General features: G+C 33.2%; 4 protein-coding genes across 4 annotated transcripts; 2 read left to right on the top strand and 2 right to left on the bottom strand.

The window, feature by feature from the left end:
- The first annotated feature begins 4,286 nt into the window (after window positions 1-4,286).
- LOC107930667 (3-ketoacyl-CoA synthase 19) lies at window positions 4,287-6,073 on the top strand. Its single transcript, XM_016862368.2, has one exon. It carries the CDS (start codon window positions 4,444-4,446, stop codon window positions 5,824-5,826), a length of 1,383 nt encoding a protein of 460 aa, XP_016717857.2. The 5' UTR covers window positions 4,287-4,443; the 3' UTR covers window positions 5,827-6,073.
- A 5,500-nt stretch (window positions 6,074-11,573) lies between these two features.
- Window positions 11,574-13,520, top strand: LOC107930746 (60S ribosomal protein L23a). Its single transcript, XM_016862466.2, has 4 exons — window positions 11,574-11,710; window positions 11,817-11,856; window positions 12,643-13,006; window positions 13,287-13,520. The coding sequence occupies exons 2-4, from the start codon at window positions 11,841-11,843 to the stop codon at window positions 13,369-13,371; spliced, it is 465 nt and encodes a 154-aa protein (XP_016717955.1). The 5' UTR covers window positions 11,574-11,710; window positions 11,817-11,840; the 3' UTR covers window positions 13,372-13,520.
- A 26,125-nt stretch (window positions 13,521-39,645) lies between these two features.
- LOC107930700 (ankyrin repeat-containing protein BDA1) lies at window positions 39,646-42,257 on the bottom strand. The gene is made up of 4 exons (XM_016862409.2): window positions 41,945-42,257; window positions 41,680-41,879; window positions 41,202-41,564; window positions 39,646-39,747 (listed from the first exon to the last, which is right to left on the bottom strand). The coding sequence occupies exons 1-4, from the start codon at window positions 42,255-42,257 to the stop codon at window positions 39,646-39,648; spliced, it is 978 nt and encodes a 325-aa protein (XP_016717898.1).
- Window positions 42,258-57,676: 15,419 nt separating this feature from the next.
- On the bottom strand, window positions 57,677-59,700 carry LOC107930716 (ankyrin repeat-containing protein BDA1). Its single transcript, XM_016862423.2, has 2 exons — window positions 58,882-59,700; window positions 57,677-58,778 (listed from the first exon to the last, which is right to left on the bottom strand). The coding sequence occupies exons 1-2, from the start codon at window positions 59,461-59,463 to the stop codon at window positions 57,807-57,809; spliced, it is 1,554 nt and encodes a 517-aa protein (XP_016717912.2). The 5' UTR covers window positions 59,464-59,700; the 3' UTR covers window positions 57,677-57,806.
- Between the last annotated feature and the right edge of the window lie 9,776 nt (window positions 59,701-69,476).

Raw genomic sequence — 69,476 nt, forward strand, 5'->3', positions numbered from 1 at the left:
ATAGATAAGTTGAATCAAAAATAAATTTTTTTAAGGATCTTACAAGTATATTAGTAAGTACTTGAACGATTGCCTCAATCAAATTAGTATAAAACATAAGTGGATTGAAATTTAAAATATATTTTAGATAGAGTTACACGTTGTAGGATTTAAATTCAAAATAAATTAAGGTGAGAAATTATTGTAACACCTCATTACTTGACTTGATTGCCAGGTCTGAGTTACAATGTGTCACATTCGTTATCAGAACAATTACGGTTAAAGTACATTTATTTTCAAACTGTTAAACATATAAATGTAACTAAAACAAGTGTATCAAACGATACATAATCATTTAAGGGTCTTATACGAGCTTACGAAAGATCTTTCACTAACCCAAACTCGAAATAGGACCAAAAAATAAGGATTCTAAAATTTTGGGTTGACGTTGCGACGCTAAGGGTTTCTTGTCACGATGCAACTCTCTATTTGGTGCTCATCGTGACCTTGAAGCAACGACATCGCCACAAGGACTTTGCTTTATTTCTCGTCGCGACATCAGTGATTCGTCGTCATAATGTGACTCATTGTTTCCAAAAAGGACTAATTTGAAACAAGTTTTAAAGACCTGTATTAACATGAATAATCTCAATCACAATCAAACAACACATTTACAATTGCATATGAGACAAAACATACCAAAACGAAACTTCAAAATTACATTACACGGCTAAGTTCCAAGTTTGACCATTTTTGATACAAAACCGACGTGAACCCTAGGTAAATGCCTTACAATATAAATGGTACTTTAAAAACTTTGTTGAGTCAGAAAATATCATCTGGATGTTGACTTCAATTCCTGAGACTTTGAGAAAACAAATTATACATTTAGCTATAGACTCAGTGGTACATTTGTAATTCAAGACATAAATATATGATCTAACATTAACAAGGAGCTTTAGCACTAACCAAGCATCATGTACTCAACATTTAATAAAAACATATATCTAATGGTCAATTATAGTTCAATATCCATCTATACATACATATGCATAGCAACATATCATTAACCAACCTATTTAACGATATTCATACATGTTCAATTTCCAACTTGATATCTGATGATCAATCATACAATACAATTAAGAATTAAACACAAATATTTATATAACCATTCCATTCAATTCAATTTTGGAGTCAACCGACTCATCCATATTTGTTTTGGCCCCCATGCCTCGTTTCGGTGAATTTACAAGTTGGATGACAAACTTGTTTTCAAAATACAAACCATATTCAATTATACTATTAATTTCATAACATTACTAATTCCATTTTCAACATTATAGTCATACTTATCGTTTATAACCCTTATTAATTAGACTCGGAATGGGATGGATACTCGAATCATCCAACCAACGCACTAGACTGGCACCGAAGTGCATTATCATATAAGTTGAAATAAAGGAATCTGGCACATAAAGTGCATACTGGTGCTCAAAGCGCATACTAGCACATGAAGTGCATTCTAGCGCGTAAGTGCATAAACTCGTACATAATCCAATCCTATGGCTTGCCAACTATAAATGTACCACTGAGTCTATTGCTTAGCATACAGTTTGGCTTATTCAAGCTCCCATAACCTCAAATATATAAAAATTACAAGAAAAGACCTTGATTGCACTTACAATTTTATAGTCGAAATCTTTAGGGCACAAAAATGATGGTTTCTCTTTTGTTTGTCTTCTTTGGCCGGTTGGAGAACATGAATATTTCATCTCTTCTTCCACCAATTCTATTTATATTATTTTTTTACTTTAATTAAACTAGTTTAATTAAGTTAAGCCTTAATTATTTAACCTTAATCATTAATTAAGTTAAGTAAATGGCATCATCCATCACCTCCCACTAACAAATATTTAAAATAGGTATATTTTCTATTTTAGTCCTTTGGTTAATTGTTATTTAAGTCCCCCAAGCCTTAATCTAATTAAAAATCTATAGTGATTAAACTTTTACAATTTAGTCATTGAGCCTTAATTTCTCACAATTTTGGCTAAATTACTTAACCAAATTTTAATTCATTAATACACTAACACCGTAAATATCCCTATTTAATATTTACGAATTTGATTTACGGAAATGAGATTCTGAAACTACCTTTTTCGACACCACTGAAAACCGGGTCATTACAAATACATAGTTCATACATAATAGAGCTTAAATCTAAAACATCAAATTTTCAATTTTATCATTTTAGCCAAAACTTCATCTAGAAAATTAAAACAAAATTTAAATATTAAATATAATACTTAACAAAAAAATTAGATTTTGTCACACCCATGATGTCAGTGGAAGAAAATATTTTAAAATTTTTTTTCTTTAAAGATGATTTGAAGTTTGGAATGACAAAAACGTCATCATAAGAATATTAATTATAATTGAAAGTAAGAGGTATTTCTATAATTTCATAATTGATTTAGTGATTTGATTAAGAGTGACATGGTTACAACTAAGTGATATGGTTACAACTAAGAAATTATATGAATCATATCTCATCACACTACACCAAAATAGACTTTTCATGACGTTTTAAATATGTCACGGAAACAACACCAAGATGTCACTAAAAAGATTTTGAATTTTCATGATGTTTTTGACAAGACGTAAAAAAACATCACGCATTAACTGTAGAGAAAGTATTTGTGATGTTTTCACAACACTTCTCCTTTCGAGACAATGGTAAACGTCACGGAAAGTCACAAAACGTAATGAAAAACTACATATTTCCTTACATTTCAAAATGTCACGTTGACTAATGAAAATGTAACTATAGGTTTGTTTATATAGTAAACCGCCATGGAAATTAGGGTGAAACATCATGAAAAGTTTCCATTTTGTGACTTTTCGTTACGTCTCTAAGGGTCACAAAAAATTGAGAGAAACTAACATAATTTTGTCTATTTGTGACATTTAAAATATGTCACCAAAATTTTCAAACAAAAAGTTTTGTTTTTCTTATCAAAGGTAATTATAGTGACAAAAGTGTCTTGAAAACTGTTACTTTCTGTGACACTTATATTTTATAATGTAAATAAAACAATGAAATGAGCACAAATACATGAACTCCACCTTACAAAAATTAAAATCAAGTACTAAGGTTCAAATACTAAAACATAAATCCAAAATAAAAATGGAAATTTTAGTTGAAATTAAGATAAAATCATGCATATGATCATGAAGATTGAAGGGTAAAATCATGAAAACTATTGACCAGATTGCAATCTAGAGTCACGTCAGTAACTCAAAACATTAGATTGATGAGAAGAGTGATCATCAACGTGTTGTGATGGTAGAAGGGTAATTGTTCTTGATGGCATTTGTGTAGTCAACTCCGTAACCTTGGCTTGGAGATCACAAAACTTTCACCACAAAATTGGCGGAGGGGGAAGTCTCATTTGTGTAATCAACTCCTAAAATCAATTTTTATTAGTATTTATTATGACCAAGATATCCTTCATGTCCATTTTATGGTTCATGAAAACTAATCTTTTCGGAAAAAAAAGTATTATTAACAATCATAATTATAGTACAAACAAAAATACAGATATGAGTAATCATAACATATAATTAAACTAATACAGGCACAACGGATGGAGAATCAGAAAGAATTGAGCAATATCCATCCAAGGGCATACACACATGTTGGGACTAGAGATCCACACATTGTGAACATGAGCACTTAACAATCTAAGATCTTTGCCTTAATCAACAATACGAAGGTATTATTGGCCATATATATATTGATTTAACTAATTCACAAATATCTTGTTCTAAGCAGGGGGTCTTAGGTTAAGTTATACATTTTTATGAGAGTTAAAATGTCATTTTACCTTTGTATTGACTTATTTCTTTACGGTTTTTGAAAGAACTAAATAAAAATTTAGCATTTTTTAGGGGTCACACAATAACTTTACCATATATTATGATTTTATGAATTTGGGGGTCTAATTTAGAGTTCTAAAGCATAAATTCTTTTTTTTCTTGGGAGGGCATAATCTGGGTGCCCTGTCCTTTTCCACTTGGTTCTAAAATACATATTGAACCACCGATTAAATCTTAATTCAATTGGCATTATTGCTATTGCAACAATTAAGAGTATGTGGTTTTGAGTGAATTTAAGTGTCTTTTTCTTCCTATTTAAAGGTAAAAAGTACTATGGATAGAAATATGATTTATATTAAAAAAAATTACATAGGACCAAGGTGTTTATGTTTAAATTGAACTGGTTTTCCCAGCCAGGTCAGATTGGGATATCGTTTTCTTTTTAATATAAATAGACATATATCCAATCCACAAAGAGTATACCAACTAGTACATTTCTCTCAATTTCTTTGAAGAGAAGTTTCACATTTCTTGATTTTATACATAAACATCCCATCTCCATCACATTCTCAAGCCTTTTCAATGGAGTTTTTAATGAAAATATGTCTCCTTTTCCTTTGTGGCCTCATTTCTCACTTTGTTAACATGTTTTTCCAGAAGAGAGATCAGCAATGCTATATGTTGGGTTATGAATGTTTCAAGGCTTCCGATGACAGGAGGCTCGACACTGATGCGTGCGTGAAAGTTGTGTTGAGGAACAAGAATCTTGGTCTGGACCAATACAGGTTTCTTTTAAAAACCATTGTTAGTTCTGGTCTTGGTGAAGAAACTTATGGTCCAAGGAATGTTATTGATGGTAGAGAAGAGTTTCCTTCGGAAAACGATGCACATGCCGAGATGGATGAGATCATGTTCAGCACTCTAGACACTCTGTTCGAGAAAACAGGAGTTTCCCCGTCAGAAATCGACATACTCGTCGTCGATGTCTCGTTGTTTTCACCTGCACCGTCGTTAACATCCCGGATTATAAACAGGTACAAGATGAGGGACAACATTAAGTCCTTCAGTCTCTCCGGAATGGGATGTAGTGCAAGCATGGTTGCAATCGATATGGTGCAGCAGTTGTTCAAGACATACAAGAACCAGTTCGCCATCGTTGTGAGCACCGAATCAATCGCTAGGCATTGGTACTGCGGCAAAGAGAAGTCAATGATGTTATCGAATTGCCTGTTCCGTAACGGAGGGTGTTCAATCCTCTTAACAAACAAAAGGGACTTGAAGGATCGATGCTTGTTGAAGTTGAAGTGTGCCGTAAGAACCAATATCGGTTACGATGACGAAGCATACGGATGTTGCATACAGGTTGAAGATCCACAAGGTTACCAAGGTTTCCTCCTTACTAAAAGCTTAACAAAAGCCGCTGCTAAAGCTTTTACAGGGAATCTCAAGCTCCTATTGCCCAAAATATTACCAGTTTGGGAACTGCTTCGATATGCAATATCAACTCTCGGGAAAAAATCAACCAAAGGCCAAAATTTAAGTTTCAATTTAAATCTCAAGTCTGGGGTTGACCATTTTTGTCTCCATCCAGGTGGAAGGGCAGTGATTGATGGGCTTGGGAAGAGTTTGGGACTTAGTGAATATGACTTAGAGCCAACTAGAATGGCACTATACAGATTTGGGAACACATCAGCAGGTGGTTTATGGTATGTTTTGAGTTACATGGAAGCTAAGAAGAGGCTGAAGAAAGGTGATAAGATTTTCATGGTGAGCCTTGGAGCTGGGTTCATGTGCAACAACTGTGTGTGGGAGGTAATGAAGGATGGTTTGGAAGATACTAGGGTTTGGGAAGGTTGCATTGATGAGTACCCTAGAAAAAACCTGGTCAATCCCTTCACTGAGAAGTATAGTTGGATCAATGATGAGTGCTTGAACTTTGTCAGGCTTGACGATCAGTTCAATTAAGGAAATTGCAGTTCATATTTTTCTTTAAGGAATTTTAAGCAAGTTGCAATTATTTGTGTGGATATTTGACAGGCAAATCTGAAAGATATCCCTGGTGCTTACAAATTCATGTTTGGTTTGCTACTTTCGTACTTTTTTTTTATAGTTGCTGATCAATTGTTCTACCAAGCTAGCTACTAGGTCGGTCTATGTATTCTCCAAAAGTAAAAATATTGTTCTCCTTAAATAAATAAAATGATTTTACCTATACAATTGCATAAAATTAAAATTAATGTCAGATTTTTAACCCATTAAAAAAAAGTGAGAATGTTTTTATATATATATATATATGCCACCAATTTGCTTCCACGTGAAGTTGGAACTTGGGACCAGCTTTCCATTGATTATTCAACTTGAGCCAACTCTACTCGTTTTATACAACTTTTAGACTAATCTTTCAGCAATAAATTTATGAAGCTTAAAGCGGCTGGCAAAATTTTTAATTTATTTTTTATATGAGAAATTATAATGAAATTTTCAATTTAGTTTTTATATAAATAAATTATGAATTAACAGTAAAATAACAATTTAACTCCTTAAAAATAGAAAAAATTATGTTTAATTTCTCAAAAATGATGAAATTATAAATTGATACATAATAAATTTATATTTTGATCTATAAAAAAATTATAATTAAATTTCGACCTCTGTTAAAAAAAATATAAATTCATCCCTGAATGGGATAACGATATTTGAATTTTTTTTATAACTTTCGTATTTGTATTTGTTTTGTGATCTAAATTTAATTTTATTCAAATTAAGAGAAATATTTAGATAAAATTTTTCAACAATAATAATTCTAAATTTTAAACTTAATATAAGCGAAGACAAAATCTATTGTCACTTTTTTCAACTATTTAGTTGAAACTTTAATGAAAAAAATAATAGCAATCGATGCTCCATGTGTTTCATTTACGTGCTCTCCATGCCATATCAACTATTTGGCTTGTCTGTGTCACTTTTCTTCTATTTTTGGTACATTAATTGTCACTATTCTAATTATTCTAATAATATTATTAATCCATAGACAATGGCACCATTTTTAATGTTTAAGCATTCAAGAGTTTTTCAACCATATGCTGTCATAAACATTCATAACAGTCAAGCAAACAGCCACCACCATTTAAAATTATGGTTTCCAATTATTCTCATATCTAAGATGAAAATGAAAACATAATTTAGGAATCGGAAAACAAATTATAAATGCATTTTTGTAATCTAAAATCAGTTGGATATTATATTTATGTTATAGTTATGAATTTTATCTTTTTATTTTATGAAAATTAAGGAGTTAGTTCTTTTACTTCTGTTAAAATATGATTTTCGTTTTTTATAAAAATTTAAAAGTTAATCTAACGAGGTAACATTGTTAAATTTTATCATTAAATTGTTCATCTAGAAATTAACAATTCAACAATATATATGTAAAGAATTAGCATAATGAACAATTAACAAATTATATACAACAAGTTAGCAAAACCAACAACTTAAATTCATGTGTTTAACAACAATTGGATTAACTTGTCAATTATCATAAAGTAAGAGGATCAAGTTTTGAAAAATTGAAGTAAAGGGATGAAATTTATTAGACCTATGTTTATATGAATCAAATTAAGTTACAATTTATATTCACATATTAGCTTGATGATTTAAAAAACTCAATTTTTTTTCTTTTTTAACTAATGAACCATGGTTAAAATGACAAGGTAAGGCTCTAGATGTTGGTGCCTAGGTTCAAATTTCACCTATGTCTATATTAATCAATAATTTTTAATATTTGAAGATCATCTGTGCGCCAGCCACTCTTCTTAACCACTTATCTTTGTTTTGGGCAAACACTTTCACAATTTTTAGCTTACACTTACACATCAACTACCATACTTTTAGCATGGCAATTCTTTCTTAACTGACTAACTTAAGATCCTTTCAGACATTTCATTAATCCCTTCTTTTTCTTAAAACCACAAACGTACTTTTCAAAGAATCTATCTTCAAAGCCCACTTCATACAGACCATCTCTTTACACATTAAGTTATTCCAGAATGGTTGTTCACAAATATAGTTCACTGGCGGTTACATACACGCTTGGCGAAATCTCACGTAGATTTGAATACCATCAGCTTACCAATCGAATCATATTCTTCTTCAACACCCACAACCTTATAATGATAATGAACTTAACATATCATTCAGATAAATTCTACACATCTTTGATTACAAAACCCCACATACTCAGAATAACAATAACACAGATTCCATAAGATTTCTTAGGTATGGTGGATACCAAATACTAAAATTTCAATACTATATAACATAGACGAACTTAAATTGACAATTTCTTAGGTCTTTCATAACTACGAGTATGCCCATATTCAAAATGATAGATTACCATGGTGAATATCCCTTTTTGAACATACAGATACATATATTTTTTCAAGAACTTCCTTGATAACTTATTCAATTACTTCACAAATCTAATTCAACCAAATTAAATTTAGACATATCACGACCTTATCTTAGCAATACCTATCACAGATCAATTAGAATTTATCCAAAACTTACCATAACGGCGGATAAGCACATTATACTAGATAGACTTATCAGAGTACGCCACAAGGGCCAAACAGAATAAGTCTTAAAGGCACATACAAAATCATGTGTTTACTGTCCCAACGAACTTTCACAGAAGGTGCCATGGGTTTCTCCCTCATGGTCTTATACATAAATTTCATGTATCGTGATCTGCCAATTTGATCTACACAATATCGAAGGCTACACCATAAGCATTCATATAGACGTATCTTGCCATGGGTCTCAGCTACATGGACTTCCACACATATTCATGTATCGTGATCTGCCAATCCGGTCTTTATCTTACTAGAGGCTACACCATGAGTGTTTTCATATCATACGATGTCATGAGTTTTAACCTCATGGTCTTACAGTTATTTTTATATTGTGATATGTCAGTTTGGTTAGCAATGTATCTGTCCTACCAGAGGCATCACAGAGGGACATTGCTTAGCATTCATTTACCTAGGTTTGTTTGTATTCTTGATCGATTCATAATTTTCGTATAACAAACTTTACTTGCATGCTTACCAATTCTCATTATTCTTTTCAACAGAACTTTATACATATTTTTATAGCACAATTTCACCTTTACTACACTCATGCACCTACCAATTATCATGGATATCATCATATTTTATATATACTTTTACTTGAACATTTCACATAGAAGAGTTAGGGTAGAAACTCACCTGATACTCACCTACTGAAGTTCGAAACTCCAGACTCAAACATTCTTCTTGAAGTAGCAGCAACAACTAGAGATGGAATAACCATTCAATAACTAAAAACCATAACTTCCAGCTTAACATGAAAGAGATACAATTTGACTTAAGAAAAGAATCAAAGAGTAACATTTTAGGAAGAAGAAGAACTTTTTTTAGAACTTTTCTCACACATATAAATATGACCCATGCTTCTTAGTGGAACTTAACAAGTGTCATACATTTCAGAATTTGCCTTCTTAGCGGTCTACTGTTTCTGAGAGAAACATAAATGAGAATCCTGCATAATAGATATCAGATTAGTCTATCCAATTGGTTTCTAACCAGTTTACTTTACAACCTAACTAGCACAATACTTCAGACAAACAAGGTGTACTATATCTTTGGCATTAACTCATACCATAATTACCTTTTTACTTAACAAAATATCACCCTTTAAATAGCAGAATAATCTGAAATGAAATCTTCACTAACTTACATGGCGGTTACTATACGCCCACACCTATGCTCCAAAAGAAACATATGGACAAATTACACTTCGCCAAACATGTTATTTTACTAGAATGCGCCTAAATATTGGACCCGCCAATATTAATATATATTTAAGGATTAAATTTTTTTACATAAAACAAATAGTTAAAATTTTTTCTTTACTCCAAACTTGATTTGCATGGTCTACATAAATAAAACATGTACTATAACGGTTGAATTATTGAAATATCGATTGTAAAAAATTGTTACGAAAAACTATAAAACCATGTTAGATTTACAACAATGTAAGTGAATCCCTCCCTAATCTCTAATATATATCATATGATTAAATTTTTATTTTTATTTCAGATACATGTTAAATATAAAAATCAAATTTATAGAAATAATTTTTTATCTAAAAAAAATTGTCACTATAATAAATTAAATGTATGTATATTGACAATACAAAATGGAAATCTTTTGACTTTTCAATTTTTATTTATTGCAGCTGCACTCATTTTAATTTAGCTAAAAAGAATATAATAATCATATGTCTATCACCTTCGACTCAAATAACATGATATATCAACCACTTCAATAATTTGATTATATAAAAAAGTAGTGGTTAAGGATATTCATTTATAAAATTTACTCGAGTGTAAGTTTTTAGAGTAAATAGAAAGTTTTTATTGAAAATATAATTATTTTATTTATTTTAATAAAAAAGTTTCACAAACAAATTTAGATTAATATTAAATATTTCTTAAATAATTTTAGTACTATTTTATTACCATTTAAATTCAAATCCCATCATCCTAGATTTGTAGAACTTTTCTATTCACTAAAGGTGTATAAGATAATAATCTTAGTTGAGTTTTTTTTTGGAACAATCTTATTATATGTTCCGATTATATCTATTTTTTTGATACAATATTTAGAATTATTCATAGCCTCTCCCTAATCTATAAATAGTAGGACAATACGGTTCAACGTACTCAAACCACGTCCTCCTACAGTGACTGCAATATCCATGCCAATCAAGTGAAGATTCAATCGATAATTTTATTTAGTTAAAATATATTTAATAAAAAACATTTTAACTCTTCTGAAAATTTAACAATTTAAATTAGAATATTTTAATATATATTTACTTTAATTCTTACCATTTTATAATTTTATCTTATATCTTCTAACACAAAATTCTTACCTTCAAATTTGGTTCAAAGAAAAAAAAAAGAAAAAAAAAGAAAGTTCATTGAACACAATTCAAACTATAAAACTCAAAAACATAATCATCTGGGTTAAATTCTACTATTAGTTTAATCTGTAAATTTAGTTTTATGTACTTTAATTTATTTATTTTAGTCTTTATATTTTTTGAATTAGTCAATTTTAGTTTTTTTTTTACTCTTCAATTTTTAAAATTTTAGTCCTAATCAAATGGTACCAGTTGAATCTGTTTAGTTAAATTTTGTTATTAATCCTGTACTAAGTGTAAAGTTTTAGATTTAGTCTATATACTCCAATTTCATCATTCTTAGTTGTTATATATTTTTTTAATTTCAAAATTTTAGTCTTGATTTAAATAATAGTCATTAAATCTATTAACTGATTTTTTGTGAATAATATGTGAAAATATCAAGCTGACATAACATCTCAATATGATAGTATGTTTGTCGCATCAGATTTTAAAAATAAAAAATTTAATGACTAAAATTTGATCAAGATTGAAATTTTGAAATATGAAAAAATACATGGACCAAAAATGATCAAATTAAAATACATGAAACATTATATAAAAACTAATAATAGAATTTAACCAATGTCTTGTACATATCCCTAAGTAATACAACTAGCCTAACCCATTAGTTAATAATTTAATGGGCCTAAATAAACCCAATTTCGCCCAAATATTAAGCTAAAAATTTAGAATTGATCCTTTGACGGGCTTAGTAAATTAGACCCATAAAATCCAGCTTACTACAGGAATTTTTATTTTTACTAAATATAAAGCCGCCGTATCTTCTTCACTTGGGAAAGAAAACCCTAAACTCTCAAGCAGCCGCAGCTAGAAAAGGGTATCTGAATTTCTTTATATTAAGTTGATTGATTGTCTTTTTTAATTCTCTAATTTGGGTATCTTAAGTTGTTTTAAATATTCTTTATTTTAATTTTTCTTACCAGGTTATTGAAGTAAGAAATTTAGCAATGTCTCCAGCTAAAGGTAAGGATTTTTTTGGTTTAGTTTTAGTTTTGAGCTTTTTGGATATTGGGTTTTCTGTTAAATGAAGGCAATTTTTGTATAGAAGATTGTAAAGTTTGTTTCTTTGGTTATTTTAGATAATGTTTCATTTAAGATTATATATAGAAATGGAAAAAGTCAATTTCCTTGAAGACATTTACCATTTTAAGTTTTAGATACGAGTTCCTTTTTGAGGAAAATAATGTGAGTAAGTTGGACATGTGTTTGTGTAAGTGCTTTGGGGATGATAAGTGAAGAAAAAAATGGTTTCTTCTTTGTATCAATGAGGTGGTTCTAACAGGAAAGGGACTGCGAATATGAGGATTTAAATCCGAGTTGTGTATATGATGCCTTTTAAGGATGACTGTATGAACAGATTGGGCTAACCCCCCGTTTGTGTTCTTTGATTAGCGTGTGCAAATGTTGATTCAGGGTAATTGCTGGAATTGGAAGGTGGTTGTTTTAGTTGGATCGAAGTGGATTCTTGTGTTGAATTTGATATCTGTGCAATTTTTTCTGTTTAATGTTATGTGTCAAATGATGATTTTTCAGTTAAACTTACCAATTTGTAATTTATTCTTCTTACATTGCGATCTGGTGTTTTTAGTTAGCTCCAAGGTGTAAGCATGGTCGACCTGAGTTAGCTTTTGTAATCATTAGCCAATATAGTCTACATTACCTTTGTGCATTCGGGGTGAAATAACTAGTATATAACGCATTTTAATTATTGTGGTGCTTTTAGATTAATATTTTTTAAACGTTTGGCAGTTGACAGCAAGAAAAAGGCCGATCCGAAGGCTCAAGCAGTGAAGGCTGCTAAGGCTGTGAAATCGGGTGTGACATTTAAGAAGAAGTCCAAGAAGATCAGGACAAAAGTTACCTTTCATCGGCCAAGGACTTTGAAGAAGGACCGTAACCCTAAGTATCCTCGCATCAGTGCAACACCAAGAAATAAGTTGGATCAATATCAAATTCTCAAGTATCCTTTAACTACTGAGTCTGCAATGAAGAAAATCGAGGACAACAACACCTTGGTTTTCATTGTTGACATCCGTGCTGACAAGAAGAAGATTAAAGATGCTGTGAAGAAGATGTGCGACATTCAGACAAAGAAAGTGAATACGTTGATCAGGTAAATTTCATTATCTTAGTCGTGTATGATTGGCTTGTCATGTTTAAAATCTTCTATTGTTAGTTTTGATTACACATGCAACAGTTATGGTATTACCATAGGCCTTGGATTGAAATCTGATACATCAAGTTTAATATAGACCTATGATTTATTATTTTGAACTGTCCCTTGTAGCCCAACTGGCTACTTGATCGTGTTGTCATGAATCCCCACGTTGTGTAATTGTTTAGTGGAATGAAAACATCTACATGGTTGTTAAACTCGTGTTATCTTTATGCAGGCCTGATGGAACCAAGAAGGCGTATGTTAGGTTGACTCCGGATTATGATGCTTTGGATGTGGCAAACAAGATTGGAATTATCTAAGCAGATCAACCAATGTCTTCCTTGATTTCAACAGTTTTGTTAGAACGATTGACTATGTTAGGACTCTTTATTTTCGTGTCTGCATTATATGTGTAAGGAACTATGTTTTTACTACTAAAAATCTGCATGGGATTTGGTTTAGGATTTTACACACGATGTCCTGAATGAATGGATTTTACTTTTTCGTTTTAATCGAGTCAAGGTTCAAGTAGTAAGAAGCTTGAGTTTATTATAAGACAAATTGTCAAAAACAGACACAAACAAAGCTAAAGCACCAATTATTGGTAAGATCACAAGACAGACAAAGACCGATACATCATAGGACTAACTAAAAACCAACCAATCTAAAACAGAGCTTCGAAATCCCATAAACCACAGGTATCACTATTGGTTTCTTTAGCGAATGTCTTTTGTTTATGTTCCTGTTATATCGTCGTACAATACTGTTATAAAGATTTTTAGGTACATGAGGGAACAAGGATATAGGCAAGGATATAGACATACTGGTACATGATAGCAGTGGACCCTGAATTTGGTGATATGACAAGAGCTGAAGATGCTAGGAGCCAAAAAAATAACATGGGTAGGGCAACGACGAGGGTGAACCAGAAGAAACCAGGAAGAATACCGATAAGGACAAAACGGGTGAGGATGAAAGAGATACAGAAGGCTGCAATATTTGGAATGAAGAACCAGAGAAACGGTGTTGTACTCAGTACTGATGCTCCTTTCAGTAGTTTGTCCACTGGTCCCATACTCGTACCTGAATGGATATCCATGGCGGCGGATGTGGTGTTGTCTTTGGTTTAGCTTCTGCCTGAAAAACTCCTCCCGGGGGACTTAAGGCGGCTTGGTAAGTGGTTGTGAGAATCAACGTGGTTACTACTAGCAAAGCGCTGCTTTTGTTGCTTGACATGTTCCTAGCTTGGTAAACCCAAATGACTCACAATGTCAAAATACTCCATATAATTGAAAAATGAATATTCCGATTCTGAGCACATCGTGGAATGGTCAGGCATTCTTTGTTCTCTTGTTTACTCTTGGCTCGTAATAAGATATCTGTCGCGGTTAAATTCTCCGAATTGGTAGCTCATAAGTTGATCCTGAATCTTGTTAATAGCCCGAGAATCTGCATTGGAAAGTCAAGCAAAATACATTACACTTGGCAAATGGAAGAATAAGTGGCTGAGCTAAGAGAGATTTTTACACTTTTAGTTGCTTGTTAGATGCCGCAATGTGTAACACGGTGTCGCCATCCCTGTTCTTGAAATTGAGAAAATTTTTAATCTGCTAATCATACTCGCTGCTCCATAGGCATGGTAGTAAAACTCGAAAAGCTTTCAACTTGCCAGGTCGCGCTGCGAGATGGAGGGCAGTGTCATTCCGATTTGTCACATCATGGATACATTCAGGGCAATGATTGTTGACCGCAAACAGTGACAGTGCGGTCTCCTTATTCACATTCAATAAAGCGTGAAGGGGGCTCCCATCTTGGTTCAGCTTCGTGGCGAATGATAGCTTCAACAACATCAATTCCATCTCAAACAGACTCTGTTTGTCCGCCCGCAGCTGCTACTCGTAATGGTGTATCAAAGAACTCCTTCCCTGCCATCTCGCTCAAAACGTCTGTTTTGTCCCGAATAAGTTCGTACAATGCCTCGATATCACTAATTTGAGCGGCTTCCCTAGCTCTCTCTTCCATCATCGGTGGAGCAACTACGATGCTAAAACTCTCTTCCAGTGAAAAAAGGAAAAGAAAGATTTTCAAACCCCAACAATTTTACTTCACTTGAAGAGAATTGCGTTTGCTTTATATAAGAATTACCATTGCATGAGATTTGTTCAGTCACGTTGTATGGTGCTTATCTTGGTCTTCAATTAAGAGATACTCATAAATTTGCATGCAGGTGCAGCAATGTACACTTTTAGTGTAAAACGCGGGAGAGGTTTTCATCCCTCTTCTTTTATTTTGCATTTTGTTCATCTATATATTTATATTACGTTAGAATTTATTATACTATCTGTTCAAATTGAATTTAGATATAAGATATAAAGGAAAAAGTGGACATGGAATTTCCCTTTCATTGTTCTTTCCTCGCACCATCTATTTTGTCTGCAAACCTTTTAACTTCTGTCCTTTTTTCTTTATTCAATAAGAAGATTTAAATACACACAAAAAGCACAACCTTAGTTATTAAATACGCAAAGAATATTTTTTTTTCTTTGATCTCTCATGGTAATATTGGGTCTTACTAAATTCAAAGTTGAATCAGATCGAATATTTAAACGAGAGACAAAGCTTCTTTAGTGTTATTTTCACCATCCGCAAGACTCAATCTTAAGATATTTACATTAGGAACATTGAGCTTCTTACTACTTAATCCAATAGACATTAATCAAAGAAGAGGTTGATAAAAATTTTAGGACAATTAGGTTCAATTTGGTACTTGGATTTGTTTCCCGACTTTGGTGCCTCAATTTGGAAGTATTTGAACTTGAATACCATCAAGATTTAATGATGTGACACTCTGATATTATACAATGTTATTACTTAAAAATTTTCAAAAATAATTTTTAAAAATTTAAATGATGGCATGACGTTTTGAGATTAATTATGCAACATCATCAAACTTTTTATATTGTCCAAGTATCAAAATAAATTTAATTAATAGTGACAAAAATTAACCCACCAAAGAAACTAATTCCATTTCATTCAATACTTGCAACTTATTCCTCAGTCTACCAGTAAAAAAAATTGAATTATGAAAGTGTCCAATTGGTTGTTGGCACTTTTATTTTAAGGATAAAGCATTGTTATTAGTTATTACTGCATAGAGTAAATAACAAAGAAAATGGGAGAACAAAAGAAAGTGTATTTTATTGATCAATTATAATATTTACAAAGCTTCTTCAAAGTTTTTATTTATAGATATGAGAAGTATAAATGAAATAAAAATCTACTTCTAATAGTCATTAGAATTTAAAATACATCAAAACTTATATTGATCTTGATGGAAATCCACTAAGATATTCATAACAATTACCATATTATTCCTATAATTTAACCGCAATACTAGGCATATTTGATGTTTTCCGAACCAGTTAATCCTTAATTTAATCGAAATTTATGTAAATTATGTGAAATTTGGTTATATTATAGTATTATGTAATTGTGAAGTAAATTGAATAATGTATGAAAAATACAAGGATAACTAATAAAAAAGAAGAAGCAAAGATTATACGTTGCCAATTACAAGTAATTACAGGTATCCTTGGACTTGGCTTCATTGCCAATTAGACAATTTAGGATGTTACAACTTTGATGTATAATCCACAATTTAGAGCTAAGATTATACATTGCTTGTATGCTTAGATACACTTTTAGTTCAATCCATTTGTATCTAATGTGAAATAAACCTATTCAAAGAATAACGGAAAAAAATTAGAAGAAAATAAAGGAGATAATGTCACATTGAGTGCACTGCATTTTGCAAAATCGACATAGACTAAGTAATATCCAACATCTTATTCATCCAACAGGGTATCTCAAGGTATTACCATCACTAATGAAAGCATTAATACCTACAAATAAACTATAGCATACAGCTAAACTGGTTCTTTTTCGGAATTCATCATATAAAAAAAGGAATAACAGCAATCCTTGTGCTACACCTATACTTATTTCACTGCCTAAACATATATATAAGATTGAAGGGAATATCCAACATCCCACATTCCCGCTATTGAAACACTAAGTTTTTACACTTGATATACAACACACATGAACACCATTAAACTGAAAAGAGTTCTTGAAAATATATTGATAATTACGTATGTTGAATGGGTGGGGGGCTATGATAGATATTGATTTATCGAAGCACACTGCAAGGAACGCAAGTAGTATTTGAAGTGCAGTCCTGAAACCATGGGGGAAAGTTTTACGTAGCTAGTGTTAAGAAAAATGTTAAGAGGAACACAAGATAGTTTTGAATGTAGAAGGAAAGAAAATCCATTTGATCCACGACTGATTTCCCCGGTACCGTTGCATCATATGGTCCCTTGGACCTTGACGTATTTTCACCTTGCCAAATGCCACTAGGTGGACTCAAAGTGGCTTGGTAGGGTGCAGTAATTTGAAGCAATCCTAAAGTTACTAGCAAAGCATTGCGGCATCGCTTGATATATTGTCCATATTGTTAAAAATTAGTGATGATGCTTTTGTCACATGCTTGACAACTTTATCCAATTTACGTTTAAAGTTGGAAACTGCTGGAATAAAGCAAACCTCGGAGAATAGTAATGCTTTCTCTGTTATTATGTTGTTGTGCATGCTTATCGGCCTTGCAGTTTAATAGTAGTTTAAGCATCTGTTTAATTGATAGTTTAGGATGTAAAAAAAGCTTGAATCAGTTAATCATGTCTATCAAGTGTTAGAATCATAAAACAAAAATTGATATAAGCTTAAAACTGTAAATCAAGATCTATCATGTCAAACCATCAAGAATAAAACTAGATGCGGAAACGTACCTGAATTCTTCGATTTCTTAAAATCTACGGATATTGAAGTTTTGATTTTTTAAATTAGCACAAGGTGGCTCTCTCTCTCTCTCTTTTTTAAAGATGGATATTAGAAAAGTTATCTTGTGTGTAAAATAGAGACCATAATCCTAATATATAACTTTTGCATATTAACTCTAGTTTCTAATCAGCTCATCATTAATTAGAAATTAATTAACATATTATGATAGTAAATAATAATATGTAATTAACCTTATTATATATGTGATGTCCATATTTTCCAACATCAACTACAAAAAGAATCTATGTAATATTAATTATAAAAGAATCTAGTCTAACCTTGGGTTGATTATGGAAAGCAGCTAAGTGCAACGCAGTGTTACCATCTTCATTCTTTTGATTCACCACTTCTCGATAATAGTCTTCCTTCCTAATAGTTTGGATTAGGACTTGGAGAACGTTTGATTTTTTGTTTTCCACTGCTATGTGTAAGACAGTCCGATTCTTAGTTGTGACATTTGGGATATATTCAAGACAAGCATCTAGAAATCTATACAATAGATATCATTGTGGTTTCCGATTTCACTTATGCAGTGCAAAGGAGTCCTACCATTCTTCCCTCTGATGTCATGGGCTGTGCATGGGAGCTTGCAACCATGGCACAATTGTGTGATCCATCATGTTCAAAGGAGGTTATTTGGCCCAATCGAATTGGCCTGTTGTTTGGATAGATTAAAGACTTATCTACAAAGCATGACAAATATGGAAAGTAATCTAAAAAAATATACAAATTTAGAGATAACTTGTAATATTAGAAATTTAGTTTGTAGATAGTTTTTAATCTTAACCATTGATGTACTTTAAGCCGTACTATTGATTCTAGGGAGGCTCAACTATAAATAGAGGCCTCTCCCCCTTATCATAAATAATTCATTGAGTAATAGAATTCTTGAGGGCATTCTCTCAAACTCTCTCTTGTGTTCTTAGTTTTTCTATGGTTTTATTATTATATTTTAAATTCGTTCATCTTTGTTCTTTGTTGATCCTTAGAGGGATTTCATTTGGTCTTCAATCATTGGAAATTAGGTTGACTTAAGTGTATTTGGAGGAAAAAATCACCTAAGGCCACACGAATTGTGAGGCGAAAAATCTAAGCCCGTAACACTAACACGAACAAATCTTTATCAATTTTAAAGAAACTGAGCACCAACTCTTTATGCCCCCTTTTTAACTGCAAGGTGCATTGGGCTCAAGCCTTCTTGGTTTAGCTTCCTAACAAACGATGGCTTTAAGTTCATTATCGCCATAGCAAACCCAATGCGTCCTTGTTCCGTGGCAATGTGTAAAGGAGTGTTGACAAAATCCACCTCAAAGCATTTCCATCCCTCTCAATCGATCTGTACAAATCACTAATATTTCCGGTAGGAGCAGCTGTTCTCAAACTCTCATCCATGTCAGGAGGAAGGATCAATGAACAATAGGAAGAGAGAAAATGAAAGGAAACAATTGCTGCTGTATGGTCTGTCAATTGCAGCCAACAAGGAAACACTATAAAGATAGAAAAAGGCACAGGAATTATGTATATCTTTCTGGGTTTCGCCTTTAGTAGAGGATTACTATAAAATTTTCATAGTGTATGTTTAAAGTTTCAACAAATGAAAACCACTAGTGCGAATTATTGGGAAGCATTTTTCTTTTTGAATATTCTTTTTCATTTGTTTTTCCATGGTTGGAAGGCTTTATTATAAATAAAGTTTGGAGTCATGATTATAAGATAAGGGTTTTCTTAAATAATATCTTTGCACTTATTAAAAGATTAGTTAATTATTAACTTTAATATATATTGTATTTGATGGTGAAATTGAATGTTTTTTCAACCATGGTTTAATTGAATTTAAAGAAACAGTTAGTTAATTAAATGTTTTTGCTTTTTAATATGCTCTTTATTGATCCTATAAGATTAATATGCTTATTTTAGAAAAAAAATTATTATAATAAAATTAATTATTTAGAATCTCTCTCAAAAATTAAATTTAATGGAAAATGAAAAATTATAGAAATTATTGTTTAAAAAGAAAAAAAATATAAAAATTAAATAAAAATATAAATATCTCACTTGTTGGTAAATTAAATTGTTTATGTATTATAACAAAGTATCTGTATTAGACCCTGTAGCATATATGATATATATACCAAAAGAAATGGTATACTTTTACCGTGAATCCATTTGTATATCTAATCAAATTGTAAGCGAACTAAACCCAAAGAAAAACAATAATATTAGAATAAAATAAAGGAGATGTACATTTACATATTACAAACGGGTGTTACAAAATTAAGTGCACCGCATTATGCATAATCGACCTAAACTAAGGAACAGCCAGCATCCTATTAATGTAACAATGTCTAGAAAGTAATAGAGGTCAATTCTAGCACCAAAGAAAGCATCAACCCGTACAAATAAACAATAGCATACAATTAACACGGTTCCTTTCCAGAATTCATCATATAAAATAAGGAATAACAACAATCCTTGACCTGCACCTACACCTATTTCACTTCCTAAACATAAATATAAAATTGAAGGGAATATCCAACATCCCACTATTGAAACACTAATTTTTGACACCCGACATACGATACACATGTAGACCATTAAAAGGAAAAGAATTCCTGAAAATATATTAAGAATTGTGTATGTTGAAGTGGTGGGGGCTAAGTCACATATTGATTCATCGAAGGAAACTGCAAGAAACGCTAATAATACTTGAAGTGCACTCCTAAAATCACGGGGAAAAGTTTTGAGTAGAGCTAGTGTTAGGAATAATGTTACGAGGAACACAAGATAGGTTGGAATATAGAAGAGAAGAAAATTCGATGGATTCATGACTGATTTCCCTAGTACCGTTGCATCATATGATCCTTTGGACTTTGAGGTATTTTCACCTTGCCGAACACCACCAGGTGGGCTTAGAGTGGCTTGGTAGGTTGCAGTTAGAAGCAGTCCTAAAATGACTAGCAAGGCATTGCGGTCATCGGCTGATATATTGTCCATATTTTGAAAAATTAGTAGTGATGCTTTTGTCATGTACTTGACAACTTGTTTCTCCAACTTACGTTTAAAGTCAAACTGCATTTTGTTAGAGAGGCTGAACAAGCAAAGGAAGTCAGCCTTGTGCATTGCAGCTCAGGGGCACAATTGGCTGACATAATGACCAAGCCTTTAGGGGCTGCTCGATTTGAATCTTTGAGAAGTGCAATTGGAATGTGTTGCATACAGTCCAAGGAGGAGTGTTGAGAGCTGGACTGCAATGCAACATGGAGCCAGAAGCATGCTACTGTCGAGACCAGCAGCTATCAAGCTCAGCTCATTTTGCTTGGCGCGCACGAATGGTTTTTGGACCAAATGAAGCAACTGACATTGCTGTTTTGTTTTGATGTAATTTAGTTCAGTTTGATTGTAACTAGCTTTAATAGTTAGTAGGATTAAGTTAGTGATTAGATAGCTGATGTAAAAGCTGATATGGCAGCTCATTTTGTATTTGACTTTAACTTACATTGGTTGTAAATTAGTGGAGGCAGTTAGATTAGTAGGTAACTATCAAATGAACAAATTGTAACTCCTTTTATTTCAAATTTTGAATGAAAAAAATGTAATGTTCAGTTACAATTCTTGCTGTACCTTCAAGTTTCTTGCTTGCTGCTCTGCTTGTTATTTTTCTGCTTCGATTACTCTTGCTTCTGCTTGCAAATCTCTTTGTTGCTGCTGCCTTTGTTCCAACAAATGGTATCATGAGCCCGAGTCTTTGAGGGGCCTTTGCTTGCATTCTGTTGAGTTCAATTTAAAATCTACAGCAAAGCTTAAAACTAAAAAGGATCGAAGCACTTAAACTCAGTCTAGCAAGATGAGTTTCACTCCACCACCTCCACCAGTGTTCACTGGAGAAAACTATCACATTTGGATAGTTAAAATGAAGACTTATCTTCAGGCACACGATCTTTGGAGTGTGATTGAGAATGATGCTGAACCACCTCCATTGAGAGCCAATCCCACCATTGCACAGATGAGGCAGCATGCTGAGGAGCGAGCCAAGAAGCATAAGGCTATGGCCTGCTTGCAAAATGGAGTCTCTGATGTGATATTCACTCGCATCATGGCCTGTGACTCACCAAAACAGGCCTGGGAGAAGCTGAAGGAGGAGTTCATAGGGACTGACAAGACAAGGCAACAGCAAGTGATCAACCTCAGGAGAGATTTTGAAAATTTGAGGATGAAGGAGTCTGAGACCATCAAGCAGTACTCAGACAGGATAATGGCCATTGTCAACAGCATTAGGCTCCTGAGAGTGGACTTCACAGAGAGCAGAGTTGTTGAAAAGGTTATTACAACTCTCCCTGAGAAATTTGAGTCTAAAATCTCTTCACTTGAGGACTCGAGGGACTTATCAGCCATTTCATTGTCTGAGCTGATAAACTCCCTGTATGCACTTGAGCAAAGGAGGGCAAATAGGCAGGAGGAGAATCCTGAAGCTGCTTTCCAGGCTAAAGCCAGTGAAGGCTCAAGCATGAGTGCAAAAGGCAAGAAGCCTTGGCACAATAGAAAGGCCAAGTCAGGAAGAGATGAAGCAAAAAGGGTGTTTCCACCATGTGTTCACTGCAAGAAGACAACACATTCAGAAAAATATTGCTGGTTTAGGCCAGATATTCAGTGCAGAAAGTGCAAGCAGTTTGGTCATGTAGAGAAGGTGTGCAAAGGCAAACCAAGGGAGGCTGTTCTACAACAAGCTAGACCAACTAAGGACATGCAAGCTCAGGAGGAGCATGTGTTTATAGCAACCTGTTTTGTTGGCACAACAAAAACCAGCAATGATTGGCTACTAGACAGTGGCTGCTCACACCATATGGCAGCAGATGAGAAGTTGTTCAAGGGCTTAGAAAGAAGCTTCCACTCTAGGATCAGAATTGGAGATGGCAAGCTGATTGAGGCTAAGGGCAAGGGCAGTGTGCTGGTTAGCACTGGTTCAGGTAACAAGCTGATCTCAGATGTGCTTTTTGTACCTGACTTAGACCAGAATTTGCTTAGTGTAGGCCAATTAGTTGAAAAGGGCTATACATTGGTTTTTAAGGATGGTTGCTGTACTGTTCAAGACATGAATGGTCTAGAGTTAATCTCAGTCTCCATGACCGATAGATGCTTCATGCTGGATGTTAGCCAAGTAGAAAGAAAGGCATACACCAGCCTTGCTGACAGCATTGACTTGTGGCATAAGAGACTAGGCCATGCCAATTTCAGATCGCTTGATCTGCTACATAGGCTGAATTTGGTTGATTGCATTTCAAAAGTTGAGGTTAGTGGGAATGTTTGTGAGGTTTGTCAGCTTGGTAAGCAGGCTAGACTGCCTTTTCCTGCTGACAGTGCTTGGAGAGCTCAAAACAAGCTCGAATTGGTGCACTCTGATGTTTGTGGTCCTATGAGAACACCTTCAATCAGTGAGAACAGGTACTTTGCCCTGTTTATAGATGATTTGACAAGGTTGTGCTGGGTTTACTTCTTGAGGCAAAAGTCAGAAGTGTTTGAAGCCTTCTGTAAATTCAAGGCTTATGCTGAAAATCAGTCAGGCTGTAAAATTAGAGCTTTGAGGACTGATAATGGCTCTGAATATGTGTCTGAAAGATTTCAAAAGCTTTGTGACAGTGATGGGATTCATCATCAGCTCACAACAGTCTATACTCCTCAACAGAATGGAGTCTGTGAGAGGAAGAATAGGACTGTGCTGAACATGGCCAGGTGCCTCTTGTTTCAAGGCAAGCTTCCAAGTTAGTTTTGGGCTGAGGCAGTTAACACCTCAGTGTATCTGCTCAATAGACTGCCAACTAGAGCAGTCAAGGATAAGACTCCTTATGAGGCTTGGCATAGAGTTAAACCTGTAGTAACACACTTGAAAGTGTTTGGTTGTGTGTGTTATGCTCTTGTTCCAGTGGAAAAGAGAACCAAGCTCGAGAGCAGGGCCACTCCAGGAATCTTTGTTGGCTATAGCAGCAACAAGAAGGGCTATAGAGTTTATGATCCTATAGCAAAGAAAGTCTTAGTCAGTAGGGATGTAAAATTTGATGAAGAAAAGGTGTGGAATTGGAATATGAAATGGATCAGTTGGACTTGGTTGCTGAGCCTACAGAAGATGAACCAAGTGAAGATGCTGTAGATGACACACCAGTGAGGGGCACCAGAACTTTGGCTGATGTCTATCAGAGGTGCAATGTTGATGTGATTGAGCCTTCAGACTTTGAAGAGGCTGCCAAGGACAGAAGCTGGATGGAAGCTATGGAAGCTGAGCTGGAAATGATCAATAAAAATGAAACATGGGAGTTGGTGAGCAGACCAGAAAATAAGAAGGTTATTGGGGTTAAATGGGTGTACCGGACCAAGTACAATGCTGATGGCTCACTAAACAAGCACAAGGCCAGGCTTGTGGTGAAGGGTTATAGTCAGCAGTATGGTGTGGACTTCTTGGAGACTTTTGCTCCAATGGCAAGACTGGACACAATCAAGCTACTGTTTGCTTTAGCAGCTCAGAAGCAGTGGAAAGTTCACCAATTGGATGTCAAATCTGCATTCCTGAATGGTTTTCTCAAGGAGGAGATCTTCATTGAGCAACCTGAAGGTTTTGAAGTTGCTGGACATGAAGACAAAGTGTACAAGTTAAGAAAGGCCCTCTATGGCCTGAAACAGGCACCAAGGGCCTGGTATGACAGAGTTGATGCTTATTTGACCAAGCTTGGATTTGTGAAGAGCCTTAGTGAACCTACTCTGTATGTTAAGAGGTCAGAAGTTGAAACCTTGCTGATTGTCTCATTGTATGTGGATGACTTGTTAGTGATAGGGAGCAAAGTTGAGCTCATTGATGAGTTTAAGATTCAAATGCAGCAAGTGTTTGAGATGACAGATTTAGGGGTCATGACTTACTTCCTTGGCATGGAAGTTCACCAGTCCGATCGGGGCATCTTCATCAGCCAACAAACATTTGCCTTGAAGATTCTTGGCAAATTTTGCATGAAAAATTGTAAAGCAGTAAGTACACCAGTGGCACAGGGTGAAAAATTAACCAGCAATGGTGATCAGCAAAGGGTTAATGAGAGGCATTATCGAAGCCTAGTTGGTTGTCTGTTGTATCTAACAGCAACCAGGCCAGATATCATGTTTGGTGTTAGCCTGTTATCGAGATTCATGCATTGTTGCAATGAGGCACATTTGAAAGCTGCAAAAAGGGTCCTTAGATACATCAAAGGCACAGCTAACTTTGGTGTAATGTTTGAAAGTGGGAAGGAACTGAAATTAGAAGGTTACTCTGATAGTGATTGGGCAGGATCCCTCGATGACATGAAGAGTACCTCTGGATACTTCTTCACACTTGGATCGGGCATGTTTTGTTGGAGTTCAAAGAAGTAACAAACTGTTGCTCAGTCCACAGCTGAAGCAGAGTACATTGCTGCAGCAGGAACAGTTAATCAGGCCATTTGGCTAAGAAAGCTGCTTCATGACCTTAATGAAACTCAAGATGAAGCAACTGAAATTTGGATGGATAATCAGTCTGCAGTTGCGATAGCCAAGAACCCTGTGTTCCATGGTAAGACTAAGCATTTTAAAATCAAACTGCATTTTGTTAGAGAGGCTGAACAAGCAAAAGAAGTCAGCCTTGTGCATTGCAGCTCAGGGGCACAATTGGCTGACATAATGACCAAGCCTTTAGGGGCTGCTCGATTTGAATCTTTGAGAAGTGCAATTGGAATGTGTTGCATACAGTCCAAGGAGGAGTGTTGAAAGCTGGACTGCAATGCAACATGGAGCCAGAAGCATGTTACTGTCGAGACCAGCAGCTATCAAGCTCAGCTCATTTTGCTTGGCGCGCACGAATGGTTTTTGGACCAAATGAAGCAACTGACATTGCTGTTTTGTTTTGATGTAATTTAGTTCAGTTTGATTGTAACTAGCTTTAATAGTTAGTAGGATTAAGTTAGTGATTAGATAGCTGATGTAAAAGCTGATATGGCAGCTCATTTTGTATTTGACTTTAACTTACATTGGTTGTAAATTAGTGGAGGCAGTTAGATTAGTAGGTAACTATCAAATGAACAAATTGTAACTCCTTTTATTTCAAATTTTGAATGAAAAAAATGTAATGTTCAGTTACAATTCTTGCTGTACCTTCAAGTTTCTTGCTTGCTGCTCTGCTTGTTGTTTTTCTGCTTCGATTACTCTTGCTTCTGCTTGCAAATCTCTTTGTTGCTGCTGCCTTTGTTCCAACAAGTTCATCATCTCCATTGCAAACTCAATGCGCCCTTCTTCTGCAGCTATATGTAATGGAGTCTCGATAAACTCCACCTCATCAAAATGCCTCAAAACATTTCCGTTGCTTTGAATTACTCTATATAATTCGTTAACCTTTCCTGTACGAGTAGCCTTTCTTAAATTTTCGTCCATGTCAGGAGGAAGGATCAATGAACAATAGGAAGAGAGAAAATGAAAGGAAACAATTGCTGCTGTATGGTCTGTCAATTGCAGCCAACAAGGAAACAATAAAAAGCTAGAAAAAAGGCAGAGGAGTTTATATCTTTCTGGGTTTGGCCTTTAGTAGAGGATTATTATGAAATTTTGATAGTGTATGTTTAAAGTTTAAAGAAATGAAAGGCCGTAGTGCGAACAGAAAGCCACTTTGAAAAGACAAGAAGCGATGCTCTTCTCTTTCTTTTATGAGAATTATTGGGAAACATTTTTCTTTTTGAAGATTTTTGTAAAAGCTTGGAGGTTCCACCATGTCAAAGGAATTTTATCATTTAGAGTTGGGAAGCTTTTTTTTTGTATTTCCTTTTGAAGAATTCATGGAAAGCTTTTTCCTTTTGAAGGATGGTTGGAAAGCTTTATTATAAATTTAGTTTGAAGCCATGATTATAAAATAAGGGTTTGCTTAAATAATATTTTGCACTTATTCAAGATTAGTTATTTATTAACTTAATATATGTTGTATCTGACGGTGGAACTCATTTTAATTTCAACAAAGGTTTACTTGAATTTAAAGAAACAATTAGTTAATTAAATGTTTTTACTTTTTAATATCCTCTTTATTTATCTTATAAGATATTTATTAAATTAGGAAAATTATCTAATTATTATTACATTTTTGTTTTGTCATTAAATTAGGAAAATTATCATTAACATTATCGATTTATAAAATATTAATCATTTATCCATTAACGATTGTTAATATCAAGGGTGTAAATGAACAGAATGTTCGATGAACTGTTTGTGAACCGTTTGTATAACATTCGTTTATGTTCGTTTATTACGAATATGAACAATTTTTTTATGTTCATTTAATAAACGAATGAACACGGACAGATGTGTGTTCGGTTCGTTTATGTTCACGAACAAGCTTATTTAAAAGCTCGTTTATAAGCTTGTTTATTGACTTGTTTATAACTTATTTATTTATTAATGACAGTTTCTTATAAAAATTCAATTATTATATATTAATAAAATTATCTTGGTTTGTATTTTTTTCATTTATAATATAATTATTAATATTTATATTTGACTATTTTATATCTAAACAATATATGTGTATGTATTTATTTATTGTTTTTTTGTTTATTATTTATTAACATTGTTCGTTTAATGTTCGTGAACATGTTCGTTTAAGTTAAATGAACGTGTTTGTGAACATTGAACAAATGACTATGAACACGCATAATTTTAAATAAGCGAACATGAACAAAAATTTAAAATTCTTAACGAACACAAATTCAACAGGAACAAACTTAAAAATATACCAACAAACATTAACAGAGACTTGTTTGGTCAAACTTGATTCATTTACTCATAATAGAATATAATGTAATTTCTAAAAAAATTAAATGGTTAGCCCACCAAAGAAATTAATACCAATCCGTTCAATACTTGCAACTTATTCCTCAATCTACCAGTAAAAAAATTTTGAATTATGAAAGTCTCGAATTGGTTGTTGGCATTTTTGTTTAAGGATAAAGCATTGTTATTAGTTATTACCATATTCCGATAATTTAACTGCGATACCAGTAATTGATGTTTTCTTTAATTTCACATACAGCTAAGCAATTACTTTTTTTTTTCCTCAGCCGATAGGAATATAGTAATGAAACATATTATAAAACTCCTAGATAATTTTAGATATCCACCACCTGTGCAAACAATTAAAAATAATGAAAAATCATTTCATCACTAAGCTTTAAATAACGTATGTCTTTTCACTCTTGCTATTGTCAAAGAAGCAGCCATACCATTACCTTACCAATAAACAAATGCGAAGTTAACTTGAACCAACTGGATAATACAACTATCAATGCTTATTACAGTATTATTTGAATTGAAATTTAATCGAAAGAGAGAGCAAAGATTATACATTGCTTGTATACTTAGAAGTTACATAGAAAATAAGAAACAAAAAGCAATGTACACTTTTTGTGTAAAACGTGGGATAGGTTTCAATCCATTTATACATCAAATTATAAGCGAAATAAACCCATCAAAATGATAAACCCCCAAAAAAAAGTTAGAAGAAATTACAGGAGATGTTTCTCCAACTTACGTTTAAAGTTTGAAACTACTGGAATAAAGCAGCCTTGCAGAATAGCAATGTTTTCTCTGTTATTATGTTGTTGTGCAACACCCAGTGCGGTCAAACCAACTTGATTGGTAGCATGCTTATCAGCCTTACGATTTAATAGTAGTTTAAGCACCTGTTCAATTGATAGTTTAGGATATAAAAAGGCTAGAATCAATTAATCAATTAATATGCAAAGCAGTGTGATTCTCAATCGTAACATCTTGGATACAATCAGGAGAAGCTTCCAGAAATGTATCCAACAGACCAAGCTGGTTTCCAACTTTAGATAAGTAGTGCAATGGAGTCTTACCTTTCTTTCCTCTGCACGAACAAGATGTTTATCGATCTCCAAGAAGCAAAGTGCCATCTCTTTATGCCCTTTGATGAAGCTAGCCTGCATGCAGACAAGAAGCAGAGAAGCTGCCCGAGCCATGCAGTTGCAGCTGAAGTACATTTTGCTAATTTATTTTGTTAATTCAAGTGTTTGTTTTACTACTTAGTTGAAAATGAACTAAGTTGATATTGTTTTGATGTAATTAGGTGCTGATAGATTGATAAATCAACATAGCTATGTGTGCAAGTTATGTTGAACTAGTTTCAAGACTACTTAGTGGTAGTAGGTAGTTGTTTAGGTGACATTTGCTTGTTTGACCAGCTTATTGATTGGTATATGTATTGTCATTATGCCTCAATTCAAAATTAATGAAATTATTTAGAATTATTCTTCATTTTTTCTGGTTTTACTTAAGCAATTTGCTCAAAGGTCTCAACTGATTTTCTTGTTTGCTCAGCAAGACATCGAGCCTTCAAGCTCAAGTTTCTGTCAAACTTCATTCATTTGTTTTCTTAGTTCCAACAACTGGTATCTAGAGCTCATTTCTTAGTGGACCTGTCATTTTTCAATTTTCAAAACCATGTCTTCATCCAGTTTCTCTCCAGCTCCACCACCAGTGTTCAATGGTGAAGGCTACCACATTTGGGTAGTGAAAATGAAGACCTACTTGCAGGCATTCGACTTGTGGGAGGTTTTCAACTCGGGTGTTGAACCATCACCATTGAGAGTCAATCCCACGGTGGCCATGTCATGCATCCAAAATAGTGTGTCTGATGTAATTTTCACAAGGATCATGGCTTGTGAGTCTCCAAAACAGGTCTGGGATAAGCTCAAGGAGGAGTTTCAAGGGACTAAAAGAACGAGATAGCAACAACTCTTGAATTTGAGAAGGGATTTTGAAAAGTTGAAGATGAAGGAAGAACAAATAATGAAGCAATACTCAGACAAGATCATGTCTATTGTAAATAGCATCAGATTGCTTGGGGACTAGTTTAGTGAAGCAAGAATAGTGGAAAAGGTTATTGCAACCTTACCTGAGAGATATGAAGCCAAGATCTCATCCCTTGAAGACTCAAGAGATCTGTCAAGCATTACTTTGACTGAGCTGATAAATGCTCTTTATGCTCAGGAGCAAAGAAGAGCCAACAAACAAGAAAAACATTAGGAAGGTGGCTTCCAAGCCAAGAGCAGACCAACCTCGAGCTCCTCTGGCTACAAAGGGAAAAAGATTTGGTTAGACAAGCCTAGAAGAGATGGAGTAAGAAGAAGATAACCATCTTGCCTACATTGCAAAAGGCTCAGTCATCCAGAAGCAAATTGTTGGTTCAGACCTGATGTGCAGTGCAAAGTCTATAAAAAGATGGGCTATGTTGAGAAGGTTTGCAGAAATAAAGGCAAGCTGAATCAAAACCAGCCTCAACAGCCTAGAGCTGAAGCTCAAGTGGCAGAAGAAGGCTGTGAACAAGAAGAGCAAGTGCTTGCAGTCTCTTGCTCAGTTGCCAAAAGAAAAGCCACAAAAGGATGACTAATTGACAGCGGTTGCACAAACCATATGACCCCTAATGCTGCTATCTTTAAGAACATAAATAGAAATTTCAAAACAAGGGTAAAATTTGGCAATAGACATTTCATCAAAGTAGTAGGTAAGGGAGATGTGCTGATTGACACTCCTACAAGTATCAAACTTGTTTCAAATGTCTTGTTTGTGATTGAAATTGATAGAAATATGCTTAGTATAGCTCAGTTGCTTGAAAAGAGTTATTCAGTTGTGTTTAGAGACAAAGAGTACCTGATTAGTGACCCAAGTGGATCCAAACTCTTGTCAGTGACCATGGCTGACAGAAGTTTTATTGTGGACTAGAACAAAAGTTTAGATAGTGCCTACACAACAGTCTTAGATGAGTCTAAGATATGGCACAAAAGGCTAGGTCATGTCAACTACAAGTCTCTAGTTCAGCTAACCAAAAGGGACTTGGTTGAAAACTTTACAATATCGGTTGAGAAAGAAGATGTTTGTAAAGTATGTCAACTAGGAAAGCAAGCTAGACAACCATTTCCTTTGAACAAGGCCTGAAGAGCCTCAGAAAAGCTACAGCTAGTCCACATTGATATGTGTGGCCCTACGAAGACACAGTCCTTGAATGGTAGCAGGTATTTCATCCTTTTTATTGATGATTACTCAAGGTTTTGTTGGGTTTACTTCTTAAAGCATAAGTTAGAAGTGGCATCATTATTTTGGAAGTTCAAGGCTGCAGCAGAAACAGAATTAGGTTGCAAGCTCAAGACACTAAGTTCTGATAATGGCACAAAATACACTTCAGCAAGGTTTCAGGGCTTTTGTGATAAAGTAGACATCAAACACTAGCTCACCAACACCTATACACCTCAACAGAATGGTTTCAGTGAGAGGAAAAATTGAACTCTGATGGATATGGCCAGATGCTTAATGTTTGAAAGGAATTTGCTTAAGACATTTTGGGCTGAGGTAGTTAACACTACTGTTTACCTTCAAAATAGGCTACCAACCAAGACTTTGGTTCAAAAAACACCATTTGAGGCCTGGTTTGGGTTCAAGCCATCGGTTGCTCATCTGAAGGTCTTTGGATGTATATTTTATGCACATGATCCAGCAATAAAAAGAGACAAGTTGGCTAAGAAGGCTCAACCTGGCATTCTGGTAGGCTACAGCAGTGTCAAGAAATGCTATAGGATTTTGGATCCTACATCCAACAGGGTTTGTGTGAGTAAAGATGTAGTCTTTGATGAGAAATCAAGCTGAAACTAGGATAAGAATGAGCCAAAATGTACTGCTGAAGACCTAGTGACAGATCAGATTGAAGGTGATCAAGATGATCCTGAAATGGACATTAATGATAAGCAAGTCAGGGGAACCAAACCACTGGCTGAAGTTTATGCAAGAGCAGATGTAGCTACTGTGGAACCAACTTGCTTTGAAGAAGCTGAAGCTCAAAAAGGATGGAAATAAGCCATGCTCAATGAAATGAACATGATTGACAAGAACTAGACCTGGGAATTAGTTGCAAAGCCAGTCAACAGGAAGGTCATAGGAGTAAAATGGATGTTTTGAGCCAAGCACAATGCTGATGGAACTCTGAACAAGCTGAAGGCAAGGCTGATAGTAAAGGGATTCAGTTAGAAGTATGGCATTGACTACTTTGAAACATTTGCATCAGTGGCTAGACTTGACATAATTAGGCTATTGGTTGCTTTGGCTACACAGAAGCAATGGAAGATACATCAACTCGATGTAAAATTTGCCTTTCTCAATGGTTTTCTTGATAAAGAAATCTATGTTGAACAACCAAAATGGGAGTTTGCAGCATGCAAGCCAAGGAGGAATGAAGAAGCTGGCCTGCATGCAGATAAGAAGCAGAGAAGCTGCTTGAGCCATGCAGTTGCAGCTGAAGTACATGTTGCTAATTTATTTTGTTACTTCAAGTGTTTGTTTTACTACTTAGTTGAAAATGAACTAAGTTGGTATTGTTTTGATGTAATTAGGTGCTGATAGATTGATAAATCAACATAGCTATGTGTGCAAGTTATGTTTAACTAGTTTCAAGACTACTTAGTGGTAGTAAGTAGTTGTTTAGGTGACATTTGCTTGTTTTCACCAGCTTATTGATTGATATATGTATTGGCATTATGCCTCAATTCAAAATTCATGAAATTATTCAGAATTATTCTTTATTTTTTCTGGTTTTACTCAAGCAATTTGCTCAAAGGTCTCAACTGATTTTCTTGTTTGCTCAGCAAGACATCGAGTCTTCAAGCTTAAGTTTCTGTCAAACTTCATTCATTTGTTTTCTTAGTTCCAACACCCTTTTCTAACTGCAATGTGAAGTGGGCTCCAACCTTGGTGGTTTAGCTTTCGAGCAAATGGTGGCTTTAAGTTCATCATCTCCATTGCAAACCCGACGCACCCTTCTTCTGCAGCTATATGTAATGGAGTCTCGATAAATTCCACCTCATCAACATGCGTCAAAACATTTCAATTTGAATTACTCTATATAATTAGTTAACCTTTCGTGTATGAGCAGCCTTTCTTAAATTTTCATCCATTTTGGGAGGAAAGATCAATGAACAATAGGAAGAGAGAAAATGAAAGGAAACAATTGATATTGTATGGTCTGTCAACTGCAGCTAACAAGGAAACAATACAAAGATAGAAAAAGGCAGATGAATTATGTATATCTTTTTAGGTTTGGCTTTTAGTATAGGATTATTATAAAATTTAATTTTGATAGTGTACGTTTAAAGTTTAAACAAATGAAAGCCACTAGTGCGAACAAAAAGCCACTTAGAAAAGAAAAGAAGCGATCAGTTCTCTTTGAAAGGCTTTAAGGTCACTCAGAGAAATTTATTCAAAGAGAAAGAGAGAATTAAAGGCAGACAAATGTGTGTATATTTATGGTCTTGATTTTTGAGGTTTCGCCTTAGTAGAGGATTATTGTAAATATTTTTGTTATTAATGGGATTTTATTTCAAGGTTAAAAAATGCTTTCTTCCATTGACTTCACTTCCAAATTGATTTTTTTCTTTGTTTATATATTCATACTCAAGATTCCAATTGCTACTTTAAATGGCAGCCACTCATGAGAACAAGATAACACTAATTTCATGAAAAATACATCAAAGATAATTATTCGTATTCTTATCAAATGAGAAGTGATTGTATAAAACTGCAATTCCACATTATCTTTATCTTTTTTCAATAACAAAATGACAAATCAAATTTTTCCTAGTGATTTTTAGTGTTTTTAGTTGTATTTGAATTTTTTAAGAGGAAAAAGCTGAAAATTAAGAGAAAAAAGTTGATTTGTCATTTTGCTATTGAAAAGGGATAAAGATGTATTCACTTATTTGAATTCATTGCACCAAGTATCCTCAAACTATAAACCTTATTCTAAATTGGTCCCAAACTTAAATCATTCTAATTACCCTCAAGCTACTGATGTTATATAATTTTAGTCCTTCTATTATTAAATTTGTTAATTTAATTACTAAATAATACCTCATATCTTATATAACATAATGTAAAATGAAAAATTTATGAAAAAGTAATATTGATGAATTCAACAAACTAGATAAATTACAATCTTGAGTTGCTAACATACTAGATAAATTATAATTCGAGGTATTCCTAGGTTTATCAGGCTGAGCTTGGACCGAGCCTAAGCATGAGCATGAGGTGGTTATGATTTTTATGAACATATACAATTGATTTACTAAGCATTGTATTTTTTTTATGATTCGTTTTACTTTTAGATTAGGAAGGCCTACAATAAGTATGAAAATGCAAAGAAAGGTTGAGTCCAATATATCAGGTAGGGAAAGTTTGTACATCTATTCAAGGTTCTTTAGTGGTAAACTATGTAATTTCGTTGGTGTTGATTATTAATGATCGAAAGTTTGTACATTTATAGAAGTGAATGATCTAAACTGGGGTTGATTATAGATGGCAGATATGTGCAGTGCAGTGCAGTGTTGCTATCTTCGTCATTTTGGCTCATCACTTGCCAATGATAGTCTTTATTTTTAAGCATTTGAATCAAGAGTTAGAGAACATCCAATCTATTATTTTCCACTGCTATATGCAAATCAGTGCGATTATTAAATCATTGATGCAATATCCAAGACAAGCCTTCAAAAACCTATCTAACGGACCGTCAAAGTCAATTCCCAACTTTATTGTAGAGCAATGGATTCTAAAACTACTTCCCTTCTTCACGAACAAGATCCTTATCAATTTCCAAGAAACGAAAGTTCATCTCTTTATTCAGTGAAAGGTGAATTGAGTTCAACCCTTGCCGGCTCAGTTTCTTAGCCGAATGATGGCTTTTAGTTCGTAATTTCCATTGAGGAACCCAATGCAGTAGCTAAGTGTAATGGAGTGTTGTTGGATAAATTGCAGCATAAACAGAAGCAAAACCAAATGGAAGCAAAAGAAAACTAGAAAAATGAAAAACTCAGTAAAGAATTGTAACTGGAAGTCATGTAATTTTCATTCAAAATTTGAATATATGGGAGTTACAAAAACAATTTGACAGTTACCTACTAATTTAACTGCCCTTACTTAATACATACTAAAAATAAAGTTTGCTTACAAAAGAAAGTTGATATAACAGCTATTACATCAAAATAAATCAGTCAATCTATCCTACTAACTTAGCCATCATATTACAAAAGATTTGGTCAAAGTTACATAGGAATAAAACATTGAAAATATGATCCTTCATCCAAACCAATTCCAATGCTTCACTTCAAAACAGTATAGCAGCTCAACTTATACAATTTGTTGCTGCTGGTTTTTGATCAGCTTGCTGTTGTTGGTTCTCTTTTGCAGTGCAGGCCACGGCTTCAACACTCCTCCTTGGAATGTATGCAACAAACACCAATCCTTTATTTCAAAGCATTAAATCGGTTGGCTCCCAATAGTTTAGTTAAAATGTCAGCTAACTGAATTTTTGAGCTGCAATGAACTAAGCTAACCTCCCTCGATTGCTCAGTTTCTCTAACAAAATGGAATTTGATTTTGAAGTGTTTAGTCTTACCATGGAAGACTGGATTCTTGGCTATGGCCATAACTGATTGATTATCCACCCTAATCTCAGTAGGTTGAGCTTGATTTTCATTCAAATCATCCAAAATCTTCCTAAGCCAAATGGCTTAATTTACTGCTGCTACAGCTGAGATATACTCAGCCTCTACTGTGGATTGTGCAACAGTTTGTTGCTTCTTTGAACTCCAGCTGAAAACACTCGAGCCTAAGGTGAAAAAGTAACCTGAAGTGCTCCTCATGTCATCAACTGACCCTGCCCAATCGCTATTAGAATAGCCTACTAGTTTTAGCTCCTCTGCCCTCCAAAACTTCACACCAGCATCGATGGTTCCTTTGACATACCTTAACACTCTTTTTTCTGCCTTCAAATGTGCCACATTACTGCAGACTAACAGCATAGACAATGTCTAGTCTAGTTGCTGTTAAATAAAGCAAACAACCAATTAAGCTTCTATATGCTTTCTCATCTACTCGATCATGCTCACTGGCACTTGACAATTTTCCCCCCAATGCAACTGGTGTAGTGACTGATTTGCATTTCAACATGCAAAATTTTTCAAGCACTTTGGAAGCAAATGTCTGCTGACTTATGAAAATATTATCACTTCCTTGTCTAATTTCCATACCAAGAAAATAGGTCATTAGACCAAGGTCAGTCATTTCAAAGACATGTTGCATCTGCTTCTTGAAGTATTCAATAAGTTCATCTTTGCAGCCAATGACCAGCAAATCATCAACATACAAGGAAATAATTAGCAAAGTTTCCTTCTGATCATTCTTAACATAGAGTGTAGGCTCACTGACACTCTTTGTGAACCCGATCCTTGCTAAGTAGCCATCAATCCTCTCATACCAGGCTCTTGGAGCCTGTTTTAGGCCATATAAGGGCTTTTTCAACTTGTAAACCTTCTGTTCTTCACCAGGGACCTCAAAACCTTCAGGTTGTTCTATGAAAATTTCTTCATTAAAAAACCCATTTAGAAAGGCTGACTTAACATCTAAATGGTGCACCTTCCAGTGCTTTTGAGCTGCCAAAGCAAGCAGCAGTCTGATAGTGTCCAACCTTGCAACAGGTGCAAAAGTCTCAGAAAAATCAACCCCTTGCTGCTGACTATAACCTTTAACAACCAATCTGGCTTTATGTCTATTCAGAGAGCCATCTGCATTGTTATTTATTCTATAGACCCATTTCACACCTATGATTTTTCTGTTTTCAGGTCTATTAACAAGCTCCCAAGTGTCATTCTTCTGAATCATTCTAAACTCAGCTTCCATAGCATCTTGCCAACATCTTTCCCTTGCAGCTTCATCATAGCATGAAGGTTCTACCAATGTTACAGCACATCTTTCATAGATGTTTGCTAATGTTCTGGTGCCTCGAACAGGTTCATCATTATAACTATCTTCAATGACTGCTTCATTTTCAGCTTGCTGTAAATTAATGTCATTCTGATCTACCTCAGGCAAATTTGCTTCAATTCCATCCCATTTCTAGCTGTTTTCTTCACTGAACTTTAGATCCTTGCTCACTACAACCTTCTTGGTCAGTGGATCAAAAACTCTATATCCCTTCTTTGTACTGCTGTAGCCAACAAACACCCATGGCATGGCCTCTTGTCCAACTTGGTTCTTCTCTCCTCAGGTACTAACACATAACATAAACAGCCAAATACCTTCAAATGTGAGACAGATGGTTTCTGTCCAAACCAGGCTTCAAAGGGTGTTTTACCCTTGATTGCATTAGTTGGCAGCCTATTCAACAAGTAAACAGTTGTATTCACAGCTTCAGCCCAAAAAGCATTAGGCATTTTAGCCTCAAATAACAAACACCTAGCCATATCAAGGATTGTTCTGTTTTTCCTTTCACTGACACCATTTTGCTATGGTGTATATACAGTAGTCAATTGGTGTTGAATTCCAGCTTCATCACACAATTTTTGAAACTTTTGAGATACATACTCAGAACCATTGTCAGACCTCAAACATTTCAGTTTGCAATTTGCTTGGTTTTCAACCAAAGCTTTAAATTTGCAGAAAGAGTCATAAACATCTGACTTATGCTTTAAAAAATTCACCCAACAAAACCTTGAATAATCATCAATGAAGAGTACAAAGTACCTGCTGCCATTTAAGGAGGTAGTCTTCATTGGTCCACAGATGTCTGTATGAATTAGCTGAAGCTTCCCTTGTGCTCTCCATGCCTTGTTGACTGGAAAGGGTAATCTGGTCTGTTTGCCTAGCTGACAGACCTCACGTACAGCATCCTTTGGCTCGATTTTGGACATGTCACTGACCAAATCCATCTTGTGCAACATGTTCAGTGAATTGTAGTTCACATGCCTCATCCTCCTGTTCCACAAGTCTGTCTCATCAAACTGAGATGCATATGCCTTGGCCTGAAGCTGATTCACATCTACAATGAAGGTTTTGTCTTGCATAGCCACCATAGTTAACACTTCACCAGTAGCATTTTTAATCAAACAGTTCTTGCCTTCAAAAATTAGAGAGTAGCCTTTCTCCAGTATTTGGCCAACACTTAGCAAGTTTTGGTCAATGTCAGGTACATAGAGAACCTCTGAAATGGTTTTAATACCTGACTTAGTGCTTATCAAGGCCTTGCCTTTCCCTTTTTCCTCCAGCAGCTCACCATTGCCAATTCTGACTTTGGACTTGAAGGTGGTGTCAAGCTCCTTGAATATACTCTTTTCAGAAGCCATATGGTGGGTACATCCACTGTCAATCAGCCATATTTTACTAACTTTGCTCGAGCTTGCAAAGCATGATGCTGAAAAAACATGCTCTTCTGGTGCTTCAACCTCTTCTGCAGCTTGAGCTTGGCTTTGAAATTGTGGTTGTGGTTTTGACTTGCTCTTACAGACCTTTTCAATGTGGCCAAATTGCTTGCAGGCTCTGCATTGAATGTCTGGTCTGTACCAGCAGTATTTCTCAAGATGAGTAGTCTTCTTGCAATAGACACAAGGTGGGAACTTCCTTTTGATAGGTTCTTTCTTCTTTTTCTCAGTCCAAGGCTTCTTGCCTTTGGCATTTAAGTTTGCACTTGAGCTTTCTCTGCCTCTAGCCTGAAAAGCTCCTTCGTAGTGGTCCTCCTGCCTATTTGCCCTTCTCTGCTCTTGAGCATAAAGAGCATTTATAAGCTCAGTCAAAGGGATCGTTGATAAGTCCCTTGAATCTTCCAGGGAGGAAATTTTTGCCTCATACTTCTCTGGCAAGGTTGTTATGACCTTCTCAACCACTCTTTGGTCACTGAATTCTTCCCCAAGCAGCCTTATATTGTTGACAGTAGCCATGATTCTGTTAGCATACTGCTTTATGGTTTCTGAGTCCTTCATCTTGAGGTTTTCAAAATCTCTTCTCATGTTGATCAGCTGCTGTTGCCTGGTCTTGTCAGACCCCTGAAACTCCTCATTGAGTTTGTCCCAGGCCTGCTTTGGAGTGTCACAAGCCCTTATTCTTGTGAAAATAACATCAGAGACTCCACTTTGAAGGCACGACATAGCCTTGTACTTCTTGGCACAATCTTCATTGTGCTGCCTGATCTGGGCTATAGTCGGGTTGGCTCTCAGTGGTGGTGGCTCAGTGTCATTGAGAACAACATTCCACAGGTCATGTGCCTGCAGATATGTTCTCATTTTTACTGCCCAGATATTGTAATTTTCTCCAGCAAAGACAAGTGGAGGAGGTGGTGTAAAACTCATTTTCAGCAACCAAAAACAACCTTTGCTTCTTTTGTTTCAAGTACAGCTTGCTTAATGACAGTGTACAACCAAGGCCCTCAAAGATTGAAAGCTCTCGATACCATTTGTTGGATAAATGGCAGCATAAACAGAAGTAAAACCAAATGGAAGCAAAAGAAAACTAGAAAAATGAAAAACTCAGCAAAGAATTGTAACTGGAAGTCATGTAATTTTCATTCAAAATTTGAATATATGGGAGTTACAAAAACAATTTGACAGTTACCTACTAATTTAACTGCCCTTACTTAATACATACTAAAAATAAAGTTTGCTTACAAAAGAAAGCTGATATAACAGCTATTTCATCAAAATAAATCAGTCAATCTATCCTACTAACTTAGCCATCATATTACAAAAGATTTGGTCAAAGTTACATAGGAATAAAACATTAAAAATATGATCCTTCATCCGAACCAATTCCAATGCTTCACTTCAAAACAGTATAGCAGCTCAACTTATACAATTTGTTGCTGCTGGTCTTTGATCAGCTTGCTGCTGTTGGTTCTCTGTTGCAGTGCAGGCCACGGCTTCAACAAGTGTCATTAGTGCAGCCTAAAAACATTTCCATCTCATTAGATTAATCTATACAATTCTCTCGCCTTTCCTGTAGGAGTAGCTATGAGGAAGGGGACAATTGACAATAGGAGGAGAAAAATTGGAAGGGTTTAACCACTGAAAGCGATTCGTTGAAAAATTAAAGACTGGTAATCTGGTATGGTCCGTAAATGCGGTTGACAAGGAAACAATATAAAACAGTTACTGTTGGTAGTGGTGAAGGTTAAAAGAATTGCTTCTTCTATGGATTTTAGGTTTTAATCATTTTGTACTAAATGGATTATGCCTTTGATATGTTCATACTTCATATTCAGAAGTTTATACAAAATGGCACCCCGTGGCGTGAACGGGGAAGCCACCTTGATATCAAGAAAAGAAATCTCAAAATTATGATGAAAAAAAATTATAAATGTACTTTATTTAATTTTAATTAAAATATTATAAATGTACTTTATTTAATTTTAATTTAAAAAAAAATTTTGGTATCTTTTGGAATTTTAGAGACCATAATGTGTTTTATTTATACGTTTTAAATTCTTTTAAAAATATTAGTTAACTATACTTGTCAACCTTTTAATCTCAAATGTGGAGTTAAAAAATTCTATTATCTATATATCAAAAATTATCTTTAGAATAAAATGTATTTATATGAAATTTTTAAGAGACCACAATGTATTTTAGGGTCTTTTAGAAAATTTTAGAATTTTATGAAAAAAATTTACAACTTTTTGGTATTTTAAAGATTTTTTTTATAATTTTTATTTTTGGTATTCTAATCCACTTAAATATTTAATTAAATTATAAATGAAATAAACCCATTAAAAAATTAACAACAAAAAACTAGAATAAGATAAAGGAGATGTTACATTGACATATTACGAATGGGTGTTACAAAATTGAGTACGCCGCATTATGCATAATCGACCAAGACTAAGGAATAGCCAGCATACTATGAATGCAGCTAAGTACCAATGGCTAATACCTTTACCGAAAATATCAATACTTACAAATAAACAATAGCATACAACAAAAATGGTTCCTTTCCAGAATTCCTCATATAAAATAGGGAATAATAATAATCCTTGAACTACACCTATAATTATTTCATTTCCTAAATAAACTAAGATTGAAGGGAAAATCCAACATCCCACTATTGAAACACTAATTTTTGACACCCGACATACGATACACATGGACAACATTAGAAGGAAAAGAAATCCTGAAAATATATTAAGAATTACATATGCTAAATTGGTGGGGGCTATGTAAGATATTGATCCATCGAAGGACACTGCAAGAAACGCTAATAGTACTTGAAGTGCAGTCCTGAACTCACGGGGAAAAGTTTTGAGCAGAGCTAGTGTTAGGAATAATGTTACGAGGAACACAAGATAGGTTGGAATATAGAAGAGAAGAAAAGACGATTGATTCATGACTGATTTCCCTAGTACCCATTTGTCAAATGATCCTTTGGACTTTGAGGTATTTTCACCTTGCCAAACACCACCAGGTGGGCTTAGAGTGGCTTGGTAGGTTGCAGTTAGAAGCAGTCCTAAAATGACTAGCAAGGCATTGCGGTCATCGGCTGATATATTGTCCATATTTTGAAATATTAGCAGTGATGCTTTTGTCACATACTTGACAACATGTTTCTCCAACTTACGTTTAAAGTTTGAAACTACTGGAATAAAGGAGCCTTGCAGAATAGCAATGTTTTCTCTGTTATTATGTCGTTGTGCAATGACCAGTGCGGTCCAACCAACTTGATTGGTAGCATGCTTATCAGCCTTGCAATCTAATAGTAGTTTAAGCATCTGTTCAATTGATAGTTTAGGATATAAAAAAGGCTAGAATCAATTAATCATGTCTATCAAGTAAAAAATAATAATCTATGTAATATTAATTACTATCGAAGCAGTTGAGTCGAACCTGGGGTTGATCATGGGTAGCGGCTATGTGAAGTGCAGTGCTGCCATCTTTGTCTTTCCAGTTCACCACTTCCCAATAATAGTCTTTCCTCTTGAGCGTTCGAATTAGGAGTTGGAGGACGTCCAGTCTATTGTTTTGGATTGCAATATGCAAAGCAGTGCGATTCTCAATCGTAACATCTTGGATACAATCAGGAGAAGCTTCCAGAAATGTATCCAACAGACCAAGCTGGTTTCCAACTTTACATAGTGCAATGGAGTCTTACCTTTCTTTCCTCTGACGCGAATAAGTTGTTTATCAATCTCCAAGAAGCGGAGTGCCATCTCTTTATGCCCTTTTCTAACCGCAATGTGAAGTGGGCTCAAACCTTGGTGGTTCAGCTTTCGAGAAAATGATGGCTTTAAGTTCATCATCTCCATTGCAAACTCGATGCACCCTTCTTCTGCAGCTATATGTAATGGAGTGTCAATAAACTCCACCTCATCAACACGCCTCAAAACATTTCCATTTCTTAGAATTACTCTATACAATTCGTTAACCTTTCCAGTACGAGCGGCCTTTCTTAAATTTTCATCCATGTGAGGAAGACTAAAAATTGAAAGGTTGAAAGGGTTTAAGGTCACTTAAAACAATTTATTCAAAGAGAAAGAGGGTTTTTTTTAATAGAAAGAGTGAATTAAAGGCAGACAAATGCGTGTATATTTATGGTCTTGATTTTTGAGTTTTCGCCATTAGTAGAGGATTATATACTCAACACTCTGTAGTTTGTTCATATTATAGTTTTAATATTTTGGGCTAAAGAACATTGTGCTCTGTGAAATGAAGTAGGTCTTTCACATGTTCATACTCGAAAGTTTAAAATAGGAAACATTTATCAAGAATTTTCTGCAGCTTTGTTTATAAAGAAAGCAGAAAAAGGAATCTTTCAAGTCCGCCTGCTTATTATTTTAAAGAAAGTTACATTTGTCCAAATTTTAATTGATCTTCTTGCCATTGGCTAAGCAGCCTCTCATATTATTATTTATGTATTTAGGTTAGTTTAAAATTTTTAAAATTTTATATTATTGAAGGTAAAATTGTACTTGCTTTCTTAAAAATAATAAAAATTTAATTTAATCCTTCAAAATTTATAAATATATAAACAATTAAAATGATGAAATTATATTTTTATTATCGTAAAAATTATAATTTAATTTCGATTTTCCTTAAAAAATTTAAATTTGCTTACTTCACTCCTACATGTTAACACAGATCATTACTCAACAATTTTGGTCCTATTATAGCATTTCTTTAGGCTCAATCTCCGAAAAGTTCTCACACTTAAAAAAAAAAACTAATTCCTCTCTTTTTTTTATGCAATTAAGGTTTTTAAATTAAAAATTCTATCAAATAAGTTTTTTAATTCATAAAATATGATGGTTAAAGGTTGGCGAGTCAACCATTTTGTACATATATCATATCACATGGCCACTCTCGTGATACTATTTTATTTTATATATCATATTATAATGGTATTTTTGGATCACTATACGAATGCTAGAAAAAAAATCATGAAAATATCAATTAAAAAAAAACAATTTTATTAAAAAAAATGAGAGTACACATTAATCTTTTTAATTAGGTATTGATTAAACAATTATTAAATAACATTTTATAAAAAAATTTAAAATACATTTAAATTAATTATAATTTATTTACACAAAAAAAAAAAAAACTATAATTCATGGAGTCTACAATAAAGAATGATCAGTTAGTATAGGAAAGGTTATAGCAATGGATGTTTAATCTTATTGGTGCTGTGATCTAAGCCAACAAAGGAGAAAAGACAGAAATTAAGTTGTTTATGTATTATAACAAAGTATCTGTATTAGGCCCTGTAGTATATATGATATATATACAAAAAGAAATGGTATACTTTACCGTGAAATATACATGGGTGAGGTTTTAATCCATTTGTAAATCTAATCAAATTGCAAGCGAAATAAATCTAAAGAATAACAACAATATTAGAATAAAATAAATGAGATGTACATTTACATATTACAAACGGGTGTTACAAAAATAAGTGCACCGTATTATGCATGATAGACCTAGACTAAGGAATAGCCAGCATCCTATTAACGTAACAATGTCTAGAGAGTTATAGAGGTCAATTCCAGCACCAAAAAAAGCATTAACCCGTAGAAATAAACAATAGCATACAACTAAAATAGTCCCTTTCCAGAATTCATCATATAAAATAAGGAATAACAACGATCCTTGACCTACATTTACACCTATTTTACTTCCTAAACATAAATATAAATTAGAAGGGAATATCCAACAGCCTACTATTGAAACACTAATTTTTGACACCCGATATAGGATACACATGTAGACCATTAAAAGGAAAAGAATTCCTGAAAATATATTAAGAATTGTGTATGTTAAAGTGGTGGGTGCTAAGTCAGATATTGATTGATCGAAGGAAACTGCAAGAAACGCTAATAATACTTGAAGTGCACTCCTAAAATCACGGGGAAAAGTTTTGAATAGAGCTAGTGTTAGGAATAATGTTACGAGGAACACAAGATAGGTTGGAATATAGAAGAGAAGAAAATTCAATGGATCCATGACTGATTTCCCTTGTACCATTGCATCATATGATCCTTTGGACTTTGAGGTATTTTCACCTTGTCAAACTCCACCAGGTGGGTTTAGAGTGGCTTGATAGTGTTGGAACATTGGCAGCAAAACAAAGATGAAAACAGCAAAGTAAATCGAAAAACAGAGCTAAAAACAATGGTCAAATTGTAACTGAAATAATGCTGCTGATTTTTCATTCAAATTTGAAATATATTGGAGTTACAAAATGAATTGGACAGTTACCTAATGACTTTAACTGCTCCCACTTAAGCTATACTAATGTTAACTTAACTTATACACAAAAGGAAGCAAACATATCAGCTTTTACATCAAATTCACATCAAAAACTAATCCTACTAACTTTGTAAGCAAATTATAAATGAACTAAACAAGATTACATAGGAACAAAATGAACAAAACAGATTGCTTCATTCGGTCCAGCTTCAATGCTGCATTCCAAGCAATGTTGTTGCTGCTTGTGAGTTGTGTAGCTGCTGGTCAATTGTTGTACTGCAGGACAAAGTTCAACAGGTAGGTTGCAGTTAGAAGCAGTCCTAAAATGACTAGCAAGGCATTGTGGTCATCGGCTGATATATTGTCCATATTTTGAAAAATTAGTAGTGATGCTTTTGTCACGTACTTGACAACTTGTTTCTCCAACTTACGTTTAAAGTTTGAAACTACTGGAATAAAGCAGCCTTTCAGAATAGCAATGTTTTCTCTGTTATTATGTTGTTGTGCAACACCCAGTGCGGTCAAACCAACTTGATTGGTAGCATGCTTATCAGCCTTGCAATTTAATAGTAGTTTAAGCACCTGTTCAATTGATAGTTTAGGATATAAAAAGCCTAGAATCAATTAATTGTTCACAAAAAACTGCTGCTGAATATAAAAGCAAAAAAACAGAACAAAGGACTTAAACAGAAGCAATAGGAATTCAGAAAAACTGAAGACAGTGACGTGCACCTTTATTCCATGAAGAGTACTTTAAATACTGAAGTAGCAAACAACTTAGAGATATATTAGGACTCTAATAGTATCTTAATAAATCTCCTAAATAAAAGGAACACTACTGGAATTAAACAAAGACTAAGTCTGTTTTTAAAACAGACTTTGATTGACTCAACAACTAACTTATTCAACCAGTAACAAATAATTTCTACATTACCCTTTAACACTCCCCCTTAAGGTAGAAATTCTCCAACACCCAACAATTCTCTCAAATACATGAACTTCTTCGGTGGAAGTGGCTTTGTGAACAAATCAGCAACTTGTTCTTCAGTGCAACAGTGCTCCAACTTGATATCTCCCTTTGTATCCAGCTCTCTTATGAAATGATGACATGTTTCAATGTGTCTTGTTCTACTGTGATAAACAGGGTTTTTTTGTCATTGTAATTGTTGACTGATTATCACAATAGATGGTAGTTGCCTTCACTTGTGTTAGCTTTAAATCATCAAGAATTCTTCGTATCCAGATAGCTTGACACGCAGCAGCAGTAACAGCCATATATTCGACTCTGTAGATGATAAAGCAGTTGATGGTTGCTTCTTTGAGCTCCATGAAACAGCTCCGCTACCTATAGTAAAAACGTAACTAGTTGTACTCTTGCGATCTTCAATGCAACCACCCAAATCACTATCTGAAAAACCATACAGTCTTTGATTGCTAGAGACCTTATACCATATTCCAAATGAGCTTGTCCCCTTTAAATAGCGTAAGATTCGCTTGGCAGCTCCAAAATGATGCTTGCTTGGACTCTGCATATATCTGGACAAGAGACTTGTTGCTTGCAAAATATCAGGTCTACTATTTGTTAGATACAACAGACTCCCAATCAAACTTCGAAACAATTGACAATCAATTTTCTCTCCCCCATCATCTAAACAAAATTTTTGATTGGTGCACATTGGAGTACTCACGAGATTGCAGTCCTTCAAGTTGAACTTTTCAAGGAGATCATTCACATATTTTTCTTGAGACATAAAAATACCCTCTGCACATTGTTTAATTTCTAGCCCTAGAAAGAAACTCATCAACCCCAAATCAATCAGTTCAAATTCGTTTGTCATCAGCCTTTTAAACTCATTCAACAAAGCACTACTATTGCTAGTATAAATCAAATCATCAACATAAAGGCAAATAATGAGAATCTCAGAAGTACCTCTACTTTTCACATATAAATTTGGCTCACTAGGGCTTCTTTGAAAACCATTATTGCAGAAATGTCCATCAATTCTTCCATACCAGGCTCGCGGCGCTTGCTTTAAGCCATATAGAGCCTTTTTCAACCTATACACTTTCTCTTCTTGATTTGTAATCTCGTAACCTTTTGGTTGTTGCAGATATACTTCCTTTTCTAAGGTCCCATTTAAAAAGGCCGACTTGACATCGAACTAATAAACCTCCCAACTTAATTGAGTTGTAATTGACAGAATAACACAAATGGTGTCAAATCTTGCTACCGGAGAGAAAGTTTCTTGGAAATCTAACCCTTCACGCTGCATATATCCTCGTGCAAGCAGTCTTGCTTTATGCTTTTGAATGGAACCATCAGCTTGAAATTTAGTTTTGAAAATCCATTCTAATCCAATAGCTTCTTTTCCATTTGGAAGATCTACTAATTCCCACGTCTTGTTCCTTTCCAAGGCTTTCATTTCATCATCCATTGCATCTCGCCATTCCTTGGATTTGATTGCTTCTTCAAAGATGATTGGATCTTCCAACGTCTTGGATTTCCAAGACGATTTGATTGCTTGCATAAATTTCTTCCAACGATCTCCATTTCCTAGGTGGTGATTCTAATGAAGAAGAGCTTGATGAAGTGGTATTTGGAATTACTGAAGTATTGCTTAGTGCTGTTGAGCAAGAACTTCCATCTCCATTTTCTTGACTTGGATGAGTGTCGAGACATTCACCATCTTCAAGTAATGCTTCTGAACCTGCTTGTAATTCCTTCCAATTCCAAGAGTCTTTCTCATCAAAAACAATATCACGACTAATTAATAGCTTCTTAGATAAAGGATTATACAATCGATATCCTTTAGTTTCAGAGCTATAACCAACAAAGATACATTTAGTGCTATTATCATCTAATTTTCATCTCTTTTGAGATGGAATATGCCCAAATACAATGCAACAAAAAATTCTCATATGAGTTACCTCAAGTTTCCACCCATGCCAAGCTTTAAATGGTATTTTTTGTTCTAGAGCTACTGTTGGAGATCGGTTGAGGATGTACACTGCTGTGTGAATTGCTTCTGCCCATAAACTTTTTGGAAGATCTTTAGCTTTAAGTAAGCATTTTCCCATCTCAACAAGACTCTGATTCTTCCTCTCAACGACTCCGTTTTGTTGAGGAGTGTAGCTTTCTATTAGCTGGCGTTGAATGCCATATTCTTCACAGAATTTGGTGAATTCAGTAGAGAGAAATTCTCCACCACAATCTGTCCACGAGGTCTTTATAGGTTGGCCACTTTGTTTCTCAATACTTACTATAAACTTCTTGAAAACTGAAAGAGCCTCTGATTTTTCTTTGACAAAGTACACCCATGTCATTCTACTGTACTCATCAACAAAGACTAAAAAGTACCTGTTGTTACTGAGAGAAAGTGTTCTCATCGGCCCGCAAAGATCAGCATGAATAAGTTCAGCAAGTTGGGAAGCTCTCCTTGCCTTGCCCTTTGGAAATGAATCTCAATATTGTTTCCCAAATATACCGCTCTCACATACATCACCAACATTTTTTATTGGAGGTAAACCATCAACTAAATTCTTTTCTGACTTGAGTTTCAAACTACCAAAATTTAAGTGCCCATATCTGTGATGCCACAACCAATTTTCATCAAATGATTTTGCCTTCAATGCAAGCTTTTCATCAATTGCAAGATTATAAGGAAAAATCTTATTTTTTGCCATTGGAACACTCGCTAACAAGTGATTTTTCAATTTATCCTTAAAAATGCGGCAATTGAATTCCTCAAAGACAAGTGAATACCCATCCACTATAAATTGCCCAACACTTAGCAAATTAGAATTTAAGTCTGGAACATACAAAACATTATGAATGCAATTAAGACATAGGGAATTAATCTACACAGTATCTTTTCCCTTTGTTGCATGAACAGTTCCATCACCAAGCGTTATTCGACTAGTTACCGACTTATCTAAGTTGCTGAAGAGACTTAATTCACTTGTCATATGATTGCTACAGCCACTATCTATGAACCAAACCTCAAGAGAACACTCCTTAGCACTAAAGTATGCAACGAATAGGCTCTCTGTCTCATCTTCTTCACTATCTTCATGAGCTAGGTTAGCCTACTTCTCTTTAAGCTTGCAAAACCTCTCAATATGCCCGAACCTTTGCAATAGTAGCATTGTTTTGGACTACTATTTTCTCCTCTATCGTCATCTCTATACCGTTGGTTCTGTCTATTGAATTGGCCACCAGCCCTACCTCTTCTTCTCTCACGAGATGAATTTCCTCCACGCCAGTCATTGAAGTTTGTTTCTGTAACAGCCCGATTTTGGGTCTAGATGGAACAATGGTTTCGTGACCACAAATCCGACGAGAAAAAAATTATTTTAAAATTATGACATTGGTTGCATTATGATAGGAAGGTTGCATGAAAATACTGATATGAAAATTTTATCGATTTAGTGATTTATTAAGGAAATGACCTATTTGTATAAATTGTAGAATTTGAATTCTAGAAGCTAGAAGGGATAACTAGCTATGAAATTGTAATACCCCGAAAATTACTACAGTAAGAAAGTAAGATAATATCCCTGATATGGTAAAATAAGGAAATAAAGTAATAAAAAGGGCAATTGAGTTATGTCAACATTGGAAAGTAGATTATGACATATTAATTCAAGAAAGGATTAAATTGAAAAAGTGAGAAAAGTTTTGTTACCCAAGAGTAAATACTCAAAATTTGAGGGGTTAAAGTGTAAATATGAAAAAAGTTGAAGGACCAATAGTGTAAATATTTTAAGGGTGGAATAATCTAGAAACTAAGGAAGATGGATCAATTGGTACCAAATTGAATAGATGAAGAATTATGAGGGACTAAATTGTAATTTTACCAAATTAAGTGATGACTCAAGGATGGAATTTTAAAAGATCTAAAGGGCAAAATGGTCAATTAGAAAATAATGATGATGTTGGAGATATTTTAGATTAAATAAATAAATATTAATTTATTAATATTTAAGTTTGATTTTTAAATGATATTTTATTATTTTATTATTATTTTATTTAGTGTATATATATGGAAGAAAAGATGAAGAACCATCATCTTCTTCCCCATGCAACTAACGTATGAAGAGAAACGAAAGATAGAAACTTTCTTTTCTTTACAATTTGGTCCTTCTACCAAAAATTCACCATTTTCACTTAGAAATCAAAAGAATTTCCATATTCATCAAGAGAGAAAGATAAAAAGGAGACTATGGGGAGCTAGAATATCAAGTTAGATTCAAGAAATAGAAGCTGGAGGAGGGAGAAAATCAAGTTAAAGATTGAAATCAATGGCATAAGGTAAGAACATCAAGATTTTTATATACTTTTGAGTTTGATATTATTGAAAAAGTAGGAAATTAATGTTAAGGTAGAGTTTCATTATATAAGGTTCTATATTCTTGTTATGTTAGTAAAGGGAAATAAGAGAAAGTGATGGAAAATATTGAAGAGAAAGGAAAGGAAAGTGTTATAAATTTAGTTATCAACATTTTACACTAAAACAGTTTTGAGACAGCAGCAGTAGTCTGACTTTGAAAATCTACCAAAAATCGTATAAATGGAATTAGAGGATGAAAAAAATATGAAATTAAATTTTATTGAGTCTAGTTTCTCATAGAAGAAATGGTGTAAGTAATGGAATGGTAAATTATGAGATATAGTAGGTTTTGTGAGATAATGTCAGAATGATTTTGGGTTCCCCTGTACTAACTTTGGAAGATCATCAGAAATTGGAGAAAAATAATTAGAGGCCTAAATTTATATTTTTAAATCATTAATGAGTATATTTTCAACATAAACAAACGTAACATCATTTGAAATCTGTACGAGGAGATAATTAATTTTTAGTGAAGAAGGGTCGGAACTGTCAGACAGCAGAACAGGGATGACTTTAAAGAATAAACTGTACTTATTCGCTAAACCAAAAATTCTTAAAATTTTATGGTAAGAATATATGTGAGTCTATTTTCAGATAAAATTAACGGATATTAATTTGGAGTTCTGTAACTCAATATATAAATAATTTAGTGACTATGACTCAAGTGGACAGCTTTGAATGAATATATAAGTAAATGGTGAAATTATAGATAATGTTACCTATAAGCATGTTATATACATTAAGGATGTGGAATGAAGAGGAGGAGGAAAATATATGATTATTCAACTAGTATGAGTTTTCATTAAAAATGATCAATTTACATGTTTTAGGTTCAGGGACTAAATTGAACAAATGTGAAACTTTAAGAGTAAATTTGTAAAAATGTCAAAAAGTGACCAAATTGCATGAAATTAATTGTTTTATTATTTAAATTAGTAAATTGAATGAAATATTAATTTAGATCAAGATTGGGTGAAAATTTGAGAAAATAGAAAATTACCAAAATGTCCCTAAATTTTGGTATTTCTACAATTTATCCTGGTAAGTTCGTATGAACTATATTCTGTATAATTTTAATTAAAGTGAATGTTATTTGGTGATGAATATTATATAGATATGTGTTTTATTATTGGAATTGAATTATTATTGGTAATATGTACTGTCGAAACCATTTTTATTTTAGAAAAAAAACAAAAATTAGTTATCGATGAAAATTTAGAGTAGCCACCAATCTTTTATTGATGTGTGATTGGATCACCTAAAAATGGCTTTGGTCTACAAGTTTTAGAAAAACGGATCCGGGAGTCGGTTACGTACGAGGAAGGATTAGCACCCTCGTTACGCCCAAAAATTGGTACCTAGTTGATTAATTAGTGTCTTAATGTCGAGAGTTAATAAATACTATCCTTAGTTAAATTAAATTATTTATTAAGACTTTCTCATTTTAAAAAGAAGAATATCACACCCAATGCGTTAGGGCACAACATTTTATTCTCTTCAAGATGAGTTAGTCCAAAAAAAATTCGTGTAATAAAATTTAAGAAAATATTTAATTGTTTAAAATTTATGAAGAAATCGCAGCCCAATACGTTAGGGCACAATTTCTTAAAATCCCAAACATTCAATGTTTCCTTTATTTTTGAAAAAAACCTTTATCTCGAGAAATCAACGTGTCACATCCAATACGTTAGGACACAACATATTGAAATCCCGATGACAAGTTTTATTTTGTTTGATTAAAGAGAAATCCTCGATTGTTAGATTTTACGAAGAAAATCGGAACCCAATCGCTAGGGCTCAATTTTCTTGAAAATCCTAAATACGAGTATTATCTCTATTTTGAAAATTTTCTATTTTTAAATTCAAGTAAAACATGATGCAATGTTATATTGTATGTATACATGTCGCGATAGCAAATACAACAATAATAAATACTACAATGGCATAGAAATAATATAAGCAAATAAATAAATAAAATCATTAAAAAAATCGAATACATACAAAGTATCAAATAAATGTGCAAAATGATAAAAAATGAAAACATAAATCAACAAAGAAATAAATGAACTAAAAAAGATAAAGAAAAGAAAGTGCATAATATATACATTGAAATTAAAAGATATGCACATAATTTATATATGAAATTTTTGGGTTATAAACTTATATATATACAAAAATATATAAACATATATAGATTATAAAATAGGTCTTTAAAAATATATGTATTTGAGCATTTTAAAAAATAAATGTACGCGTATATATATAAATAAATAAATAAATAAAACATTTGCTAAAAGATATATATATACATGTACATATAAAATATATATAGGTTAAAAATAATTAAATAATATCTACGTATCAAAACTAAAAAAATATGTGTATACATATAAATATGTGAAAAATATTAGTTTGAAAAAAAATATAAATATGTACATAAAAATAAATATACACATATATATAAAGATAAAATAATAATTACATATAAAAATTATAAAAATAATAATTACATTATTAAAATTAAGTAATTTTAAGAAAAATATAAAAAAAACTAAATTGAATTGCAAATAAAAAAATCTAGGGTAAATCCGCCAATAAATAAAGCCCAAAGGACTGTATTGAACACGCGTATAATCATGGAGGGACTGGAAGGGCAATTTACCCTTTCCCTTTAAACGGCGTCGTTCAATAGGGACCAAATTGAAATCCAAGGAAAATTGAAGGGATAAATTTTAAAAAATAAAAGAAAGCTAATTGTAAAAACTTTAAAAGGCGGAGGGACTAAAAGCACAATTTTACCCCTCCGCTCAAAAACACGCGGATAAAGTGTTGGAGTAATCGATCGATTTTTTCTGTACGAATTCGAGGTAAGTTCGTATATTTAATAAGAATTAAATTATATTTGATTTAAATGCTTTATTATTATATTTTTGATGATACTACTCTACGAAAATATTCGACGAAGTTTTGGCGACTTATGGATCCTGGTTGAACATTAAGAATAGATAGGATACAAATGACATGTCATTAGGGGTTACCGTGTTTTAGGTGCTGGTCTAGTATGTCCTACCAGTGGCCGAGTTTTCGGCATGTGTTGTGGTTATTTTATAGCTTGTGTGAGCAGCACCGTGTAGCCCAGTTATGGCTTGAGAGAGAGCATTGATACTACGAGATATGAGATAGTAGTGGTTTTGACCATGTGTTGGCACATAGTGTGCGAGATACCAGCATATCCAATATTATTCTGAGTGGTTCAATGGACACAGTGTTGCTATGAGGTTATACTAGTTCAATACGAACTAGTACAGGTATTTATGTGAAATATGGAAAGTGGTATATATGTTTGACATATGAATACATGGCTAACATGGTTGATGATTATGTGTTAGGCTTTTGGGCCAAAAATGGAGTTGTTTTATGCCTTAATTTTACTTACCGAAATTGTGGTTGAATGGTAAGTTGTATTTCTAGTTATACGAACTTACTAAGCTTAATTGCTTACTCTGTTTTATTTTCCGTGTTTTATAGTAGTTCAAAAGCTCGTACGGATTGGAAGTTGTCAGAGATTGCATCACACTATCAAACACTTATTTTGGTACTTTTGACAATATAATTTGGTTAAATGGCATGTATAGGTCATTTTGGCTCATGGTAGCCTATATGTTTTGGTCATGTATTTAGCCATTTGATTTGACATGTTTTTGGTATATTTTGTTATGTATATATGTGTAAATGGCCTTATTATATGTGGTGTAAGGTTGTCATGTGAATGCCTTATTTGTGAATTGGTATTTTGTGTACCAAATAGTTAAGATTGTGAAGTGGCATACATGTTAAGTTTTAGGCACAAAGATGCATATATGTGTTTAGCCATTTAGGTAGATTTTGGAGACATATCTGGCATGTAATTAAGTGGTCAATTGAGGTGCCTATAAGTATCATGGTTGTATGTGGTATTGTAACATGTTATAAGCTTGATATTGGTTGGTTTTAAATGTCTAATTATGTCTTGGTTATATGCAAATTATTTTGTTTAGGTTGGTACCATTTTGGAAGAGAAATATGGCTTAAAAAATGGCCTATTTTTGTCCACACGGGTAGAAACACGGGCGTTCTCAACCGTGTGTGACACATGGCCAGGTGACACGGCCGTGTATCCCCTGTAATTTCCAAATGGAGTAATTCAATAGCTTCACATGGCCTAGCACACAGGCGTGTGGCTTGGCCATGTGACACAAGTTAATATACCCTCTAGGTTTCACACAGCCTAGCATACGGCCTGGCACACGGACATGTGGTTTGTTTGTGTGACCTAAGCCAGTGAGTTACACGGGTATGGACATGGGCTGGAACATGGTCATATGTCCCTATTTCGAATGCCCACACGGCCTAAGACACGGGCGTGTGTTCCCTGCACTTTGAAAAATTTCAATGTTTTCTAAAAAAATTATTGAGTACTTGGTTGAGTCCCGATATATTTTTAATGTCTATTTTGGGCCTCGATGGCTCGTATTAGGGAATATATGATTGATTATGAATGGTTTTTTATTTGAATATGTGATGAACATGAAATGTATGTTTGTTCTATTTTAAGTCCGGTAATGCTTTGTAACCCTGTTCTGGTGTTGGATACGGGTTAGGGGTGTTATAGAACAAAATCAAAAGGGAGGCCGTGAATCAAAAGGGAAAACACTAGAAAAATTCAGTGAAGCTGACGCTGTAGAAGACTATAGCGATGGTGAACTTCTAGTCGCTTCTGTTAACAATTCTAAAGTAAGCGAGGAGTGGATCATTGATTTGAGCTGCACCTTCCAAATGAGTACCAATCGGGATTGGTTTACAACTTACAAAATAGTGTCTGAAGGTGTTGTTTTGTTGGGAAATAATGCTTCATGTAAAATCACAAGTGTTGGAACGATTAAAGTTAAGATGTTTGACGGAGTTGTTAAAACACTTAGTGATGTACGACATGTTCTAGAATTGAAGAGAAATTTAATTTCGTTGAGTACTCTTGATTCAAAAGAGTACAAATACACAGCTGAAAGTGGGGTTTTGAAGATTTCCAAAAGTTCTCTCATTGTGATAGAAGGGTAGAGAAAAACTGTTAAGTTATATGTTTTGTAGGGTTCTACTGTTACTGATGATGCAGCTGTCGCTTCCTCTTCCTTGTCAGATGATGATGTTACTAGACTTTGGCATATGTGCCTAGGGCATATGAATGAGAATGACATGATAGAATTGAGTAAAAGAGGACTTATTGATGGGTAATGAATTTGCAAACTGAAGTTTTGTGAGTACTGTGTTTTTGGGAAGTAAGAGAGAGTTCGATTCACTAGAGGAATCCATAACACGAGGGAAATGTTGGAGTATAATCATTCTGATCTATGGGGGACCATCCAGGGTGCCTTCGAAAGGTGGAACTAATTATATGCTAACACTTATTGATGATTTTTCTGGAAAAGTTTGGGCGTTTTTCCTGAAGCAGAAAAGCAATGTGTTTTCTGCATTTAAGTCTTGGAAAACTATGATTGAAAAACAGAAGGGAAAACAAATAAAACACCTTCACACAGATAATGGCTTAAAGTTCTGTTCTAATGAGTTTAATGAACTATGCAAGTTAGAAAAGATCGTGAGATGCTTGACAGTTCGTCATACTCCACAACAAAACGACATTACAGAATAAATGAACAAAACGATTATGGAGAAAGTTTGATGTATGTTGTCGAATGCTAACTTACCGAAGTTGTTTTGGGCCGAAGCAACCTCTACTACATGTTTTTTGATCAACCGATCTCCATCCGTTGCCATTGAGAAAAAGACTCCACAAGAGGTATGGTCTGGTAATCCTGCTGACTATTCTGATTTAAAGATCTTTGGGTGTAATGCGTATGCTCATGTTGATAATGGAAAATTGGAATTGAGATCCATTAAATGTGTTTTTCTTGGTTATAAGGCTGGTGTAAAAGGGTATAAGTTGTGGTATCCTGAAAATAAAAAAGTTGTAATTAGCAGAGATGTTGTTTTTGATGAAACTGCTATGCTACCTAACTTATCTCTTAAAGACTCTTCCAATAAAGAACATCAAAAGTAGGTGGAGCATTAGATTAATCCAAAATCTACGATAGAGTTGACTTCTCAAGTCAGTACAGAAATTCAAAATAGAGTTGCTTCTTTACCACAATACTCTATCGTCAAAAACAGAACTAGAAGAGAGATTAAACATCCAAAGAAGTATGTCGACGCTAATCTAGTTGTTTATACTTTAAATGTGGCTGAAGATATAGATGCAAACCAATAGCCATCTAATTATTCTGAGGTAGTTAGTTATGAAGACTCGGAAAAGTGGATGTTTACCATGCAAGAGGAGATGGAATCACTCCATAAAAACAGAACATGGGATATTGTGAAACTTTCTAAAGGCAAGAAGGTTGTTTGTTGTAAATAGGTGTTTAAAAAGAAAGAATGTACTTCAAGAGTTGAAGAACCCAGATATAAAACAAGGCTTGTTGCAAAGGGTTACAGTGAAATTCCAGGAGTGGACTTCACAGATGTGTTCTCCCCAGTTGTGAAGCATAGTTCGATTCGAGCTTTGCTTGGTATTGTGGCCATGCATGATTTGAAGCTTGAGCAGTTAGATGTAAAAACTACATTTTTGCATGGAGAACTTTAGGAGGATATTTACATGCAACAACCAGAGGGTTTTATAGTCTCAAAAAAAGAGGACTATGTTTGCTTACTGAAGAAGTCCCTTTATGTTTTGAAACAGTCACCAAGATAGTGGTATAAGATGTTTGATTCCTTTATGACTTCTCATGATTGCAAAAGAAGTAACTTTGATAATTGTGTTTACTTTAAGGAAAAAAATACTCTTATCAAACATATCATTATGTTATTAATTTAAGATTTCTTCCTGTTCTTTTTCCTTTTTTGCCAACAAGTCTTTGACTATGCTAGTAAGGTTCAAACATCGAATTTTGAATGTCCAAATTCGAATTACACTATGAGTAAATCATTTATAGATTTTATTAGATGTATTAATGTGTTAATCTAGGTTTCGGGTTGAACTTAAGTATGATGATAACACATTTTATCCAAATTTATATATATTTGTAAATGATTAACCTAAGCTTAGCCCATATTATATTTAATATTTTTCATTTATTAAAATTTTATATACATCAAACTATTTAATATTTACCTATATAATATATAAAAATAAATTAATATTATAAACTAGAAAATGGGTCGGGCCACTCAAGGCTAAGCCTTAAATATTTGAGTTCAAGCCTTATATATATATATTAAACATATCTAATTTTTTTATTCAAATTCATTTTTCAATTCTTCTAAATTTTGGACAAACCTATGGATCCGGTGAATAATTTAATCTTTAAATAAGTCTATTATTTATCCAAAATATTTTTTTCTTAATTCAAATCATTTTTGTCTAGATTATATCCCATTTGTACTTTATGATTTGAATCTAGAATGTATTGTCTTTTTTTGTTATCAAATAGTATGATTGTATTTTCACCATTTCTAATTTTTTTCTAATTCATAATAAATTATCTTTAGAAAATAAAATTATTTTGTGTAGTAAGGTAAATGATACTGCTACTGTTTGAAATTTATAAAAAGCTAAGATATTAATTTTAATAAATATAAAATTAAAGGTAATGGTCATGTCCATTGTTATGCTACTATGTAGCTTACAAAGAAAACAAAACCTAAAACCTACATTAATTTGTATATGCTATTGATAAATGTATTCAAATTATAACTTACAAAGAAAACAAACCCATTCAAACATGTTACAAATAGATACAAAACAAGAATAGGTTTCCATAGTTAAGTTGGCTTAAATGCCAATTGGACTACTTAATTATTATAATATTGAATGCATCGTTTTAAACAGAATTGACAAAAATTAAGAAATAACCAGTATCCTATGAATACAATAGGGTATGTCCAGCTATAACCACCACTAAAACCATCACCATCACCAACGATAGCATCAATTCTAACAAATAAACTATAACATATAACTAAAATGGTTCCTTTCCAGAATTCATCATGTAGAATAAGGAATAACAAAAATCCTTGAATCACACCTACAAGTCTTTCTCCACCCAAAATGGAAAGAGAAAACGAAGGCAATAGCCAACATCCAACTATTGAAACACTGAGTTTTGACACCCGATATGAGATACACATGAAGACCATTAAAATGAAAATAATTGTTGAAAATATACGGAGAATTATAACTGTTAAAAAGGTTGGAGCTATGGAAGATATTGATTGGTCGAAGCATGCAGCAAGAAACGCAAGTAATACTTGAAGTGCTGTCCTGAAACCATGGGGAAACGGTTTAAGTAGCGCTAGGGTTAGGAAAAAGGTTACAATGAAGACAACATAGGTTAAAATATAGAAAATAAGAAAAAAGGATTGACCCATGACTGATGTCCCTATACTCCCAGGTAATTTCCTTTCATCAATACGTGTAGTGACAGAGTTTGAGGAACTGTCGCCTTGCCAAACACCACCAGGTGGGCTAAGACTGGCTTGGTAGGTTGCAGTTAGCAGGAGTCCTAAAATAACTAATAAGGCACTGCGGTCATCGCCTGATATATTATCCATATCATGAAAAATTAGTAAGGATGCTTTTGTCACATACTTGTCAATTTGTTTCTCCAACTTATGATTAAAGTTTGAAACTCTTGGAATAAAGCAACCGCGTAGAACAGTGATGCTTTCTCTGCTATTACGGTTTTGTGCAACATCCAATGCTGTCAAACCATGCTGATTGGTGGCATGCTTATTGGCTCTACAGTTTAATAGCACTTTGACCATCTGTTTAATCAATAGTTTGAGATATAAAAAAAGATACAGAGTCATGTCCATGAAATAAAAAAGAATCTATGTAATATTAGTTATCAAAGCGGATGAGTCAAACCTCGGGTTGATAATTTCTAGCAGCAATGTGAAGTGCAGTGTTGCCATTTTTGTCTTTCCTGTTTACCACTTCCCAGCAATAGTCTTTCTTCCTAAGTGTTCGAGTTAGGACTTGAAGAGCGTCTAATCTATTGTTCTCCGTTGCAATATGCAAAGCGGTGCAATTCGCTGTTGTTACATCTCTGATACTATCAGGACAAGTCTTCAGAAATGTATCTAACAGACCATCGTGGGTTCCAACTTCACAAATGTAATGCAAAGGAGTCACACCATTTTTCCCTCTAACACGAACAAGATCATTATCGGTTTCTATGAGACGCAACGCCATCTCTTGATTGCCTTTCTCGACAGCAAGGTGAATAGGGCTCAAGCCTTGGTGGTTTAGCTTCCTGGCAAAGGATGGCTTTAAACTCATAATCTCCATTGCAAACTCAATGCACCCTTCGTCTACAGCAATGTGTAATGGAGTATTGACAAACTCCACCTCATCAAAGCGCTTCAAAACATTTCCATCTCTCTCGATTAATGTATACAACTCACTAATATTTCCTGCTCGAGCAGCTCTTTCCAATATGTTATCCATAGCAGGAGGAAGGATCAGCTGAAAGGTTAATGTGATATGTTCAGAGTCAAAGGTTTAAATAAATGGGAGGCGGTAGGTGGACGAGAAAGGCTAATGTATACAATTCGTTCTTTTCGTTTTATATGAAAAGCCTACTGTATCAGGTACAATTAGCTTACGGAAATAGTGGAAAGTTACATATGAAAATCAAGTATACTTGAGTGATATTTCTTTTTCTCGGGAAAAAAATTGTTTGGCAATTCTAATGGCTTTGGTTCAGACTTTCAATTGGTTGCTTTACTTTGAATGGCTTTGGTTGACACTTTCAATTGGTTGCTTTACATTTAAGTCAAACTGAAGCTTTGGTCAAGCATGAAATTGGACACTACCTAAAACATAGCAAATTGCAAGCTCCCAACCTCAACCTGGTTTTTTTTAAACATAATTTAGTACTTATAAGATTACTAGTTTAAGTAACTCTAAATTTAAAAAAGTTATAAAATGGTTTTTTATTTAAGTCACAAAGCTGTTAAAATTATTGTTGTTTGGCCTTCTCTATTCGCATAACCTATACCAACCAAAAGCTCTCATTTACTCTTCAACTTTTCAATTTTTTCATAAAATAACTTTAAAAATTACGAATTTACGAACTAAAATCTAAATAAATTTCTTTTTCAATCTCCACACTTGTCCATTAGATTGATTTGGATCTAACCTATATTCTTCTACTTGTCTATAGGTGTTGATCCGCCATACTGATAGTTGTACCATCGCTTGGAAGTTGTTAGCTAAACTTTACTAAAAAAAACTTAATAGTCCAATTATTTAAATAAAAACTTTCGAATAGATCAATGATTTATATTGTATTTTTTTGTATAATATATTAAAAATTATAGAAAATGAATCGGACTAATCGGGGTGAGAAGGTCAGAACTTGAATGTTTGAGCTCAACCTGGTCACATTTTAAACATGTTTAATTTTTTTTTCTAAACCTATTTTTTTACCCTTCAAAATTTTAAGTGAGTCTTTTAGTTTGGACATATAATTTAATCTTTGAACACGTCTTTGTTTTATCCAAATTTATTTTTACTTTAATATGATTACGTGTGAATTATGTCTAGAATTATTCAAATCTGTGTATTGTCTATTCTTTTTTATTATCAATTAGTATGATCGTATTTGCACCATTTCTAATTTTTTAAATTTTATAATAATTTATCTATACAATAATGACACTGTTTGGAATTTATAAAAAACTAAACTATTATTTTTAATAAATATAAAATTGCAGGTAATTTTGTAACGCCCTGAATAATTTATTTTTGTTTCCGGTAATCTTTTTATAAATATGTGGTTGCTATAGTGGTTAAGTGTTTTGAATGTGTGTTTGAGGTCTTGGGTTCAAGTCTTGCTTTCGACAAACTCTATTATTTTTTTTATTCTAGCATTTTTCCTGTTGGGTGGACTTATGTAATAATCATTGTAAACTCGTATTAGAATGAGCTTGCTAATTCGAGTGGTAAGAAGTTAGCTTGCTAGAGGTTTTGTGTTTGAATCTTTGCGTGAGCGTGGGTGATAATATTTGCTTCGGTGATGTGATAGAGGTTCGATGGAAGTGAAATTCTGAGGGAGTTGTGAGTTAGTGGGTAGTTGGAGTTGGTTTGAATGAGAGATCATGCTTGATTTGGGGGATTGTGGGGAAGTTTTTATTTTATTTTGTTTTGTTTTTTTAAAAGAAATTAGTTACTTAATTAATTTTAATTTTCTCTTTCCAAAAATTTTCCCTTCCCCAATTTCACGTTTCATTTTTCCCATCTCCTATATTGCCTTTTTCTTTTTTCCATTGTCTCCCTTTCATTTGGTCAAATAGTGGCGTGGCAAGTCCATCGATTTTGTTTAATTGTTCGGGTGTTGGAATTGTCTGGTCTGCAGTTGGAGTGTTTTGTAAGTAGCTTTTTACTCTTTACGTTGCGTGTTAAAGATTTTCTGTTATGGAAGTTAGTTTGCAATTTTCATGAATGTTGAGTTTGAATGCTTGGATTTGGTTGATTGTTTAAGAGAGGAGTTGGAAACATTCAATTCTTCGGTGAATTAGGTTTAAGAAGCGTTGTTTGTCAAAGGTGAGCACTTCGGTGAATTGGGGATTTTAGTTCTATAAATTGTTTCAGTTATTGAATTGGTGTCCTTAATTGAATTATAGGTTATGGTGGTTTTGGGATTGCAATTGACCCAAAAACGAACCAGGTGTGTACTAGAAACACGGGAAAATGAGGTTCGACAAAAGCTAAAATTTGGGTCTATCGACATTGTCATGCCCTAAAAAAATGGTATTTATGATTTCATGTTTTTGTTACAAAAGTATGTATCTGTTTTAGTGGTTAAGTGTTTTGGGTGTATGTGAGAGGTCCTAAGTTCAAGCCTTAGCTTGGGCAAAATTTTATTTTTATGAATAAATCCCTATCTCTAGTCAGTAGGTTCTTAATCAGTTGTTGGTAAATTATTAACAAAATGGGCTTGTTGGTCTAGTGGTTAAGTGGAGTGTTGGTTATGTTTGAGGTCCTGAGTTCGAATCCTTGTGCAGACAAGGGATTTATTTTGCTACTTGTGCCGTGTGAGAGTTTTGACATGGATTAAAATTCTGATAGTGGAGAGGTTGATGGAGATAATTAAGGAGACTTGGATAGGGGAGTTATCGGAATCGGGATTAATTTCGTTTTTTAGAATATCGATTTTCTCAAATTCTGATGTTTTCGTAAAAGACTCCTTACCGAATAAATTGTACTTACTGGCTAAACCAAAAATTCTGAAAATTTTATGGTAAGAAGATATATGAGTTTAGTTTCAGGAAAAATTTGGAGATCTTAATTCAGAATTCTGTAGCTTAAGATACAAATAATTCAGTAACAATGACTCAAGTAGACAACTTTGAAGGATCATATAAGTAAATAGTGGAAACACATATGAATAATTATCTAGCATGAATTACATTAAAATAGATCACGAGGCCAAGGCTAATTTGGGTCATGTGGGCCACACGGGCGACATCATGGGCTCGTAGGCCCATTTTTACTATTTGACTGATAAGGTTGCACGGGTCGCCCAAGTCGACTGTGAACCTACTGTAGGGTCGGTAGGTTTACCTAGACCCCTAATTAACTGAAATGACTGTATGACTGATATGATTAAGCCTGATGATGTCCCACTGATTTGATACTGTATGCCTTGTTTATATGCATGATATTATGTTATAGCATGTCATATCTGTATATTGCATTACCTTGGTTGGGGAATTATAATATTCGGAGGAAGTGTACTAAAAGGCCTCGAGCCTAATTTACTGGCAGCTCAGCTGCAAACTACTGTCTAGTGCCGCATTTGATACTACTTGGAGTGTAGGGATGGGTGGGTTGATTATATCCTCACATGGAGTGTAGGGTTGGACGGAGATGGTGTGTAGAGGCTGGATGGGTAGGATTTTTAAGACTGTATATTTGTTACTGCTACTGATACTGTGATTGGCTAAAGTCCTACTGCATGACTGTTTTTATACTGAGATGGGCTAAAGCCCAAACTAGACTGATACTGATACTGAAAAGGGCTTAAGCCCAAACTGTGATTATCTATTTACTGTTTGTACATCTGTGTGGGGATTACACACTAAGTTTATGTAAACTCACTCCTTCTGTGTAATCTGTACAGGTAATCCTCAGATATAGGCGGATCAGTGCTGCGGAGGACTCAGTGGTGGCCACATAACTTCTTTTACATTGTTTATTACCTATTTATGATTTTACTTTTATTTGGGAGTATTTTGCTGTAATTATGGCTTTTACGAATTTTAGTTTAAAATTTAGATTTTATACGATTTTATGATTTAAATCTTCTAGAGTTAGGTAAAACTCGAGTTTTCAAGTGAAATTAATGTTTTACCAAAAATACCACGAATAAGAAAATTGTTTAAAAGCTTCCGCATAGAATAAACATTTTGAAAACTTTCGACTGATTAATTAACACGGCTTTAGAATTAATAAGCAAACTCTGAAAAGTTTTCTAAGTGAAAAATGTTTTAAGCAAAGCTAAGGTTTTCAAACACTACCATGTGACATCGTTAGATTCGGTCATAACATCCAGACCAGGTTGGGGTGTTACAGATGCCACAAGGGCGTGTGCCCGACCGTGTGGCTAGTCGTGTGCGAGACACGGTAGTGTGACGAAAAAAGTGTGGCTGTGTGGGCCACACGAGTTAGGCCAAATTGGGCGTGTGGGTTTTGGGCTAGGCCATATGGGCCACACGGACAAGGTCAATTTGGGCGTGTGAGGCACACGAGGATGTGGGCCCAAATTTCTGAAATGTTCCCTAAGGTCGCACAGGTCGTTCTGATCGAATGTGGGCCTTCTATAGGGTCGGTAAGGGCTAACCAAACCCTGTTGAATGTGATTTGTTATTATGATAGTTTGATTTGAGTAGGAAACTGATATGTATGTCTGATTGTTCTATATAAGTATGTACGATTTCTGTACATGAGTATGCGAGGCATGTTATGTATGACTATTTGTTATTTGTTATTTCTTTCTGTATACGGGATGGGATTTGTATATATGGAAGAAGTGATCTGTACGGTGACCTTTCGCCTATTTTCTGGCAGCTTGACTACATATTATTTTGTTATGTGTCGCATCGACACTATATGGTGTGTAGGCATAGGTGAGTGTTTTTAACCCTACATGGTATGGTGGGATGGTTAGAGATGGTGTGTAGAGGATGGGGGAAGGATTTTGTATATCTGTTCTAATTATCTGGTTCTATTATCTATTTCTGTTAAGGACTTAGGTCTGTATTTGTATTTGTTCTACATATAAGAATACTGTATACATTTGCATGTCTATCTCTGTTGGTTTACACACTGAGTTTACGAAAACTCACATCTATTTGTCTATTCTGTTCAAGTAATCCTCAAACATAGGCGGGTCGGTGCGACGGAGGCTCAGCGGTGACCACTAGTTTAAAAATGAACTTTAAGTTTTCGGTATTTTAAGTTCTGGATTTATTTGAGAGTTTGTAATTTTTGGGATTCTTTAGACTATATGGTTTTAACTGTTGGTTTTGGTTTTGTTTGTTTTCTAGCCTGCGACGTTTGTCAAAAATGATTTACGAAAATGACGGTTTTACATAAACAAATGGTTTTTGAAAACACAAGCTTGATTTTCGACTAAACGACTTTCAAATTTCCGCTGCGAATTTATATTTACTTTAAAGGACAAGCATATAACAGTTTCAATAATGAATATAAAAAGAAGTTTTTTTCTAAAAATGTGGACTTGTTTTTATAACAAATAACATGAGAAGTTTTAACATAAAAGATGTGTTTCAAAACCCTTTTTCGTAATACTCCCTGATTCGGTCATAACGTTTAGGCCGAGTTTGAGGTATTACAAATTTTCTTTCACTTAATATAATAAACAATTATATATATTTTAAAATGTTTATCCTTAATACATTGTAAGTAAATAAATTTATAAATTAATAATTAACCACACAATCACATCTCATAAAAAAACCCTTAAAATTAATATAATAATTAAACTTTTAACTTATAACATTACATAATTAATTTTGTAAGAGTGTTCATAAGATGAATTTGGCCGGGTTAAGCTGAGTAATAAAAGTATTAGTGAAATTTCTGTATTTAGGGATGGATTACATTTTAATCTATTTATTGAAAAATAAATAAATTAATCTTTTTACAATTTGAAATGTGTAAATTAGTCCCTTAGTTAAATTGATGACGTGAGAGATTAACTTAAATGATTAATTACTAATTTAATTCCTAAACTATAACTAAAATATCATTTTGATTTTTTTAAAAAAATCTTAATAATAATCCTAAAAACTAAAAAAATAAATAAATCATTAAATTTTATTTGTTAAATGATGATGTCGCAATAGTGGACCAATCAACAACTGACACATACATTCGGTTATTTTTTTCATAATATTCTATTTACTTCTTATAGAACTCTAGTCCAATTACATGTTGACACATGATAAAATATTTTTATTTTAAAATAAATAGAATTTTAAAAAACAAATTAAAATCTAAAATATACTTTTTAATATTTTCAAAATTAAAAATAATTTTTAGAACACCTCAATTTTCTTCTTGAAGTACTCACAAAACTTTGAAGATATCGATGCTAAAACATTTGGAAAGCAGGAACACACGAGAGATTGAATGGCTGTTTGTAAGAAAATTTTTTTTCCCTAATATTTGGAGTGTTTTCACAAAATCTATGACACTGGCTTTATTTTCAAATTTATTCTTGGAATAGGAAAGAAATCAAAATATAAACAAATTACATGAATGCTTTCTTATTTTGAATCTCAAAAATCAAGTAAATATTTTCAAATTTAATTTAAGTTTCTTTTATCAATGATTTGGGTTTAAGAATTCAAATTAGAGGTGATCATGGGTTGGGCGGCTTGGCTCGGCCCGATGGTCCGCCCGAAAAATTGGAGGGTTCAGGTAAAAATATAAGCCCGAAATATGGGTTTGGATAAAAAATGATGCCCGTTTAGAAATAGGCCGGACTCGGTAAAACTTTTTTGGCCCGAGCCCAGCTTGACCCGAATTATATATTAAATATATATAATTTTTTTATTTTTAATCAAATATATTTTTAATCAAATATATATTAAATATATACTTTTTTGGGTGTTGTAAAATTTAATATGGTCGGGCCGGGCCGGGCCGGACTTGGGCTTAACAATTTTCTTTCGGATCAGGTTTGGATAAATTTTTAGACCCATATTTTAGGCTGGACCAGGACCGGACCTAAAAAATAAGCTTAAAATTTTATCCCGACCCGGCCCATGATTACCTCTATTTCAAACTGTGTATTTGGATTTCCAAGAGAAGTTTGTAAAGTAAAAAACCTGAAACCTTCTTTTAATGTAGAAATCCAATTTATTCTTTAAGTATAGAGATTTCCTTAATATTTTTATTCAAGCGAAATTTATATGTGGTGTTAATATTATACTTAGTTATCTAAATTCATTCTGATCCAAAATATAATTATCAAAGTGTCCAGTCTTATTCATCTATAATATATATATATAAACATAAATTTGAAGAAAATTTTTGAACTATTGAGAATACTCTTTACTTTTCATCATATTATTAATTTAAATTTAAAAATAATTATCATTTAATTTAGATTTATTACTTAAAAAAAGTTGTGTTAATTTTAAAATAGAATTATTACTTAAATAAAAATTTTAGCATAGAATATAGAAAAAAACTCGTGATAATTATAATTTAATTTACAATTATTAGTTAATAAATTTAGAGATAAAAAATTGTGTTAATTTTATTGATGTAAAATAGTGTTATTACTTGAATAGAATTTTAACCATTTTAACTATCACTTAATTAATATTACAATTATATATCAATTTAAATTTAAATTTAACTTTGTAAATAGCATTCAATAGTTAGACATATTCAATCAGGTAGCATTTAAAAACATTACCAATAAAAATAAAGTACTAAAAAACAATTGAGCATTAAAGCAACGGTTTTTCAAAGAGGCAATATCGAATCATATTTGACAACCAAGGAGTGACCGAAATTTATTTTAATTGATGATGAGGTTGTATGATATTTTAATTCTTTTTTTTTAAATTGTAAGTTGTTTACCTTGTGTGAAGTAAATGCTCTTAAAATTGTTTCTTGTCTTTGTCTATATGTTATCTGTTTGGTGCTAGTGAAAAATGTTTTGTGAGTTTATTTTGGAAAGAAATTCAAATTTCAACAATTATTATTAATCACTATTATTAAATGTGTTTATTAATTTAATGTAAATATATTTTGTATTTATCATGAACTATTATTATAATTGTTGCATGTTGCCTAACTTAAGTTTTTAAAACTAATATTATAGTTAAGTTTCTTATATTGTTATAAAAAATTATCATTATCAATAATAGATAAAAAGATAATTAAAAATTTGTTATTTAAAAATTAAACATATAAAATTAGAAATTAATTTTTTCCACATGACTAACCAAAGATCATTCATTCTCTGCCCATATAATTATTTTTATTTTTATAAAATATATAAATTTTTATTCAAATTTTGGAAATTATATATATAATTTACTACCTTTCTTTTATTAAATTTCTAAACATAAACCAACTTAACAATTTTTAATATTTATATTATGATATAATATATTTAATTTTTATATGATACAAAATACATGATATATATAAAAAAGAATAATATATTATAAACTTCAAAATGAATTAGATCAATATAAACTTAAATTTTAAATAATCAATTTGAATCCGATTCATATTTTAAATCAATCTAATATTTTTATCTGAATATTTTAAAATTTAAATTAACCTTGGGTGAGTAACGGTCTAATTGTCACATATAGTGCTTCAAAAATTTGAGTGTATTAATTATAATTCTTTTTAATGATTACCTACCGTACATACATCTTTAAACTACCTACATACATTTTGAGTTAAGACGAAATATATCACTTTTTTTTACTTAAAAAACAATATTCTAGTACATTCTATTGACACAAAATTTGATGCGGTTGGAAAGTGTTTCGAGAGCTATGGAGGATGGTTTCTGATTGCTTGAAAATGGAGTTTAACGTCAACTTTTTTGGATAGGTATTTTATCGTGTATGATCATAAAATCTTATTAATAAAAAAATATAGAATATACTCTATTAATATATGATTGAATGTGACGAGAGAAACCACGTTAATGAACTTTAATGTGGTTTAATAGACACTGAAGTATATATCTTTTGTTAGATGAGCCCTCCTATGGGAAATTTGAAATCTTAATGTTTCTTTCAAGAAAACGATGAAGAATTTCAAAAATGTAGATTTATGGTTTAGGGTTTAAAAATTTATTAATTAAATGACTTTCCTTATATAAAAATTGTAATATTAAATATAGAATGTAAAAAATATTTGATATACAGTTAAATTCTATGAGTTAGGGGTTAGTATAATAAATTATTAAAAATATATATTTAAAAAATAAATACACTATCAATTTTTTAAGATTATTTATAGAATAAAAAAAATACATTACTAATATATTAAAAACTCACCCAATTTATATATAATTTATAACATTATATTAACGGAGGGGTTGAATTTTATTACATTGTTATTGTAATTTTTTTTACATTAAATTAATTGTTGTAATTAATGATACATTCATTTATTAAAATGAAGACTTCATATAAAGTTTGTGTGAGAATTTGTATCATATATTCAATGATTAACTAAGTGGGTGTAATCTATCAATTTGGTCTAAATCCAGTTAGAAAATTATCAATTTTTCAATTATTTTATAAAATAACAAATATATTATAAGGGTTTTTCTTTCTTTTTATATTTTTATTTAAAATCTAAAAAATATATATCCGATTGGATTTCAACCCAATACACCATAATCTTTCATATTTTTTAACTTTATCATTTTAATTAAAATTCCATTTGATTTTTATATAAAATTTTAATAAATATATTCATTACATAATTTTTTATATTTATATCTGGATGTACTATATATATTTATACATATACGCTTAGGCATCATAAATAGATGTATTGGAGAAGCTAGCATTAAGGTAGTGTAAGGATTCACAATTTGTTGGGATTGCTTTGTACAGTAAATTTATTAAAAATTTGTAACAAAAGACAATTTAATAAAATAATTTTATGTTTCTTCAATTAAACAATAAAATTATGATTTCAACTAAATGAATTAAAACACAATAATATGTTGAACAAACCGATTGCGTCTTAACTCGATTGGTATGGGTATTGTTGTCAATACAGGAAGACGTGGATTCGAGTGCGTTGGAGCATATTATCTTTCTATTTATGGATTGGAGAGGAGTTATGAGTAGTTATAGATATTATGTCAAAAAAATAAATATGATTAGAACCTATAATGAAATTATTCAAAAATAATAATATGTTTAATAATGGTA

Source organism: Gossypium hirsutum, chromosome D10, assembly GCF_007990345.1.
Source record: "Gossypium hirsutum isolate 1008001.06 chromosome D10, Gossypium_hirsutum_v2.1, whole genome shotgun sequence".
Taxonomy (NCBI): Eukaryota; Viridiplantae; Streptophyta; class Magnoliopsida; order Malvales; family Malvaceae; genus Gossypium; species Gossypium hirsutum.

Coding starts and splice junctions, on each gene's coding strand:
- LOC107930667 (XM_016862368.2), top strand. CDS start 4,444: ATGGAGTTTTTAATGAAAATATGTCTCCTTTTCCTTTGTGGCCTCATT.
- LOC107930746 (XM_016862466.2), top strand. Junction 13,007..13,286: donor AAAGTGAATACGTTGATCAG/GTAAATTTCATT, acceptor ATCTTTATGCAG/GCCTGATGGAACCAAGAAGG.
- LOC107930716 (XM_016862423.2), bottom strand. CDS start 59,463: ATGGATAACATATTGGAAAGAGCTGCTCGAGCAGGAAATATTAGTGAG. Junction 58,779..58,881: donor CTAGAAATTATCAACCCGAG/GTTTGACTCATC, acceptor TTGATTAAACAG/ATGGTCAAAGTGCTATTAAA.
- LOC107930700 (XM_016862409.2), bottom strand. CDS start 42,257: ATGGATGAAAATTTAAGAAAGGCCGCTCGTACTGGAAAGGTTAACGAA. Junction 41,880..41,944: donor TCGCGTCAGAGGAAAGAAAG/GTAAGACTCCAT, acceptor CATTTCTGGAAG/CTTCTCCTGATTGTATCCAA. Junction 41,565..41,679: donor CTACCCATGATCAACCCCAG/GTTCGACTCAAC, acceptor TCAATTGAACAG/ATGCTTAAACTACTATTAGA.